The sequence below is a fragment of the Betta splendens genome, chromosome 5 (genome assembly GCF_900634795.4).
Source record: "Betta splendens chromosome 5, fBetSpl5.4, whole genome shotgun sequence".
NCBI classification, from domain to species: Eukaryota; Metazoa; Chordata; class Actinopteri; order Anabantiformes; family Osphronemidae; genus Betta; species Betta splendens.
This window is the reverse complement of record NC_040885.2, coordinates 3,829,559-3,901,228: the sequence shown is the minus strand read 5'-3', so window position 1 is coordinate 3,901,228 and position 71,670 is coordinate 3,829,559. Positions and strand designations below refer to the sequence as shown.

Here is a 71,670-nt window from a genome sequence, read left to right as displayed (position 1 = left end):
CTGTGTGTGTGTGTTCTCCATTGTTTGGCCAACCCTTACAAGCATAAACTGAAATTTCACAATAAAATAACCATCAACACTTCATCTAACTACAATTAATAATAATGCAATAATATTTGCTATTGTAGATTTTTTTCATCAACTAGTAGATATGTATTCATGAAAGGTTTCACACAACTTAATTGAGATTTTAAAGTCAAAGTCATAACATCAAGTCAGTCACTCACTCATTATCTTGCTGCTTATTCCTCCCAAAGGGAGATGAGAAAATGCAATAACTGCTTGGTGCCACATACAGTAACTTCACATTTCATCATTTGCCAGTCAATTCTTTAAAAACCTCACAAAATGTGCTGCTTAAATACCCACTGCAGTATCCAGAGACCCATTCAAAAACACCTGTGGTTTAAAGCTACAATCAGATCAACATCTTTGAGGATTTTATATAAGTAGATATTTTAGCCTTTTCAGCTGTAAGATTATGTTCAATGATGAAATAATCCTGGTTGTGTAACATGTAGATAGCAGTTGTTTTCTTTCATTAAATGATATTAGGTAACTTACTTTATCTAAGATATGAGAAGCAATAAAAAAGGCTGAATAACAAAAGAAGATCATGTCTATAAACCATCGTAAGAACTGTGATAATCTGACGATAACTGCTGTTAAAATAGTCCTTTGATTTCAGCACAAACATGTCACAACTAATCACTAAAGTCGTCTGTGTGTTGATATATATAATTTCAGTTAATGAAGTATTACTACAATGAGCTATATAAATATTAATCACAGATACATCGAAGTTTTCTGGAGATATGAACGTCCTGTTTCTCTAACTTATTTTTCTGAATAACAACAAAATTAAGAATAATACAATAAAGAAAGAAAATATCATCATGTTACACAACCAATAAAGAATCAATGTTCTAGGCAGAGATACAATGACAAATGTGACAATCACAGAAACATAAAAATTAAAAACACCAACATCTAATCTGTGCACCATTGTGGCAAATTTGACGGCAATTCCCTAATAATCCTTTGATTAACTTTACGACAATGTGATTTACCAACAATTTGATTTATAAGATAAGATGAACAGATCACATCCCCACCACAGCACATCAATTATTGTTTCTATTACATATACAGCATGTAAATAACTGAAAAAAACAAAAAAGTATTTGTTGTTTATCGTTTGTTAATAGGGTGTATCACACAGTAAATATTGTAGATACTCATGCTATAGCTGTGAAGACTTTATTGGTACTGGAAATGTGAAAAAGAGCAGTAATACAGTTTAGCTATTAGCAAAACAAAGATTAGTGTACTGAGCAACATTTTATCGAATTAATCTGCCTGGGAACAAAGCACCATTCACACAGAATGATGGTTTGATGCCATAAGCATAAGCCATAAGCAGAATATGAAAATCATTTATTGCATTTATAATGTACAGTGGCAATTTTCACAATATATAATAATATAGCAAGGTTTCACAATACTAAGCTGTAACAAGGGAATTATCCAAAATTAACTCTGTAGTTCACAACAGTAGGTAATATTTATTATATGTGTACTGTTCACATGGCTGTAAGGACTGAACATTGCCACCAAATTGCAAATTATCTTTGTCAATTAGTTTTAATTCATCTCATGTTTCGAGCACCACATAATGATTTTTTGGTGCCTTTTGATTGAGAGTTTGTCTTGTCTTGACTTTGTCCTAGTCTGTTTCATTACCACCACATGAGCAGTCATAGAATAGTTGAAGTCTTGGGCAGTTTTCCTTTTTCTTTCACACCCTCTTCACTGAATTAATTCAAACTGCAGGCTGCATGATCCTCACTAAAAACAGATTTGTTGTTTGTCTTTCATCTTCTCCACAATAAATCTTTCATTTCCTGTTAAGCCACCTTTATTAATTCTAAATATTCTAGTATGTTTAGAACTGAACCAACATAGTCTCTTAACAGCAGTTCTACCTACAATGTTTTGCCTTGTCCTACATAAAAGTGGGGCGATTAGGTACGTCAGCCAGACTCCCACTATGTCAAAGTCTTATCTGCTGCACTTTGCCACCAGCTATTAGTCATTAATGTGTAAAATATAAATCGGACCCAACTCCATCAACCTCTGGACTCTGCTGCTGTTTGTCTTGAAGAAAGGTAATGTGATATGTAGATTTATAGCATATATTCTCATTTAGCTAAAATTTAAATAATATTTACAGTAAACATGTTTTTTAGCAACGTTATATAAACCTGCAAATGAGAATTTCTTATTAATTCACTCTTATTTATCAGTTACTCTTCAGAAAATTGGATCGCTAACAAGCACAATTATGAGACTCATTAGAGGTAAAGACATATATTTAATGAATTTGTGCATTTATAAAGCCATTTTTTATGTATCTATTCTTCGCTGAAACGTTTTATTAAATAATGCAAAACCTTTATATTGTTATAATGAAATTATACTACCATTCAGTAGACTAGCAATAGAAGAGTATAATTTATAACAAAATTGCATACTCAGTTGAATTGTAAAATATTGTAAATAAATTACTATGGATGTTGTCTCTTGTTTTTCAGTGCTGGGCATCCTGCTTGTTTTACACATTGGTAAGTATTTAGTGTGTCACAGGGTTTGACTCCTCAGTTTTTCATTAAAAGTGTCATTGCTGCTTTGCTTTCATCTTTCCTCAGCTTCATCCAGTAAGCTGGTGTGTCAGATGACCAACTGGGCCCAATACAGGCCCGGCAATGCAAAATTCACTACAGACAACGTTGACCCTTTCCTATGCACCCATGTCATCTATGCTCTGGCCACCATCAACAACTTCAACCAGATCGTTCCCATTGAATGGAATGACGAGCAACAGTTCGGCACACTTTCCAGCCTTAAGAAAGTGTGAGTGTGAACAGTCGGCCAACATTCAGCTGCTGAGCAGTGAACGCTACTTAAGACGCTCTGCTGTACTGCAAAAAAACAAGACAGAAAGCTGGACTTTACTGTCATGTTTCACAGCTGCTAATCATCTCAAAAAGTTGTTCAAGCTTTGACTTCACTTGTGTTATTCTGCACATAAACTAATCTAACCCAAATCTGAAGTTTTTCTTTAAACAAAAGAAACTCAAATTTTTTTTTGATTTAAGCACAATGTTGTTACACTTATACAAACTGTTACATTTTAGGAAACATTTTATTGTTGAAATTTCTAGTTAAATTATGCTGTGTCTGTCTTCCTGCAGCAATCCTGATCTAAAAACTCTACTGTCAGTTGGTGGCTCAGTCAATGGAATAAGCCCGTAAGTTCAAATGTCTTCCACATTGTCATACATTACAAACCTTCCTACTGTATATACAGAAGTTCCAAAACAGACATTACAGGTGATTTGTTCAACCCTCCAGATTTATCGGCATGGTTGCCAAACCTGAGAGTCGTGCAGCCTTCATCAAATCAGCCATCAGCTACCTGCGCACTCATAACTTTGATGGCCTGAACCTCGACTGGGAATATCCTGGACACAATGGCAGTCCCCAGGAGGATAAGGAGAGGTTCACGCTGCTGGTCACGGTTAGCATCTCCTGTATTATTCACATATGATGATACATGTAGTGAAATGAAAAACCCTAGATTTGAAAATCTATGGCTGTGGAATGCATCAGTCCTACATCAAATTCAGGCTTGGTTCATTCATATAGGAACTGTCCAAGGCCTTTGAGGATGATGGTAAAGACAACAGAAGGACTAAGCTGCTGCTGTCAGCCAATGTGGCTGCACTGGCTTCTACCATTGACAGAGCCTATGAAGTGAACAAGATATCACCGTAGGTTGATTTCATTTAGTTAGTATTCCATTTTTAAATATACAATGTTTGTGGTAGGTAATGGTTTAAATAAGCTCTAACAGTTAATTCCATAGACAAATGTTTGACCATTATTTCACATACAGCATGTGGCAAAACTGGCCATAAAACCTTTTTTTTTCAGATTTTTCAGTGTTGTCAGTGAACACATTAGTCGTCATTCACTCAAATATATATTTGTGGCTGCTCAGTTGTACAGGAATGCACAGTAAGTGCTTTAAGGAAATAGAGATGAAGGGAAGAATGAAATATCACAACAGTGATACATGAACAGACTTGTTTTAAAAAAAGAATTATGCTATACTACATTAAATCTAAATACGGTATCTTTCTTATTCTATGTAGTTTCTTATTTTGTGGACATTTCTTCTATTGTCAATCTAAAAATAAAACTTTACACCAACAGCCACTTGGACTTCCTCAACCTATTGACCTACGACTTCCATGGATCCTGGGACCCAGTGACTGGACACAACAGCCCACTGTACCCTAGCGCTGTGGATTCTGGCTCACACATTAAGCACAATATTGTAAGATTGGCAAAAAACACATCTACAGTATATCTGAATTAAAATGTGATGTTGAAAACATCCCATTTACATAAGGACTATTTACATATTTTCTTATCTGGCTTTTCATGGTAATTTCATGTGTAGAGTCCATTTGTTACCAAATCCCTAGAATGAATCTGCCTTTGTAGCTACAAGATCAGTACGTAATAGTTTACAGTAAATGCTGAAGAATTTACAGTGGGGTTGGCACATACACAGTTTTGTTGTTTTCACACGTTTATGTTCTTTGTCATTAGGACTCTTCTGTGTCTCACTGGATGGTTTTGGGAGCACAACCTGAGAAACTGTTGCTGGGTTTTCCCACTTACGGGCGCACGTTCCGTCTTTCCACTGGTAATTCCGGCCTTGGAGCACCAGCTAATGGCCCTGCAGAAGCTGGCCCCTATACTCGCACAGCTGGCTTCTGGTCCTACTATGAGGTAATATATAATCATGTCTATTATATTCATGCTTGATATTGTGAGCTTCCAATTTAACAATGTGCTTATGTCTTGAAGTTTGATTTAGATAGGCATACCCAGGTTTTGGATTTACTTAGCAAATACTTCAAGGATTTTTGAGATAAAGGCTACAGTGTTAGGTAGAGTGTAGGTTTCTTCTGTATTAAAGCAACCTTGAAAGCTTGTACATAGCATTGTGTTGATGAGTTGGATGAGATCCTTACTGGGGTCAACTTAAATTGACTAGTGAAGTAAAGCAGTCTAAATAAGACTGAAGTCAAAGAAACCTAAAGCTATTGTTCATAACAGTTACAGGAAGAGCGACGACAAGCGGTTTGGATTATTGATGAATTATTGATTAGATGATTTGTCATTGTATTCTAAAGGGTTATTGTTGAATTGTAAATAACCTCAATTCACAGATGTTGAAAGTGGAAATGTAAAATAATTCCTTCAACATACAGTATAAACATATAGAATTCAACACATGACCTCTGTAATGAACCCTTAATTTCGCTGTGCCACCAGGTGTGTGCCTTCCTCCCAAGTGCTACTGTTGAGTGGATCTCTGAACAGGAAGTTCCATATGCCACCTATGCTAATTCCTGGGTGGGCTATGATGACCAGCGCAGCTTTTCTTCCAAGGTAAGAGATCTATTATTACCTGCCATTAAAATGGATGGTTAACTCATCTTGCTTTGTATGTTCTTGTAAAGCTCCTGTCATGTTTTCACAGAATATTTCAACTCGTCTATTTCAATATCTTTTGCTGATGTGCTTATTGTGCAGGTCCAGTGGATGACAGCCAACAACCTCGGAGGTGCTCACGTGTGGACTCTGGACATGGATGACTTCAGTGGATCTTTCTGCTCAACTGGAGCATACCCTCTTGTCAACCACCTCAGGATGTCCATGGGTAAATACCAACAGATGTAGAATGTTAAGATGAGACAGTGTTGTTATGTGTTGGATTGGCCTCTTTTATATTTGTAACATTTCTACCTCCAACTTGGCAGGCTTTCCCCCGAAACCTACCACCGCTCCACGGCCCACCACTACCAGAGATCCTTTGGCAGACTTTTGCCGTGGTCGCCCTGATGGCCTTTATGAGAACCCAGCTGATAAGACCACCTTCTTCCAGTGCCACTCAGGAAACACTCACCTGCAGCACTGCCAGCCTGGCCTCATTTTCTGGGACTCCTGCAAGTGCTGCCACTGGCCCTGAACAACAGACTCATAAACATAAACTACAACACATCTAAAGTTTATGACTATCAAAACATAGATACTTTGCAGTAAAAACTTTTTTTTTGCTGCATTATTCAACTACCACCCTAATGATGCTGAAGAGCAACAAAAAGTAACCCAGTGAGGAGATTGTTGTAATTTCAGGCTTCTTTTATGCAACTCATTTATTTGCAGTACTAAACCAATAAACAGAATTACACTGTATCATTTCATTAGCTAATGAAAGATTTGTTTGTTTAATTGTATAGTTTGTCTTCTAAAAATAAAAGTAAGCATGTTACAAAAAGTCCATGTTACCAAACAATATATACAATTGCATGGTTACAATACAATTATTTTATGCAGTGTTTCCCAGCACTGACTTCTAAGTCCAATAAAAGAGGTTTTTGTTTGTATTTACATAAGACAAACGCATTTCCCCATTGTGGGATAAATAAAGTCTATCTTATCTTATTGCAAAATAAACTCCCTGAATCTAATCTCTATTTGAAAAAAGCATTTACAGTCACCTGACTATCAATACAAAGTCGTTTTTGTGAAACACAGCCATTACAGCCTGACCCATACAACTTTGTCAATAACCTTTGTGCTGTGTAAAACCAAACCCAGATGTAGTTAATTTATTCACAGAACTATTCATTTTCCACCTCCTGTGGATAATATGTGTTTCTTTGAGAAGGGGAACCAGTTTCTCCACTTTTGAACATCTGATAATTTCTCAGCTGGTTTGCCAAAAATGACAATATTGCATTAATTTTGCAGATGTATGATTTCTTCATCAGCTTTAGTGAGAATGTATTTTTGTGTGTACAAACATGCCCCCCACCCTGATGTCCAAAATTGACATGAAACCTCTAGACATTCATTTTGACATATTTCTTTTACTGTATGTCACATTAATGATATCACAGTTATTTTATGGACTATAATTTACACAATATAAAAAAGGAAATATCTCTAATTTAACTTTAATTAGTTTCTATGACTATTCATTGTGGTTATGGCTAAAGTAGCAGTTATACTACTGATAATACAGTATGTATTTTTAATTATAATATATATATAAACCACCACTCTATTCTCACCCTCCGCGGGTGGTCTCATCCACTTTCCAAGCTCGGGTCCTCTACCAGAGGCCAGGGAGCTTGAGGGTTCTGCGCAGTATCCTTGCTGTTCCTAGGACTGCACTTTTCTGGACTGAGATTTCGGATGTTTTTCCAGGGATCTGTTGTAGCCACTCCTCCAGTTTGGGGGTACCACCACTGTGGCCTTCACCTTCCAAGCCTTCTCCAGTTCTTCTCTGAGCCCTTGGTATTTCTCTAGTTTCTCATGTTCCTTTTTCCTGATGTTGCCATCGCTTGGTATTGCCACATCCACCACTACGGCTTTCCTCTGCTCTCTATCCACCACCACAATGTCTGGTTGGTTCGCCCTTACCATTCCATCAGTCTGTATCTGGAAGTCCCACAGGATCTTGGCTCGCTCGTTCTCTACCACCTTGGGAGGTGTTTCCCATTTTGACCTTGGGGTTTCCAGTCCATACTCTGTGCAGATGTTCCTGTATACTATGCCAGCCACTTGGTTATGGCGTTCCATGTATGCTTTCCCTGCCAGCATCTTACACCCTGCAGTTATGTGCTGGACTGGCTCAGGGGCCTCTTTGCACAGTCTACACCTTGGGTCTTGTCTGGTGTGGTAGATCTGGGCCTCTATGGCTCTGGTGCTCAGCACCTGCTCCTGTGCTGTCCGGATGAGTGCCTCTGTGCTGTCCTTCAGCCCAGCCCTTTCGAGCCATTGGTAGGATTTGTTGAGATTAGCCACTTCAGTTATGTTCCGGTGGTACATCCTGTGTAAGGGCTTGTCCTCCCATGATGGTCCCTCTTCCAGCATCTCATCCTCTGTTCTCCACTGCCTGAGACATTCACTCAGCACGTCATCTGTCGGGGCCTTATCCTTGATGTACTTATGGATCTTGCATGTCTCATCCCGGATAGTGGCTCTTACGCTAGCTAGTCCTCGGCCTCCTTCCTTGTGGCTAGCGTACAGTCTCAGGGTCCTGGATTTGGGGTGGAACCCTCCATGCATGGTGAGGAGCTTTCGTGTCTTAACATCTGTGGTCTGTATCTCTTCCTTTGGCCACCTTATTATTCCTGCAGGGTATCTGATCACTGGCAGAGCGTAGCTGTTTATTGCCCGGGATTTGTTCTTGCCATTGAGCTGGCTTCTTAGGACTTGCCTTACTCGTTGGAGGTATTTGGCTGTTGCTGCATTCCTTGTTGCCTGTTCAAGGTTGCCGTTCGCCTGTGGTATTCCAAGGTACTTGTAATTGTCCTCAATGTCTGCTATTGTTCCTTCTGGGAGTGAGACCCCTTCTGTGTGGATTACCTTGCCTCCTGGTGGTGTGGATCAGCGAGTCGATGTCTCGCTCATTCTTAGCGTACAGCTTGATGTCATCCATGTAGAGGAGTTGACTTATGGTGGCCCCTTTCCGGAGTCGGTATCCATAGCCAGTCTTGTTTATTATTTGGCTGAGGGGGTTCAGACCTATGCAGAACAGCAGTGGGGACAGTGCATCTCCTTGGTATATGCCACATTTGATGGATACTTGGGCGAGTGGCTTTCCATTGGCTTCAAGGGTGGTTCTCCACAACCTCATCGAGTTTGCAATGAAGGCCCTTAGAGTTCTGTTGATGTTGTACAGCTCCAAGCATTCAGTGATCCATGTGTGTGGCATTGAGTCATAGGCTTTCTTGTCGATCTAGGCTGTGCACAGGTTGGTGTGCACTCTGCAGTCTTGGGCAACTGTTCTGTCAACCAGGAGTTGGTGTTTGGCTCCTCTGGTATCCTTACCAATGCCCTTCTGTGCTTTGCTCATGTATTGACCCATGTGCCCACTTATCTTAGCTGCGATGATGCCTGACATGAGCTTCCATGTTGTGGGGAGGTAGGTCATTGGCCGGTAGTTGGATGGGACTGTACCCTTTGAGGGATCCTTCATTATCAGGATCGTTTGCCCTGTGGTTAGCCATTCAGGATGAGTCCCATCCCTTAGCAGCTGGTTCATTTGTGCTGCCAGGCGCTCATGGATTGCAGTGAGCTTCTTTAACCAGTAGGCGTGGATCATGTCAGGGCCAGGTGCTGTCCAGTTTTTCATACCTGAAACTCTTTGTTGGATGTCTGCCACTGTGATAGTCACTGGATTCTGTTCAGGGAGGTTGCTGTGGTCTTCCCTCAGATCCACCAGCCGCTGTGCATCACTGTTTTGTGATGCCTCCCTTTCCCATATACCCTTCCAGTACTGTTCAGTTTACAGCCTTGGTGGGTCTGCTCTGTTGTTATTACCCTGCCATTGAGAATACACTTTCGCAGGTTGTGTTTCGAACAGCCGGTTTATTCATCTGGCTTCGTTATCTCTGGTGTATCTGTTTAGGCGGCTGGCCAAGGCTTGTAGCCTGTGCTTGGCAGTTTCGAGTGCTTCAGGTATGGTCATCTGGCTGTAGCTCTTGGGCATCGGTCTTTTCATTGCACCTCTCTGGGCCTCTGTCATTTGGCTCACTTCCCTCCGAGCTGCCTTGATTTTTGCCTCCAACCTTCGTTTCCATGGTGGGTATTGTTTCTCATGGCTCCCATGGTTGCTCTTATAGCCAAGCACCTCTAGGATCACTGATGCTGAAGCGTATATCAGCTCATTGGTTTCTGTGATTTTTGTGGTAGGGATTGCTCTCAATGCTGCATTCACATCTTGCATGAGACTTTCCGATGGTACTTCACTTAGCCGTTGTAGTTGGCTTCGGGGTTGCCTGTTCAATCTCGCCATGATCTTATCTTTCAGGTCAGTCGCTGCCTTGCTCAGCGTATCTGTGCTTATTGGGGCTTCGTACTTATTATTACTTATTGGGTTTGGGGAGATGGTGAAACCTCCCCTCTGACCTGGCGTCCTGGCTCCCCCTTGTTTGTCCCACATTTGTGTTGTATCTCGATAGCAGTTGCCGTTTGTGGATGCTGGAACACTGAGCTAGGGTTACTTGAGTAGTAGCATTCCAACAGAATTGTTCTCGCATCTCAGCCATTTCTTTCTTGTTCCAGTAGCCCACTTCTCGCCAAGGTACTCTGGTTCCCCAACACCTGACGCAGACCTTGTTAGAGGCGGGGCGATGTCTGAGCCGGTATGTGATTCATTGTCTCTCATGATATGAGGTAGGCGGTAGCTTGAAGGGTCTTGCCCAAGGACCCACACTGGATGCTTATTCGCCCTAACGGCATGCAAGTCCTGTGACTTTACCGATTGAGCTATCCAGCGAGCCTTTTTTTTCCAAGGCATCTGTTCAGTTTTATTTCTCATTCAACTTTGATTTAACAAACAGTTTGGATTTTAGGTTGCAATGCAAAAAAAACTTCCAAAAAGGCAAAGTCACATGCAGCAACATGATTTCAACAAGAACTAAATAAAGGTCAGGATCTCCAACAGGAATGTTAGCTGGACACAGGGCAGGCGAAGTAGCTTAGAGCTTTCCACAGGCTGCGATTACGACCCGCTTTGGAGTTTTTCCGCTCTGGGAGCCGCACTTCTCTATTGCCTTCAACACATCCATGCCTTCGACCACTTGACCGAACACAACATGCTTCCCGTCCAACCATGCACTTTTTGCATGGTTGGACGGTGAATATCGAAGTAGACTAGAGTAGATTTTTTTTATTACAGCTGTTGTTTGATTTGTTGTCAAGTGATATTCCTCAGCCCACAAAGAAAACTATGTCCTTGGTAAGAAAGTCTTCTCTTGAGCAAAACAAGCCAAACACTAGGATCAGTTCATTGCAAATGAATGTTTGCAAAAACACATAGAAGATACAGTAACTCTGCATTTACTAAGCAACTCTGAGACTACCAAATTGGCCCTATTTATTGAAGCATACCTTGTCCCTAAGGTAATAAAATAAGCCCTGCTTAAATTTGGATCTTTATGTCTGGTAGTAGGTCGAACCTTGGCCTTGAATACAAAAACATTGATCCCCAACTCTGGCACTGTGCCACTGTGGTGTGTTCTTAAGCAGGACACTTCACTGTTGGGGGACCTCATCTGTATAATCTGTCATTAACAGAATTATTATTAAGGTCCCACATGCTCAAACAAAGGAGGCACTGCGGCCTGCATGTAAAGTCCTCATCCTGACAGTAGTGAGTGAGAACAAAGAGATTTCAAATCTCAGCGCCAAAACCAGGCGCCAGGCTGGGGACCCATACCTGGCTCCACCGCTGACATCCAACTCCCACTGACACAAGGGACAAACGGAGGAGAAACTTGGACGTCAGCCATCCTGATTGGACCAAACGATAGGACGGGCGTGACCAAAAACACGGTTATAAAAGTCGCCGTGATCGAAGACTCGTCCCTTGTTCTCTCCAACCTTGTCTCGGTCCCTTCTCCCTTGTTCTCTTCGACCCTCTCCCTTCCCCACCTGGAGCTTCCCTCTGCACGCCTGGAGCCTCCACCGCAGCCAGCAGCTGAACTAACGGGGACGTCGTCACAGAGAACGGGCCTGATCCCCCATCTACTTTCAGCCATCCGACAGGAAACCGCCAGCTTAACCGCCTCACTCGCTGCCGCATCAGCTGATTACGACGCAATCACCGCGACGCACACCTGGACCGGACCGCAACAGCGCAAGCACGCACGCACGCAATACCGGATCTTCTCACCAGGATTGCGCAGTAAGGCAGAGGCATTCTTAAGTCTGAGCAGAGTAGAACTCTTAGGGGATCAGTAATTGTTTTATTGTTGTGTTGTTTTCTTTTCCTGAACACGCAAGGTTTTATAAGTTAAAAAGAATTACTCTATTCACTTGATCAAAGCCATCACAAGCTTAGGTATTGACCATCCTTTATCCTAAAAAACAAAAAACATAAAACTTTAAAACAAACCTGGTGCCCCAATTTTGAGGAATATTAATGTTTCTGCATCTGAATGGCCCACAGGTGTGCGTCACGCAGAGGGTTCTACCTGACACCTGCTTAATCAAAGGTTCCTCACTCTCATTCTAACAACCTTAATCTATAAGACCTATTTCCCTTTAAGCTCTCACTTGAGGGTAGATAAACACAATATCTAACCGTAGCAACAAAAATTCAAATAATTATAGAATGACACTGAACTGTGTTTAAGCTTGCACACTAACAGTCTTCAATGCTTCGCTTCCCACCTCCAAAACACATTTCTTTTACAGTTATACAGGTGAGTCTTTTTGGGGGCCTGTGTCTTCATTTTGACCTCCTCAGGCTTGTTGTGCTACCTGAGGGTTTTAGTAGGTAACAGCAGCCGAAGCTGAAGTTTCCTCAGTTTGATTTGGCAGTCCCTCTGGCTGTACATACAGCCCTCCCTCTTGTTGTGGTATATCCTGCACTTCCACCTTTTTTCTGTTCCCTAAGTCCACCAGCACCTCACTCTGCAGGTCTTCTCCAACAGCCTCCGGTCGACTCCGCAGATGATCTTGATGCCGACGGATCTGTTGGCTATCCTCCACTGTGAAGGACACCGGTCCTGATTGATGCTCGATGACACCGGGTAGCCAGGTTAGCCCCTGGGCAACTTGCTTGCACATCTGGGTGCAGGAGATTCAGATGAGATTTGGGTCTTCTCTCTAGCAACAACTCAGCTGGGGACCTCCCAGTTATCGTGTGCAGTGTTATCTGGTACTGGAATATGAAACGAGACAGATTTATTTCCAAAGAATGCCCTGACATCTTTCTCAGCCCCTCTTTCCCTCCTGTATTATTTGGCGCCGCCCCCGAGTGGCAGCCTGTTGCAGCAGCTCCCGGTTAAGTTGTAACCATTTACTATATTTCTTATATTTCACCGCACTTTATTTTTTTCTTCTTGCGTGTATGAGTATGTAAATGTGGGTCCTGTACTATGAGGGTCAAACTCGCAGGGTTTTCTCTGTTCTTTTTAATTGTTTTTACACTTTTGGCTCTCGCGTCTGGGAACACCGCACGCAGCCACGGTCCTATTGTTTACACCAGGGACCAGCTGTTAGCATTCTGCGACGCGCTGGCGCTACACCGAGGAAGACCTGAGGTTCCTTGCGAGCTGAAGCGGAGAAGACGGGGAACCCGAGCTGGAGCTCTGTGTCGGGCTAAAAGTAGATGATACCAACCCACCCTGCCGTCCATCGTCATGGGGAACGTGAGATTGCTTCCTAACAAGATGGATGAGCTAACCGCTCTCACCCGGCATCAGAGGGAATTCCGGCAAGCTAGCGTCATGGTGTTTACAGAAACATGGCTAACAGCGCTAACACCGGACACGGCTGTCGCCATTTCAGCTGACACGAGCGGACAGGATAAAGGAGAGCAGTAAGAGGAAGGGAGGACGACTGGCAGTATTTGTGAATAACAGATTGTGTAAATCCACTCACACCACTGTTGAAAGCAGATCTGTAACAAGGACATAAACTGTTAGCCATTAGCATGAGGCCATTCTACCCGCGCAGGGAGTTCTCGCACGTTATCACGATAGCTGCGTATATTCCCCCCTCTGCTAACGGTGAAGCTGCGTGTGATGTTCTGTACTCTGTGGTAAATAGACTACTGACCCAGAGCCCTAATGGCCTTCTCCTCATCTCGGGAGACTTCAACCATGCCCCTCCATCGTCCACACTGCCAACACCTTCTTACCAGAGATGACAGAACATTAGACTTACTGTATGCCAACACCAAGGGACATACACTTCAACTGCACTCACCCCCTTGGGAAGATTTGATCACAACCTGGTTCATCTACTGCCTGTGTACAAACCCGTTGTATGCAGGCAATCAGCTGTCTCCCGACCGATGGAGACCGAGGAGGCTCTGAAGGACTTTTTTGACACTACTGTGTGGGAGGAACTGTGTAGTCCACATGGGGAGGACATTGACTGTTTAACTGACGGACTGTTTAACAGACTATATCAATTTCTGTGAATAAACCCTGGATTACTCCCGAGATGAAGGCCCTCCTGAAAGAGAAGAAGAGGGCTTTTAAATCTGGCAACAAGGTGGAGCTAAAAGCTGTGCAGAAGGATCTGAGACGCCACATCAGGCAGGGAAAGACGAGCTACAAGGGAACCATCTCTGGATACAAGGAGCCTGGCACTCAGGCTGAGGGAGACCAGGGGTGTGTTCCAGAAAGCAGGGTTAATTAACTTTCTGCTAAACCGTGAACTCTAGGTTGATTAACCCAGAACCTGCTTACCCTGAGTATGTCGGTTCCAAAATACCTGATAAGAGATAGGTTAATATGATTTAGCGCCGAGTAACCTGGCTGCTGATGGGAATTTCCCCGCTGTGGGACTAATAAAGGCATTCTACTAATCTACCTCCTGTCGGTAGTTAACGCACGTGCACAACGTATATATAAAGACATTGTCAATGGATCGCCGAATTCACGAGTTACCATGGAAAAAAGTGGCACTATAATGGCAGCGTATTTCAACAACGAAGTTGGAGGATTTAATGCAGAGAATTTAAGCCGATTATTAATAGAAAAGCAACACAGCTGCATCGGCGAAGGAAAAAAAGAAAAAAAAAGTAAATTGAGTTTATTTAATTAGCGTTATGTTGCCCTCTCCTCTTTTGTTGTAAAGGAAAATTGAACATAACTTCCACATCGTTTTGTACTATTATTCGAATAATATTAGATAATAGTAATATTCTTGTTTAAAATGTGTAATCCTTCTGGAGCAAGAGGAACTCTGTCCCAAGTCAAAATGAAACACAAAATCCTACAAAAAGGTAAGATTTGATTACACAGTTACAGGATCTATATCTTGCATAGGCTTCTACAATGTTGTAGTACTCTGACTTTATTTCACTTTGATCTTATGGGTTGCATTGTCTTGCAGTCACTGATGGATGGATTGTATTATTGGACCCTCCAGAAAGCACACAGTCTGGGACATTGTGTGAAGCAATTTAAATAATATTCCGTTTTATTTTTCAGGACATGAAGAAATGATGATTGTTTTGGTGCAGAAACATTATTTAAAGTGATTCCGACAAATCATGTTTCTTAATCTGTGGTCTACTTGGTTCACTACTGGATCCTCTTGGTCATCTTCAGCAGGACAAGGAGGGTGGCTCACTCCTCTTATTGTGGCAATGTTGTGAAGGACAACACAATGTACTATAATGACACATGCCCTTAATGGACTGACCCTGAGGCCACATAGACACTGGAACCTCGCCTTCAGGATGCCTGTGGCCATCTCCACCTTGGCCATGTTCTGCTGTGGGCCCGGTTGAACTGTGTCTGTGGTCCAGGCTCAGGTTCAGGGTAGGGTGTCATCAAACATAGTCTCTCTCATTGCCTGAAGGAGCTTTAGTAGGAATGTGGGTGCTATCGGTGCACTCAATCACGTTTGGACACTCTGAAATGGAAAGTAAAGTAAATACGTCCGAGGTGTACGTATTAAAATATGTGCCATAGATTATCATAGAAAGGACAAACCTGCCACTCAAAAATGTCCTGATGCAAAAAATGAAAACCTACGCACAGAATGCTGGAATGGACTCATAACACGGATGCACTGTACAGGAAGGGTCAGAGCAGACTCTACCTGCTGAGGAGACTGCGGTCTTTTGAAGTGAGGGGGACACTCCTGAAGACCTTCTATGACTCTGTGGTGGCATCAGCCATCCTGTACGGTGTGGTCTGCTGGAGCAGCAGCATCACAGTGGGGGACAGGAAGAGACTGGACAGGGTCATCAAGAAGTCCAGCTCTGTCTTGGACTGCACTCTGGACACAGTGCAGGAGGTGGGTAAGAGAAGGGTGATGGCTAAACTGACATCCATCCTGGACCAGGACTCTTACCCACTGGAGGACTCACTGTCTGCTCTGGAGAGCAGCTTCAGTAGCAGACTCATTCACCCCCGCTGTGTGAAGGAGAGATATCGTAGATCCTTCCTACCTGCTGCTGTTAGACTGTACAATCAGAACTGTTAACCATGTCCCACTGCAGTCACCCACCCACTGCATCATAGTAACCTGCTCTGCACAATATTTGAGCATATATTTGAATATAGACAAATACTGTCAAGTATGGTTGATGATCCAGGACTGGAGCCAGTATGATTGAATGTGTATTTATTAGAGAACACATTTAATATACAGTACATCAGACAATTACACATGCAAGGAATAAATCAGTATCTCTGAAATTAAACAATTTTAGAACATTTTACCATTTACATCAACGTACCTGGGAACTCTGGTTTACATGGTTTTGGTTCTAAATACATATTGACCTAATATATTTTTAATTGCTTTTAGTAAGGTGCATGAGATATCAAGTGCTAATGTATAACTAATAGAAATGTAGCAATTGTTTTTTACCTCATAAATTTGACAGTAGTATGTCTGTGTGTATCTCAAGTCGTTGCAGGTATCTAGTCTAGAGAAGTCTTGTCAGCTGGTGCTGGGGACTTCTAGGGTAAGGAGTCCAAGTTGTCATCCCATGTTCCCTGGTCTGGGAAGGGCAGTGTCTCCTGAGGGACAAGGCACCTATGTTGGACTTAGACCACCTGTGAAATACCTAAATTATTGTTTTCGTGGCAATATCTCCATAAAAGTTGAAATATTATAAAAAATATGTGTATTTTCCCTCATTTTCAGTTCTCATTCTCGTGATTATGGCAAGACTGACTTAATCACACACAGCATTAACACTGGGGATGCTTCCCCAATAAAGCTTCACCCATACAGAACGTCACCAGCTACTCAAGCAATACTACAGAAGGAGGTGAAAAGCCTTTTGGAAAACAATATAATCGAAGAGTCTCACAGTCCCTGGTCAGCCCCAGTTGTGCTTGTCCGGAAGAAGGACGGCACACATTGCTTCTGTGTTGATTACAGATGGCTTAATGAGGTTACGATTAAAGACTCACATCCCCTTCCGCGTATCGATGATACCCTTGACAGACTTTCGGGTGCTAAAGTGTTTAGCACAATTGATTTGACTGCTGGTTACTGGCAAATTCCACTTAACCCGCGTGACAAGGAAAAAACAGCTTTTTCTACTGGTAGTGGGCTGTATCACTTCCGCATGATGCCAATGGGCATCTCCAATGCACCCCCCGGTTTTCAGCGGTTAATGGAACTCATGCTCCGTGGTTTACACTGGAGCATTTGTTTGATGTACCTGGACGATATTATTGTCTACAGTGCTGACTTTGAGCAACACTTACGGCACCTACGTGAGGTTTTCCAGCGATTCCGCGCAACTGGTCTTAAACTTAAACCATCTAAATGCCAGCTGGCCCGTCACTCTGTCACCTTCCTGGGTCATCGTGTTTCCACTCCTGGAGTGGAGCCTAACCCATCGAACATTGACAAGGTTAAAACATGGCCCATTCCAACATCAGCCACGCAGATCAGGGCTTTTCTAGGTCTGTGCTCATATTATCGTAGATTCATCAAAAACTGACAGCAGAACACCTGCACCACCTAACGCATAAGGGTGTTTCTTTTGCATGGTCACCTGAAGCTGATGAAGCTTTCAATGTTTTAAAACATGCACTGACTTCATCACCTATTGTGGCCTTCCCAGACCTTTCAGCTCTCTTCCTACTACACACAGATGCGTCCCTGCATTCTGTTGGTTCTGTCCTCTCACAACAGGTGGACGGGAAGGAACGCGTCATTGCCTACGCCAGTCACGTTTTGTCGGCGTCAGAGAGAAAATGGTCAACTTTTGATCGGGAACTATTTGCCATTGTGTGGTCGGTTCGTCATTTTCGAAACTATTTGGCATGTCACCCATTTACTGTTGTCACAGACCACAAACCTCTGGTTGGGTTGAAGAAACTCCCTCTAGATCACGATCCCACTGGCAGACGTGCTTGCTGGGCCATTGAATTAGACCTTTACGATTGACAGGTCATTCACCGTGATGGGGCGAAACACCTTAACGCAGATGCCATGTCCAGACGTCCGGACGCTCATCTTGTACAGTCTGGTAACCCTGCGTGGTACGCAGACCACGTAACTACCTCCACAGGAAGACCTAGTTTCACTACACACACAAACAACGACGGCCGTAAAGGGTCTTCTGATAACAACTCCTCCAGATCAAACAACATCCAATCTTCTCCTAATACAGAGCGATTGGAATGTGAGGGAAAAACAAAGGTCAGACCCAGACTTGTCAATGGTGCTCTCTTGGGTGGAGTAGGGCACAGACCACCATTATGGAGGCTACGCAATGCTTCCCCATATCTTAGGAAACTGTGGACACAGTTTAGTCGACTTAGCATTACCGATGGGATGCTGTGTGATACCTGGCAGGTGATTGTCCCCACGTCGATGATCACAGACATACTTAAACATGTCCATGGACACCCATGTTCCGGCCAGGCTAAGACACTAAACAGAGCTATGGAGTCCTTTTACTCGCCGCGCATGTCCTCGGACATTAGCAGACACTGCTCACAATGCCCTGCTTGTCAATCACGACGCTCCCTGGTGCCCAGACAACAGGCACCCCTCATCCCAATCTCGCCAGAGCGTCCATTCCAGATTGTGGCTGCAGATATAACAGAGTTGCCTATTTCAACCAGAGGCAACCGCTGTGTTCTAGTGATGATGGACCTGTTCACCAAATTTGTCAATCTGTATCCGTTTCAGTGGCAGGTTGCATCTTCAACCACTACATTCCTCAGCATGGTGTTCCTGAGGCCCTTCACTCAGATGAGGGTAGGCAGTTTGAGTCCGACCTCATAAAACAGCTTTGTACCTTGATATCAGTCAAGAAACTTTGCACGTCCCCTTACCATGCTCAGTGTGATGCTGTGCGGTGCTGTTGAACGTTTTAATCGGACATTAAAAGACGAGCTCTCCAAACTTATTTTTGACTCAGGTTCAGAGTGAATGTACAAGACGCTAGCTTATGCTTATCGTACCGCAGTCGCTTTCCCGGATAAGGTTTAAGATCACCAACGCCTGAACTATGAACGCCATTTGAAATATATACCATACAACAAGGGTGATTTGGTTCTGGTGGATGACCCTGCCCACCGACACAACAAACTAGACCCCCGTTGGGTGGGCCCTTATGAGGTCTTGCGGTAGATATGTCCCTCTGGCAGCTCCACCCCTGTCAATTTTGAGGTTTGTGACGTGACTAAGCCTCAGGCCAAAGCCAAGATCATACACTACAACTGTATGAAACCATACATTACTGATCCACAACACACTCCCACACACATCCCCCCTTCGCCTGCTCAGTCAAACACCTTGCACACTCTGTCAGGCCTTCTACCACCCATCACTACACCAGTTCCACCAGTACTCCCAACACCTACAGTTCAGTTGGAACCCTCACCTTTACCTCAGTTGCAGACTCCACCCAAACTACCTTTACCTGATCTCTCGGATTCCTCCTGCCCTGTGGAGAATGGACAGGACTCGAACTCTGAACTGTCACCAGGTGTTTCTATCTCACCTGATACACCACCACCTGCTCCACGTGTGCCTTCCAGGACACTTTGCCCGCTTGAGTTGTTGTTTATTTTATTATGTGGGCAGATGCATCTTATACTTGGCATTTGATGCTGTTTTGTTGCATGCATGTTATGGATGTTGCCGTGTTTACACAGTTTGATGTTGGTGGCTTGCATTTTTTTTTCTCTTTCTGTATCCTTTTGGTGACGAATGGTTCACCTACTACATGTTTGCTTGTTTTTTATAGTATAGAAATGAGGACTTTTCTTGTGGGGTAAGAGAGTATTATGTAGCAGGTAAATGTCAAAGGTTAAAGGTGCCTGCGCCTTTAAAAATATTAAGGACAGGTGATATCGCGGGATTACGTAGGCAGAGAGTTAAGTTGGAAGACAAGGCGGGAAAGGAGGAGTAGAGAAGGAGACACAGGAAGGCCAAGCGGAAAATGAGAATGCGCAGTGTGATTCGGCGATATACATGTTGGAGCTCTTAATAAAGAAGCGAGTCGAGACCACTAACTCTGTGAGTTATTGTCTTTCCCACAAACACCAGAGAATACACGATCGACGCACCAGGAGGAGAGAACGACGGAGACGGTAGCGATCATATTTGTGCGTCACACTATCAAAAAGAAAAACATAAACATGAACTTGAACAGTGATGCAGTAGGTGTTTACCTACTGCATCACTTCCTGACTTTATTAGTCAGGAACTGCTTTTGCAGTAATATATGATGAAAATCTTTTTACTTGCATAACTGAACCAACTTTGAGGACTTTGGTGATGTACTTGTCCTGCTCAAGTCTTATATAACGGTGTTATCAAGTAAAGGATTACTAATTTATTTTCCTTGTTTCACTGCATTATCAGGTGTGTTCTAAAATGCATTAATAGCAATACTGCTTTAAGGGGGAGATACAGGTAATCTACAATAGATGTTATACCTCAGCAGTTTCTTGTGCAATTAGTTGATATGCATGCTGTCCCTAAAACAGCCAGTTGACAAACTGACAGTAGGCGCCACTGTCCTGAGAGAGCAGATGCTAGTAGTAACATCTGTCATGCACAGAATCTTAACCCATTTATCATATTCTCATAATTTGGTTTTGTGCAGCAGATTATCAAACTGCAAACTCATACTTTGTGTTTTTGCATATATCCAAATTGCATGTTTGTGGTAATTAGCACTCGGTAAAGGCGCAGGACTTGCATGCTGGGGGTTCCTGGTTCGAATCCCCGTTAGGGCGAATAAGCATCCAGTGTGGGTCCTTGGGCAAGATGCGAGAACAAGGCTCTGTTGGAATGCTACTACTCAAGTAACCCTAGTCAGAGGGGTTACATGCAAAGAATGTGCGGCGAATGGGAACGGAGAAACCCACATTCAAGACTGATGGCGAAGCAACTAGTAGCTCAGTGTTCCAACATCCACAAACGGCAACTGCTATCACAACTTGAGATTGACGAGATACAACACAAATGCTACGGCAAGGGGGAGCCAGGACGCCAGGTCATAAGGGAGGTTTCACCATCTCCCCAACCGGAAATTGGGTACGAAGCCCCAATAAGCACAGATACGCTGAGCGAGGCAGCGACTGACCTGAAAGATAAGATCATGGCGAAATTAAACATGCAACCCCGAAGCCAACTACAACGGCTAAGTGAAGTACCATCAGAAAGTCTCATGGAAGATGTGATGTGAGTGTGAGATGACCGATGCCTAAAAGGTACAGCCAGATGACCATACCTGAAGCACTCGAAACTGCCAAGCAAAGAGATACACCAGACACAACGAAGCCAGACGAATAAACCGGCTGTTCGCAACACAACCTGCGAAAGTGTACTCTCAATGGCAGGGTAATAACAGCAGAGCAGACCCACCAAGGCTGGAAACTGAACAGTACTGGAAAGGTATATGGGAAAGACCACACAGTGGCTGGTGGATCTGAGGGAAGACCACAGCAACCTCCCTGAACAGAATCCAGTGACTATCACATTGGCAGACATCCAACAAAGAGTCTCAGGTATGAAAAACTGGACAACACCTGGCCCTGACATGATCCACGCCTACTGGCTAAAGAAGCTCACTGCAACCCATGAGTGCCTGGCAGCACAAATGAACCAGCTGCTAAGGGATGGGACCCACCCTGAATGACTAACCGAAGGGTGAACAATCCTGATAATGAAGGATCCCTCAAAGGGTACAGTCCCATCCAACTACCGGCCAATAACCTGTCTCTCCACAACATGGAAGCTCATGTCAGGCATCATCGCAGCTAAGATAAGTGGGCACATGGGTCAATACATGAGTGAAGCACAGAAGTGTTATGTCGGCAGCTGGGCTTTCTGGTTTTGGGCTTTTATTGTTGTGGATTTTGTTTTGCATCCGGTTGTTTCGTTCCTGTTCCTTGGCTCGTTGATTGTTTTCACCGGTGCTTCATTAGTCGGTCTATTTAGCTCTTCCGTTTCCGCCGCATCCGTGTCGGTTTATTGTTCACCCACAGCTGTTTGAAGCCGTCCAGGTTTGACCAAGTTATTGCCTTGTGATCATAGTTATCGCTGCTGTATTTTGTTTCACGGTGACTTAGATTTGGTTTGTTTTTGCCACGCCAGTTTTCCATACTTTGTACGCGCTTTAAGTTTCCTGGTTTTCTCCATTCGCACGGTGAGCATTTTGCCCGTGCTATTCCGGACTAAAAGGACACTGACGTGAGGACGGTCCTCCGTCGTTCGGATCGCGCGCTATTAGCCGTCGGATCCGGTGTAGTTACGTGAAGCGCCGTGCGCACCATTGTGCTCCTCCACAGACACCGTGGGAAGTAACTTCTGGAGTAACGCTGGAACGAGGACCCTGTCTCCACAGCCACGCCATTGCTGTTCCTCAACCTGCCTCATGCTCTGAGCTTCTCCTCGCGTTTGCCCTGTTTTACCAGGGACGCTACTACCCAGGACGAGTTAACGCCCACGCACCCTTGTTTCCTTTTCTGTAAATAAAACCCTTTGTGTGCATACTAGGTCTCCGACTCGGTTCTGTGGAACACTCCCTTTATTGTGCACAGGGTAACATTTCCGTGACAAGAAGGGCATTGGTAAGGATACCAGAGGAGTCAAACACCAACTCCTGCTAGACAGAACAGTCGCCCAAGACTGCAGAATGCGACACACCAACCTGTGCACAGCCTGGATCGACTAGATCGACAAGAAAGCCTATGACTCAATGCCACACACATGGATCACTGAATGCCTGGAGCTGTACAACATCAATAGGACTCTAAGGGCCTTCATTGCAAACTCGATGAGGTTGTGTAGAACCACCCTTGAAGCCAATGGGAAGCCACTGGCTGCAAAGGAGCAGGCCCTGAGTACTAGAGCCATAGAAGCCCAGATCTACCACGCTAGACAAGACCCAAGGTGTTGACTGTGCAAAGAGGCCCCTGAGACGGTCCAGCACATAACTGCAGGGTGTAAGATGCTGGCAGGGAAAGCATACATGGAACGCCATAACCAAGTGGCTGGCATAGTATACAGGAACATCTGCGCAGAGTATGGACTGGAAACCCCAAGGTCAAAGTGGGAAACACCTCCCAAGGTGTGGTAGAGAATGGGCGAGCCAAGATCCTGTGGGACTTCCAGATACAGACAGACAGAATGGTAATGGCAAACCAACCAGACATTGTGGTGGTGGACAAAGAACAGAAGAAACTAGAGAAATCTCAAGGGCTCAGAGAAGAACTGGAGAACAACAGATCCCTGGAATAAAATCTGACATCTCAGTCCAGAAAAGTACAGTCCTAGGAACAGCAAGGATACTGCGCAGAACCCTCAAGCTTCCTGGCCTCTGGTAGAGGACCCGAGCTTGGAAAAACGGACGAGACCACCCGCGGAGGGTGCAATGCATCGCGCATTTAGACGTTTTGCGGTTCTCAGGTACTTTAAATTTTTATGGTCGGTGTAGACCATGAACAGCTGTTCTGCCCCCTCCAACCAGTGCCGCCACTCCTCCAGAGCCGTTTTGACGGCTAATAACTCACGGTCCCCAATATCATAGTTTCTCTTCGCCTGTGATAGTTAGCGGGACATAAACGCGCATGGGTGTAACTTGCCGTCCTCCGGATACCGCTGAGACACCACCGCACCTACCCCGGACTGGGAGGCGTCCACCTCCACCACGAACTGACGGGAGGGGTCCGGCATCCGCAGGATGGGCGCTGAAATGAAGCTCTGTTTGAGTCGATTGAAGGTGGAGTCGGCTTCTGGAGTCCACTGGAACCTGACCCTGGGAGAGGTTAGACCGTGCAGAGGCGAGGCAACAGTACTCAACCTACGGATGAACCGTCTATAGAAATTGGCAAACCCCAAGAAGCGCTGGACGTCCCGTCGACTTCGGGGAGTAGGCTAGGCCTCAACAGCTTGTGTCTTGGCCGAGTCCATTTGGATCTGCCCCTGTGATATGACAAAACCGAGGAACCTACCGCTACCGTTGTGACATGGAACTCACACTTCTCAGCCTTGACGAATAGCTGATGTTCTAGGAGATGCTGGAGCAACCGTCGTACGTGGGCGCGATGCTCCGCCTCAGACTGTGAAAAAATCAGAATGTCGTCAAGGTATACAAAGATGCGGGCGCATTGGTTAGTCCAAACGGCATCACCAGGTATTCGAAATGGCCATTGGGAGTGTTGAATGCGGTCTTCCATTCACCCCCCTCCCCGATCCGCACCAGATGATAGGCATTTCGGAGGTTCAACTTGGTGAAGATTCAGGCCTCCGATAACACCTCAAGCGCCGATGCCAACAAGGGGAGCAGGTAGGAGTCTCGGACCGTGACGGCATTCAGCTCCCGGTAATCAATGCAGGGCCGAAGCGATCCGTCTTTCTTCCCCACGAAGAAAAACCCAGCTCCTGCCGGGGAGGACGAGAGACGGATCAGACCAGCTGCCAGGGAACTCTCCAGATATTCTTTCATTGCTGCCCTCTCCTTCAGCAAGAGTTGGAGAGGAGGAGTAGGAGGAGGAGGAGTAGCGCCTGGCTTCAGGTTGATGGCGCAGTCGCGGGATTGGTGAGGTGGGAGTGACATGGCACGATGCTTATTGAACACAGTACGAGGCCCAGGTAACATTCTGGCACCCTGACTATATCCGCCGGGTCCGTGCAATTTCCTCCCTCGTCAGGAGATGACGCCAAATCCAACATTTAAAACAACTCGTGTTGCATCCTCCACCCCATTCCTCGATCGCTCAGCTTCGCCAATTTATTCGTAAAGTTCGTGCCGGCGAAGCCAGGTGTGTCCAAGGATTACTGGGTGATGACAGTTTGGTGCTACCAGGAAAGTGATCTCCTCTGAATGAGAGTCCGGAAACGTCAATACCTGAGCAATGTGATGCGTGATGCTCCAGAGCGGACGGTCGTCTAACGCCGCAGTCTCCCGCAGTACTGCCAAGGGCTGTGTGGGCACCCCCAACCGCTTCGCCAATTAGGCTATCATCTGCACCTGAATTGATCAGCATGGCCTGTTGAATGGACCGACGGCCGAACTGCAGCGTGACCAGCAGGAGCGAGCAATCGGGGGCATTTTCAAACACAGCTCGGCTCACCATTAGCCTCCGGCTTAATGGCGAGCCTGCCCTTTTAGCGGACAGCCTGCTGCGAAGTGGCCGGGTTAGCTGCAGTACAAGCAAAGACCCAGGCTCTGTCGTCGTCTGTTTTCCTCGCCAGTCAGTTGGGCGACCCAGCTGCATCGGCTCCTCCGCTGACAGCGGCGACCCGAAAGCGAAAAAAAACGCTCGGTGCGTGGCTCCGGCGTCCGCTCACGGAGTTCCGTGCGTTCCCCTGTGCGGCGCGCTTCTCCATCAGGCTCCTTCCGCTTCCCAGTTCCGCGACTCCGCCAGCTGCTTCTGTTCGCTGCTCCTCAGTCGCCGTTCAATGCAGATGGCCAGCTCTATTAGCGCGTCTAACCCCCTCGGAAGCTCTCTTACCGCTAAGCAGTCCTTCACCCGGCGGGGAAGACCTCGGATGAAAACATCCCCCAGCGCAGTGGTGTCCCAGCCTGCCTCCGCCGCTAACATACTTCGAAGTGCTCCGGTGCCCCTGTCGGATGTTTACCAGTCTCTGAGCCGCCTCTCGCCAGGGGGTTACCTTCTGGAAAATCTGCCGTAGCGCCGTAGAGAAGCTGTCAAATGAACTCAAACACACAGACTTGTTCTGCCACTCAGCTGCCGCCCAGACCTCGGCAGCTCCGGAGAGGTGGGAAATCGCGTACACCAACTTGGATTGCTTCGTCGGGAACCGTGGTGCACTCAGCTCAAAATAAATCTCACACTGGGTGATGAACTTCCTGCAGTCACCTGATTCTCCGGAGAAGCGTTGTGGGGCTCCCAAGCTGACGACGATCAGTGGAGCAGACGCTACCGGCTCCAGCGCAGCTTCTAGTGGAATCGAGGTTGCGTGGATCTCGGCCAGACTCCTGACCAGCTGAGTGAGCTTCGCCACTGACCTCTTGCCGCGCAGCACAGCAGGTCACATCCTGTAGAGCGGCGTCTGTCTTTCTGTCCAGCTCCTTGAGCCGTTGCTCCTGAGCCTGGAGAGCGGAGCGCACAGACTCTGTGCCAGCTGGGTCCATCTCTGGCCAGATTGTTCTGTCAGGCGGGCGGATGAATCGGACCCACATGCACGGCACAGGAGACTAAGAGGTGCATTTGATCCAATTTAATAGACTTACAGGTTTCCAGGAAAACAGGGTTCACAGGAAAACAAGCAAGGCGGCAAGCAGGAGCAGGCAGGAGCAGGCAGGAGCAGGCAGGATCAGGCGAAGGTACCAAAGGGGTAGTGCTAAATAAAACAGGAAATGACAATAATGCAAATGTCCACACTGAAACTGTGACAAATATATGCTGCTTGTTGAACTGCCAGACAGGACAAAAAAAAAGTTTAAAACCAAAATTGGCGGCTGTAGTCCCAGATTGGCTGCTCTGTACGTCTTTACGAGGCCATATGCACAATTATATCACTATTATATATTGTATTATGAATTATATTAATTAAATCGGGACCCATAACCACAGAAATATATGAAAAGATTATATTGTATCAGACGTTCCAGTAGACATGATACAGAGGGTGTGTTAAGAGGGTGTGCTGTTTAAAGACATGTAAAAAGCTGAGGAGAATGAAAACAACAATGTTTTGCTGTTTTGGTGCTGGTGCAGGTCCGTCTTAAACTAGACAGAGCAATTCTTAATAAGAGAAAAGATGAGGAATTGAACTCACACCACCAAGAAAAACATCACTCACCCTAATTACCGGGCTATCTGATGATATGGGAATTGGCCTGAGTAGGCATCATAAATAAGTCAATATGAATTCAACAGTATGTATTTCATAAGAAAATAAAAAGTACTCGCCACATTTGACCACACAACAGATTCTTCATGATCAGAATCAAAAAAGTTTGCACAGGACAACGAAGGAATTTTATGTGGTCTGACTCGTCTTTGTTCCCTCTTGTGGCAAAAAACAAAACAAATTACTTACAATTTTAATTATAGTTATTTACAAATAAAAAATAAATAAATAAACTGCAGGTCGATATATGTCACATTCACCAGTGGTTATTGCACATTTATGTTTATGTTTGTGAGAGTCACTGAGTCATTTTATTGTATGACCGTTAGAGTTCAGTTCAGAAAGAGCCTGGGGGAAGAAGTTGACTCTGTGTTTCATGGTTCTGGTAGCTATAGCTCTGTGCGCCTACCAGAGGGAAGGAGTTTGAACAGTTCACGTGCGGGGTGTGTGGGGTCAGCAGTGATGCTTGCTGCCCGTTTTTGAGTTTGGCCTGGTACAGGTGCTATATAGAAGGGAGCTCAGTCCCAATGATCTTCTCTGCTGACCACCCGCTGCAGTCTGTGTCTGTCCTGCTTAGTAGCTGAGCCAAACCACACAGCGGTAGAGGTGCAGAGGACAGACTGGATGATGGCCATGTAGAAGATGGTCAGCAGCTCCTGGGGCAGACTGAACTTCCTGAGCTGTCTTAGAAAGTAGAACCTATAGACACCTAACAGTGTCTATTTGGGGGCGCTAATTCCAGTTTAAAATCTTCCTTTTTGATAGAGCTTAGAGTTAGAGATGGTTCAGGTAACTGGCAATGATTGTTAGTCACATGAACCAATGAAAACATAAATTTTCAGTTGACCGGTTGTAAAGAAGGAGTCAATATCAAGGTTATATTTTAATCTTTTGTCGTCCTGACAACAGTAACACTCAAATATAAACTGATATAAAGTAAAATATCAGGGCTATGATCATTACGTCAAATGTCAGGTTATCAGATTAAAAATACAATGACAGAAATATGCCCAATGACCTAAATTACATCCTGTGTGTCAGGTTCAACCAGAGTGTTGCAGTCAGTAAATTATTTTCTATACATGGCTTAAACTCGACAGGATCTTATCAAAACACTGTTTAATACTCATCACATTTATTGCCCTGTTTTATCTAAAGGCTGCTAAACTTTGTCCTTTCTCTCTGTGTAGTCAACTATATAAAAGGTCAAGTTCTGCAGCTGTTATTTGCTGTCTTGGTGGAGTCGTCTGGTGAGTTTACAAGAATAAACAACTTTTCTAAGTTATTCTTTTGACATGTATTGTCTTTCGTTTATTTTTTGTCTTTTAGAGTAAACAAGTGAGTTCAAAATGACCAGACTTACAGTTATAGCAGGTATCGTATAAATAGATTAGACAGATATAATAGAATTTTACAATTCTCTTGATTGCTCTAATCCACCCTCTTTTACATTTTCCAGCCATATGTCTGGCAATATGCCAGATGGGTAAGTATCTTTGACATATCTTGTTTACTTAATTTCAATACTGGAATCACTGTTACTTTAAAGTTCCTTTGTTCCAAACCAGGGTCTGCCAGCCGAATGGAATGCTACTTCACCAACTGGTCCCAGTATAGACCTGGTGAGGGCAAGTTCCTGCCAAAAGATGTGGACCCTTTCCTTTGCACTACCCTGATCTATGCCTTCTCAATCATCAACTACAACAATGAGTTGGTCACCTATGAGTGGAATGATGACATCCTCTACAAGTCTTTCAACGAACTGAAAAAGAAGTATGTGGCCATGGTTGAAATAAGTTGGTGTTTGTGTAGCAGTCAGACTGTGCAGCAGTCACTACAGCTGTAGTGTTTATGCCAATACTGTAGAGTACTGGCATAAACTAAGAATTGTGGAGCCTTATTTGTCTACAAGATGATTCCTATTTTTTTTTTGTTATAAATTACTACAGATAAGTTATTGTTTGCAACATGATATTTGGCTGCAGTGGCTCAAGCGTCCATCAATCATTCGTGGATTCGTGGTTTCCTGACTTCTCTGGGTCAGGTTCACTGAACCCCAAGTTGCCCCCAGTGGGTCAGCTTATACCACCAGTGTATGAATGAAACTCAAAGCATTTTTACCATTTACTATATTGCCCCTAACACCAAGCAATGTGATGGTCCATAATTCTTTTTTTGTTTGTTTGTTTTTTGGCTCCTACAGCAACTAAATATAGAGCCCTAGAATAAAATGTTGACCCTAACCTAAAACCTATTTAAAAGCAACTGCTACTGTAGCTTGTATAAAGTTTGGTGGTGATCTAAGATCTTTGCTGTTTGCAGGAATCCTAGTCTAAAGACTCTTCTGGCTGTCGGTGGATGGAACTTCGGCTCAGCACAGTGAGTAACATTGTATAAATTACCTGCAAGGTCCGCTATTGATATTCAATCAGCTACACCGCTGAAAATAAACATGTTTATAGACCAAATAAATGCAAAGTACCTCTGTACAAAAAAACTGTTTCTAATAGGAATTAGGAATAATTATTATAAAGTAAAAAAAAGTTCCTTTTTTGTATGATTGTACCTAAACAACTATACCTAGACTAAGACAAATATTCCACGCAGGTTTTCCATCATGGTGTCTAATGAAGCTAATCGTCAGAGGTTTATCCAGTCTACAATCAAATTCCTAAGAACTCATGGATTTGATGGTCTGGATCTGGACTGGGAGTACCCTGGTTCTCGTGGAAGTCCCCCAGAGGACAAACAAAGGTTCACTCTTCTCTGCAGGGTGTGTAGAGATCTCTAGTGCATATCACAGGTCCTATGATGTACTTCTCTTTGACTTCCTTATTGTTGTGTAATATCAGGAGCTGGCTGTTGCCTATGCAGCTGAAGCCAAGGCCACTGGCCAACCTCAGCTGATGTTGACTGCTGCTGTTCCTGCTGGAAAAGGAAACATTGATGCTGGATATGAGATCGCTGAAGTTGCCAAGTGAGTGTTATCTGTTGAATAGATCTTGTCAGAGAAAGGTGCTACTATGTATTTTTATTGTTTCCGCTTTTTCCTCTTTCCAGGGAACTGGACTTCCTCAATGTGATGACCTATGACTTCCATGGAACTTGGGAACAGTTTACTGGGCATAACAGCCCCCTGTTCCGTGGCTCACAGGACTCTGGTGACCTGATCTACTTCAACACTGTAAAAAGCTGTTTGATGCTTATAAAAGTCAATTTAAAGGGTGTTGTTTAAAGGTATATATTTCACAACTTATATCACTTTTTGTAGGATTATGCTATGAAGTACTGGAGAGACAATGGAGCTCCGTTAGAGAAGCTGAGGATGGGCTTTGCTGCTTACGGTCGTACCTTCCGTCTGACATCTTCAAACACTGGTGTTGGAGCCCCAGCTAGTGGCCCTGCATCAGCCGGTCCATTCACACGTGAAGCAGGATTCTGGTCCTACTATGAGGTGTGTCAAGGTTTCAAATGAGGTTTCATCTAAGGGGGAAGGTAATCCAATGTGATGACTTAATGGTTTATGTTTTCCATTTTATAGATTTGTAACTTTGTGAAGGACACCCCCATTCAGTGGATTGAGGACCAGAAAGTCCCATATGCCACAAAGAACAATGAGTGGGTTGGATTCGACACCAGGGAGAGCTATGATATTAAGGTATTTACTTGTGCAGTAGCATACAACATTTCAGGTACTACATGTTTCTGTCACCAAATAGTGTTTATTGTTGTCAAACAGGTGAGCTACCTGCAGGAACAAGGGTTCGGTGGTGCCTTTGTGTGGGCCCTTGATTTGGATGACTTTACAGGACAATTCTGCGGACAAGGAAAACACCCACTGTTGTCTCATCTCAACAAAATTCTCAATATTGGTAGGTTTTTAGTAATCTTCTCACAATAATATCAGATGTCTTGACTGGAAGCAATTTTCCCACAGTTCTTATATTTACATATAATTGTGTTTTATAGAGAGACAGACAGATTGTACCACAATAAAAATAAAATATAAGATGCTGTTTTACTTATACAAATATCTTTAACGGCTATTTATTGTAAACTTTAATAACAAAATTATTACATAACAATGTTACTTACAGTAATAAGGTAAAAAAGTAATGTATTGTGCTGTTCTAATTAATAAATTCATAGTTGTGTACATTTACATGTTCATTTCTTCTGTATGTACATTTACGATGTAAATCTTCTGCTTCCTTTCTCCAGAGATGCCCACACTGCCCCCAACTACCACCCCTGACCCAAATTTTACCACCAAATCCACAACCACAACAACCACAACAACCACTCATGCTCCAGGACCTGGCTTCTGCAATGGCAAACCCGATGGGCTGTACGCCAATCCAGATGACAAGGCAACTTTCTACATGTGCGCTGGGGGGATCACACACTTGAGATATTGTGGTGCTGGATCTGTCTTTAATGACAAGTGCAAGTGCTGTGCCTGGCCCTAAGTCTCAAGTGGACACAATGTGTAAAACCATGGCTAAAATACCTGCTTTAGAACAGGCTCCCCCAGCATTTCTTTATCCACTGTGTACAGCATTATTTCTTTAATGTGTGTATAATCAGTGTATAAATGCAATGTATTTAATTTTAATGTAACATTTTACAGATATTACCTCACATGCTACCAACAGGACACCTGTCAAAACCCATACTACAGTTCACAAACATTTTTCTCTCTTTAAAAACTGTCATATATTCATCAGTGTGAAAATACTTATAAAATAAAAAGCATTAATGATACAGAGTCTTTACTGTATCATGAGAGCTTTTATTCAGTTAAATAGAAAGAGGAGAGGAGGCAAGACTCTGCAAGAATAGCTCCTGGAGTCCATAGAAAAAAAATTAGGAGGTTTTGCATCTGGCACTGGAATCTAGCCATCAGCAGGTGGTTTCCCTCGCCACCAGGAACGAGGCCCTGAAGGGAACAGTGCTGTCACGGATCGGCAGGGAGAGGACTCAAATGCACAGCGCCAGGACACGACGTAGTCGGTGAAAAAAGAGGGTTTATTCCCAAAATCAAAGTCACAAAAAACAGTCCGGGTCATACACAGGCCAATATCAAAGAAAAAGGTTCAGCTCTTAGAGTCCAAATCGGCAGGCTTAGACAGGTCATAAAACAGGCAGTGGTCAATAACAGAACGATGACTTACAGGGTCGGTAAGGAGCTGCGGGAACGTGAGAGTCAGGAATCAGTAAACAACGATCTGGCAAATCATGATAGTGACCGGTGGTGCTTAAATGTCCGGGAAGTAATGATGAATGAAAAACAGGTGCGTGAACTGAAAACCGGAAGTAAGGTTAGCGTGAGTGTGATGGACTGGTAAACCGGAAACTATCAAACTAAAACAGGAAGCGGAAACTGGAACCCAAAACATGATGATGAGACAGAACAACAAAGTGCCTTCAAAATAAAACTAAAAACAGAGCCGGAACCTGACAGTACCCCTCCCCCTAGGGCGCCTTCCACGGCGCCCACGGAAGCCCCCCTCCCCAAACCACGACGGCTGGCGAGGTCCGGGAGAGCAGAGCTGAGCCCAGCCCCCTCCCCGACGGAGATGCTCCGGGGGTCCCAGTATCGCGGCGGACGACGACGGCAGAGACCGCGCCATCGTCGCGGCAGGAGGGGACGTACCCCAGGCGAACGGCCGTGGCGGTGGCGGAGTCGAGGCGGACGGCGCCGGAGGAGGCAGCGCCATCCAATCACCAGGAGAAGCCGAGGGCGAGGCCACCGGTCCGGCAGCCGAGACCAGGACGAGGCAGGAGCCAGCGGCGTCCTCCTTGGACCACCGCGACGAGGAACCGATGCAGGTGCGGCCGGAGCCGGGCCGCCAGGAACCGATGCAGGTGCGGCCGGAGCCGGGCCGCCAGGAACCGATGCAGGTGCGGCCGGAGCCGGGCCGCCAGGAACCGATGCCGGTGCAGCGGGAGCTGCGACGGGAACGACCCCCTCCTGGAGGTCGACAGGAACTACGACGGGCGCGACCCCCTCCTGGGGGTCGACAGGAACTACGACGGGCGCGACCCCCTCCTGGAGGTCCGCCGGGACTGCGGCTGGCGCGACCTCCTCCTGGAGGTGCGCAGGGGCTGCGGCTCCGAGGGTGACAGGAGCTGGAACGGCCGCAACATGGCCGACAGGGACAGGGGCTGGAACGGCCGCAACATGGCCGACAGGAACGGCGTCTACTTGGCCGACAGGGACAGGAACGGCGTCTACTTGGCCGACAGGGACAGGAACGGCGTCTACTTGGCCGACAGGGACAGGAACGGCGTCTACTTGGCCGACAGGGACAGGAACGGCGTCTACTTGGCCGACAGGGACAGGAACGGCGTCTACTTGGCCGACAGGGACAGGAACAGGAACTAGAACGGCCTCAACATGGCCGACAGGAACGGCCGCAACATGGCCGACAGGAACTGGAACGGCATCTACTCTGGAGCTGGCATGGCTACTTGCCGCTGCCAAGCTCGACGGAGCAGACGTCGGGCCTGATCGGGTGTGCATAGCACCTGTACGACAGGTGGTGCCCTCTGGTTGGGACACGACCTGCGCGCGACTGGACTGTACTGGAACCTGGACAGGAACGTGACTGGACTGAACTGGAACCTGGACAGGAACGTGACTGGACTGTACTGGAACCTGGACAGGAACGTGACTGGACTGTACTGGAACCTGGACAGGAACGTGACTGGACTGTACTGGAACCTGGACAGGAACGTGACTGGACTGTACTGGAACCTGGACAGCTCGCGGCTGGACTGGAGACTGGACAGCTCGCGGCTGGACTGGAGACTGGACAGCTCGCGGCTGGACTGGAGACTGGACAGCTCGCGGCTGGACTGGAGACTGGACAGCTCGCGGCTGGACTGGAGACTGAACTGGGCTCGGCTGGACTGGAGACTGAACTGGGCTCGGCTGGACTGGAGACTGAACTGGGCTCGGCTGGACTGGGCTCGGCTGAACTGGGCTCGGCTGAACTGGGCTCGGCTGAACTGGGCTCGGCTGGACTGGGCTCGGCTGGACTGGGCTCGGCTGGACTGGGCTCGACTGGACTGGGCTCGACTGGGCTGGAACCTGGACTGGGCTCGACTGGGCTGGAACCTGGACTGGGCTCGACTGGGCTGGAACCTGGACTGGGCTCGACTGGGCTGGAACCTGGACTGAGCTCGACTGAACTGGAGACTGAACTGGGCTCGACTGAACTGGAGACTGAACTGGGCTCGACTGAACTGCGACTGGGGTCTGAACAGGACATGGCTGAACTAGGGCTGGAGACTGAGCGTGGCTTGACTGACCTGACTGAGACGTGGGATGAGGCGCGACTGCTGGTTGCAGACCTGGGAGTTGCAGGACCTCACGCAGGACAGGTTCCCTCAGGACGAGAGCGGCTGCTTCCTCGAACAGTTGTTCTCTCGTGCCCTGGTCTGCTGCCGAATCGGCGGTGTTCATGAGGTGGGCGAAGAGAAACGCAACTGGAGGAGAGCAGAGGAGGTGGACCCGTCGGGCGACGCTGTCTGAGATGCCTGCTATCAGAGGGACACAGTCAGTCGGAGAATCGAGGGGATCCCCCGCGGGAGGGGAGAGCTGCTCGGGCACTGCGACCGAGGTCTCTGGGCCCTGAACCTCAGACCCGTGCCCTCGCCGATGTCGTCTGGGGCGCCTGCGGCTGACCGTCGTCGGAGGCGCTGGGAGCGGCGGGGGCTGGGCCTCTGTAGCTGGGTTCGAGTGGCGAGCAGAGGCGGCGGCGTTGGGAGCCTGGGTCGGAGACACTGGAGCGGCGACAGGAACGGGAACAGGAACGTAAAGCGATGAAACAGCGGTAGGAGCAGCTGCGGAGACACAGGCGGGTGATGCGTGCAGCGCGCACGCCAATTCCCTCTGCAGCGAATGAAGTCTCTCATAGTACGTCTGCACTCCGGGATACGCACGCCACCAAAACTCAGCCGTCAGCAATTCGATGCCCTGCTTTACGTGGCGGAGACGGTCCTCAGGTCTGTGCGCTTCCGCGTATGCCTTAGCGAACCTCTCTAGGTCTCCGCGAATATCCACTGGCAGACTCGGGCAGGAAAACTCCATTGCTCCGGCGAGTGACTTGCGCACGGAGCCAAACAAACGGAGGGAAAAAAGGGAAAATACGGGAACAAAACTCGTAACAGACCTGGGTGCGGGTTGGCGCTGGCTGGGTCCAAGTCTGGCCAGATCGTTCTGTCACGGATCGGCAGGGAGAGGACTCAAATGCACAGCGCCAGGACACGACGTAGTCGGTGAAAAAAGAGGGTTTATTCCCAAAATCAAAGTCACAAAAAACAGTCCGGGTCATACACAGGCCAATATCAAAGAAAAAGGTTCAGCTCTTAGAGTCCAAATCGGCAGGCTTAGACAGGTCATAAAACAGGCAGTGGTCAATAACAGAACGATGACTTACAGGGTCGGTAAGGAGCTGCGGGAACGTGAGAGTCAGGAATCAGTAAACAACGATCTGGCAAATCATGATAGTGACCGGTGGTGCTTAAATGTCCGGGAAGTAATGATGAATGAAAAACAGGTGCGTGAACTGAAAACCGGAAGTAAGGTTAGCGTGAGTGTGATGGACTGGTAAACCGGAAACTATCAAACTAAAACAGGAAGCGGAAACTGGAACCCAAAACATGATGATGAGACAGAACAACAAAGTGCCTTCAAAATAAAACTAAAAACAGAGCCGGAACCTGACAAGTGCAATCCCTGACGGAGGATGTGGCTGAGCTAGCGGTCAAAAAAAATTTAAAGAAAGCATCATCAATCTGCAGGGAGACATGAGAGACAACCTGGTGTTTTGGGGGATTCCAGAACAGGCGGAGGAAACCGCAGAAGCCACCGTTAAACTTTCTCAAGCAACAGATAAAGCTTCCAGCTGATGTTGTGGACAACATGGCATTTCATCGCACTCATTGGCTGGATGAAAGGCGACCAGATGCCAGCGCCCACGACCCATCATTGCCAAGATTCATGACTTTAAGCAGAAGGAACTAATTAAGAGCCTGGGCAGACAGCTGAAGGGAACTGACTACAGCATCAACGATCGGTTCCCCAAGGAGATCCTCGACCGCCGCCACCGACTGTCATCCATAAGAGTTTCATGGTTCAACGGAGAGCTCTACCGGGACCGGGAAGCAATTGCTGTACTAGCAGGTGGTATGTAACAAAAATGGTTTAATATGAAAGGTTTGTTAAAAGAAAATAATAGATGTAAAGATTAAGGTAAAACGTGTTATAACTTTACATCCATGATTTATTCAAACTCGTTCTCTCTTCAGATGTTTCAGTTAAATGTTTATTGTAATTTTAATGTCATTCACTTCAGTTTGCAAAGTGCTCATCAATTTTGAATCACTCACTTTCCTTCCACTTTAATTTTCCTTTTCTTTACTCTTTTTCCATCACCTACTTTTACTCCACACTGTACATCCTTCTCTACTCTAATCTTCTCCTAAGTAGTCAGCCAGCTATGTGGCCCTCCAGCAGCTACAGTACACACAAACATCTACTGCACAGGCAAAACATGTGTACATACATAGATCACACACAAATCAGAATACAATGGTACTCAAGTTCAGTCACACACCTAAAGTTTGTTACACTACATACACACAAGACTAGTGATCTAATGTACAGCAGTCAGGTAAGTTATGACACCACTGAAAATTGTCACTTGGAATGTACTTGGAATCAATAAGAAGGAGAAATTATTTAAAATATTTAACCATTTGAAAACCTTACAAGCAGACATTGCTTTACTACAAGAAACCCATCAACAGAGTTCCCACTTAGCTGGTTACAATTCCACTTTATTCATAATGATACTATTGTAGGTCCAGAAGGAAGATATATAATCATTAATATTTTAACAGAAAACATTGAATATTGCATAGCTAATGTGTGTTGGGGCAGTGTGAGGGTTGTGGTAGTGCCAAATGAATTAGCAACACCGCCTAGTCTCAGAAAGGGTTGAGTTTGATTAACCTCACTCAGGTTTGCACCAGTTTTGTTGGGGATATGCGAGGGGCACAAATGATAATAATTGGATTTATAGCTCCTGAGTGGAGATACCAATTATGTTTATAATTTCGATTCACAAATTTGGTTATTAGCTTAAACATATATAAATATATGACAAAGGTCTATAGTTAGGTAAGTGAAACATTTAATTATTATTGATTAGTAGTTATTAACTGAATTAATAATTACTTAATTTTACGGGGCACCACCCTGTTACCAGGGACCAATAACCAATTTGGATAAAGTCTCAATTGTATTTAAGTTGGTTGAAGGATGCGCGTTACCTGAGATTTATCTTTGTTGATGCCTGTGGAAGTATTTCCTGATTCAGACAGTGAGAGGGAGGTGTGTGTGTGTGTGTGTGTGTGTGTGTGTGTGTGTGTGTGTGTGTGTGTGTGTGTGTGTCTGTGTGTGTGTGTGTGTGTGTGTGTGTGTGTGTGTGTGTGTGTGTGTGAGTGAGTGAGTGAGAGAGAGAGAAAGAGAGAAGTAAGGAGAAAGGAGGAGGGAGAACGCGCCCCCCTTTAGGGGCATGGTGAGATGGCACAGCTGAGTGTTTGCCGGTGAGCCCTTTGAATGGAGCACGCGTGTCTCGCGCTTACGGGGAAAGAAGCGTGTAAAGGAGTGTGAAGTGGGACTAGCGTGAATAAGGCTTGCGGTCTCACAAACACGTGGAGCCATATTCGGCGTTATAGTCACGTGATCGCAGAAGCGCGCAGTGGTTGAATCGTGCGCTTAGCGTGGTCACAGCAGAAACAGAGCACCGCACAGTACCACAATAAAGCAAGCTTAAAGGGCTCATATCATGCAAAATCTACTTTTTAGACATTTTGGAGCGTCCTTATGACTCTATGGGTCACATATACACACACTGAGCACGGTACAAATGCATTTCCTGCTTTTTTCACATTTTGAAAATGTAAATTTTCTCATCCAATGGAGAGAGATATCTACTGTTCTGAGGCCGTTCCCCAGGTTTCGTCATACTGGTTGAAAGTTCTCCCTGCAAATCCTGAACCACCACCCCCACAATGATCCCGAACCAAAACTGGACTTCCGCCATTTCCCCCTCTCACTCACCGTGAACAGACGAGCACGGCAGCGCCCAAGTCCTCCCATAGAAATAGTTCGGTTCTTAGGTGTTCTAACCAACACCAAAGTTTATTCACTTTACCAAGGGATCAACAAGTGAGGACTTTGTGGGTCACTTTTATTTTTAACGGACCGGTGCCAGAAACACTGCCTCAGCATTTATACGTATGTGCATTTCAAACAAGGGTGCGTACAATGCTGGATTTGTTTCACGGCTCCTGTTGGAGAAAAAAGGACCTATTCCTACAGTCCGTCATCCACTCACTGAAGTAAGTACATGCTTGATATTTATAATGTTTTAAAATGTTAGTTTGTCAGTTTAAAATGTAGTAACCTATGTGTGAGGCAAGTTACTAGCTAGCTATGCTGACGGCTACAGCAAGTCGAGCCTTTCTCCCCTTCAAATGTGCTCATGTGGGCTCCTGCAGCCACACACCTGTGTGGAGAAAAGCTAATGATTATCGTAACGGCATCGAGCGGCTACGGGCAGGGAGCGGTGGGTCTAGCGTCTGTCCTTTTTCTGTAATCGCATACACCTGAGGGGAACAGCTGATCGTTATCGCCCTTCCAGCGGCGACAGACAGGAAGCGGTGGATCTAGCTCGCTGTAATAAGTTTGTGCTTGATACTTGTGATATCTAAATATGTTAGTTGGGTCTGTTTAAAATGCAGTTACCCACATGTGAGACAAGCTAATCGCTAGCGTCGCTAACGGCTACAGTGAGTCAACCGAGCCTTTGTCCCTTTCAAATGTGCTACTCTGAGTTGGCGCAATCACACAACTGTGTGGGGAACAGCTAATAGCGATGGGCCTTCGATCGGCGACAGGCAGGAAGCGGTGGATTGAGCTTTTGTCCTGTTGACGTGCTGCCGCTCCTGTTTGTGTTGCGTTAGCCGTTAGCATGCCTTTAGGCCTTTGCACTTTAGAGCTACAGCTGGTCGATCGCTACAAAAAGAACCTGCAGATGAACGCAGTTATGTTTATTACCCAGTCCTGTGTCACAGCCTAAATCAACTTGTGATTTGGGGTTATGTCATTGTTCTATCAAATTCTAACATGATTAGTTGGAATGATTACTGTGTTGTGTTTCAAGCTTAGTTGCTAATTAGTCACATCTCTACGATACCTGCTGCTTATCTGGTCAGTTACCTATAGCTTGTACCATAGCCATTATATTTGTAGGACCAATATAATTTACAGTAAATGTAACAGTCTTTTCTATACTGTAGGAGGGCAAATCCCAGTTACCTACATGCAAGGAGGCTGTCAAACAGAGAAATCACTGCAGACTGTTGGTACACGGACATCTGCTGCCCAGCTCAGGAGTAAAGGTATGTAAGTTTGTATGTACCAACAGTAAGATAGGTAATAGAAGATTTTAATTGGTATATACTGTTTAGATTTTATATTTGAATTGTAACAACTGTTTATCTGTTGTTTTAGCAAAGACAGGCCTGTCCTCTTGTTTGGTTTAATTTTTTGTCTGGTATTGTGTGTTCTTACATTAGAGAAGGTTTTGACCTACATAATAATGAACATTTCACTAATCTACAATTCTGATTGCAGTACCTTTTTGTTTTGATGAGGTGATGGTGAGGACAGCCACAGCTTCCATCTGGTAGAGGACTGCTTCCGCTCAGTCTTCCAAATAGTGATGAGAACAAGGATCACCACATCTCCCTGTTTACCCTACTTTCATGCATTTCGTCTGCAAGGCCCTGCAAAAGCTTCTGACCTCAAACCCCCAGACCTCTTAATTAACTCAGTAACCTATACATTGCACATTGGAGTGTGAAGGTAACAGTTTGTTCTAACTTTGGAGTAGTGGTGTATTTTTTGGTTTACAATAAAGTTGGCTTTAACTATTATGTATTTCACTAAACTCTGTTTCTGAAGGTAAAACACTTTTATTTAGGAAATCATAGTATTGAAATTACATGTTTTTCTCTTTCTAATATGGTAAGCTATAAAGTTGAAGCGGACATAAATAAAAAGCATATAAATTATATATAAATAAAATAAAAAAAATCTTAATGAGTGTTGCACTCACAAAAAACACATTTTTACTCAAATGGTAAAGGAGTTATTCCACAGGTGGTCTACATCAATCATACTATGAGTGTTTTAGTGTTTTATCCATCAGGAAACTGCCTTCATCTACAACCCAAGCATGAAGAGATGGCAACTCAGATTCTTCACCCCAGGAATCCTCAGCACAAGCTCACTAGCCTCTGTAGACTAGATACCTGTAACAACTTCAGATACAGAGACATATTACTGTCAAATTTATCAAGAATGACAAAAAACATAATTAAAAGCAGTAAAAATACGTTAGGTCAATATATAATTTGAACCAATGCTTTTTGTTCCCAGGAAGGTCATGCAGTGATTGCTCTAAATATTAATGCACATTTTTTAAATAACATTGTCAGAGCAGCAGCACAAGTAAGACAAAAACAGTGAAATGTGTAAATGTAAAATGTATTTATATTATTTCAGCTATGCTCTCAAACTTATTTATTTGTATAATGTAAGCTAAAGTAGTGTTATCTATTAACGAGAGTTTTCCAGGTAAGTCGTTTTGTGAATATTCAAGCTGCACACGCCATTTAGCATACGCATTAGCAACCGCTAGTCGCTTTGCAAATTACATAAATCAATTAAATTAAAGTAAATGCGACATTACCATTGAGACACATCTTGCATCAGCCGAAATGTGGCGACTTCAACAGCCTCCTCCTCAGCTTCAGGGTCAGATTCGGGATCGTAGACGTATGGTTCTACAACGCTACGAATCAGCTGGCTAATGTTGTGCAGTCCTGTAGTGGGTCTTCTTCTTCTGTGGAGGATTGCGGTGGATTGCATTCTCAATGTCGAAATAGTGCCACCTATTGTATCGTAACCGTGCGGTGGCTCGTATCCATGGAGCCAATTTAAAAAAAAAAAACAACAACAAAAAAGGTATGCGCTTCCGCACAGAGGTGTGGTGAGCAGCTTCGCTTGCGACACGCCCAGAAAACACAGCGTTTGCTGATGGGGAGTGAGAACCACATATTGACAGGGGCAGTGTGGACGATCTAAAGGGTTTTATGGGATGAAAATTTACAGAGACCTTACTGAGACATTAAAGTCTAATATTTTTTAAAATGAAAAGTATGATATGACTCCTTTAAGCTAGCAAAATCACAGATTACAACACTTCAATGTGCACTTCTTAGATTCACATAGATCTATAACAGCGTTACAGTCACGTGATCGCTCGATCGTTCTACTCTGCTCAGACTTAAAGATCCATGCACACACTTTTTTCATGCTCCACATTGCTAAAGAATTGGAGCTTGATGTCTCAGTAAGGTGTCTGTAACTTTTCATGCCAAAAAGCGCTGTAGATCGTCCACACGGCCCGTCTGAAAACGTGTGTTTTAAGCTCTCGTCCACAACACTCTATTTTCGGAGTGTGTTGCAAGCTAAACTGATCGCCACACCCCTTTGAGGAAGCGCATAGCTGTGATCCGCCGCGGGAATCAAACGTCACGGCCACTGAATCCATTGTAACAATGACACTGGCTAACTCGTCCTTGTAGTGGAGTTCAACCATACGTTTGATCCAAAATCTGACTCTGAAGTCGAATGGGAGGCTGTTGAAGTGGTTACACTTCGACTGGCGCAAGGTACGTTTAATTTACTTTGATTCATATAATAGGCAACTTGATTATCTGCTAATGCTAATACTAATGGTTGCAAATTAGCAGCCTGATTTAATACAACAGAATATTCATAACACGACTACGGCTTGTTTGGGAGCATAGCTTGATAAACTAATATAAACTCATTTTTACATGTTTTTTTATTTCTCGTTCTGCTGCTGTGTGAACTGTGTTTATTACTTTTAGTAATAAATTAAAATTTCGATAAATCTTACCTCAAGACGCCTGAACTAGTTGCCAAACCTACTGTCATGTATGGTTGATGATCCAGGACTGGAGCCAGTATGATTGAATGTGTATTCATTACAGAACACATTTAATATACAGTATATCAGACAATTACACGTGCATGGAATAAATTAGTATCTCTAAAAAACTTTAGAACATTTTACTATTTACAGATTAATGTACCTGGGAACTCTGGTTTACAAACATAGTTTTGTTTCTAAATATATTTTAACCTAATATTTTTTTAATTGCTTTTAGTAAGGTGTATGATATATCAAGTGCTAATATATAACTAATAGAAATGTAGTTATTGTTTTTTTCAGTACTATGTCTGTGTGTATCTCAAGTTTTTGCAGGTATCTAGCCTAGAAGTCTTGTCAGCTAGTGCTGGGGACTTCTAGGGCGAAGAGTCCAAGTCATCCCACCTTCAATGGTCTGGATCAGGGCAGTGTTTCCTGAGGGACAAGGCACCTATGTTGGACTTAGACCACCAGTGAAATACCTAAATTATTGTTTTTTGGCAATACCTCAATAAAAGCTGAAATATTATAAAACATTTGTCTGTTTTCCCTAATTAGGTATATACATACAAAAATAGTTCAGTGAAACAGCAATAGTCAAAGCCAACTTTATTTTTAACCAATGCACCAGCACTATAATGCTGGATAATTTACCGTCACAGTTCAATTTGCAGACCACAAAATGAACGGGTAGGATTCATAGTTATGTTGAAAGCATAGTTTCTGGAGGGGCATGGGCAATTGGCTGGGGAGATGTGAGGATCTTTTTTTTGTCTTCACGTGTTGGAAGACATCGGAAGCAGTGCAGCTGCTGTACAGATGGAGGATGCAGCTGTTTTCCTTTTTTTTTTTTTTTTTTTTTTTTTCGTTCTGTCCAGCAGTTTAGCAAGCTGCATATCTTACGCTGAATGCCATATTGTGATGGACAGCTATGCTTTAACAAGAGTAGTATATCTATAATATATATATATACTCTTCTTGATTTATGGTTTATTTGATGGTTTCTTTAGCTAATCCCAAATATGTGATGTTGCTGTGTTGGTGGACAGGTTAAGTTTCTGCTTTAGGGTAGGGTGGGGGGGGGGCGGGTAAGGGGTGCAACCAGCTGCTTAAACCAAGCAGATCTGTTAAGTAAACAATCGGAGCAAAATAAATAAGAAGCAGGGATGTGCCTTAGGCTAACACATTCATAACTAAACAACTGTTGTACTGTGGTTTACCTTGGAGATTAATACTAATACCAATAATAGTGTTAAGGTGTGTGCACATACTCATACAAACATATACATATCATATACATTCATATGTGCATTGTTATATGTCGTGTATTCTCTTTGTCCTTCAATCACGGCAGAGATTCACACGAACACAACTTTGAAGTTTAAATCAATAGCATACAAATTTATTATACATGACAAATTAAATCAATCAGATAATGATTACAAAAGAGTAATAAAAAGAGAGGCAGAGACCGAATTCACCTGCTTGTTCCTCTGCAGAGAGAACCGAGAGGTCGGAAAAGGTCCGCTGTGTGCTACCAGCGGACCCTCTGCGAAGCGCTCTGAAAACCCCAGCCTGTGAAGGCCTGCTTTTAACCACCACCTAAAGACTTTCCACATGTCCAAATAAGGACATGTAGATGTTTTTCTCGGCTACTTGGAAAGTCCTGGCGCTGGGCCGTGTTATCTGTCCAGCTCCAGCTGCATCTGGCCCACCATCAACCTCCCAGTTCTTTTCCCAGGTCGGCGTGACATTTTGAATATTTCCTTAGGAACAGCTTGGATAAACATTGTTAACAACAACAGATTCTGCGAACACGGATTCTGCGAACCCAGTTTACGCAAACTCTTTCACCCCACCTCACACGAACCCATCTACTCTCTGTACTTCTCTCATAAGCAATGATCAATTTTACTACAAAAGTAAATGTAAATGTCTGTTTCCTGGAGTCTATCCCAGATGCTCCCCAGACAACGACCCTGCCAAACTGCAAGGGTTGAGGAACAGTCACTGCATCTTAACCTGACCCGAACAGATTGTTCACTACCTATATAATAATATATGATATGATACATAAATATACTACAAATCCCCTCCTCATGGGCATTTTAATGCCCATCATTCTTAAAAGCGAGTGGCCAAGAAAGCTCCTCCTTGACTCATCATACTGCATTATATTAAATAGACATGAACTTTAACATTAAGATGAAAAAGCAAAGTTAAAGATTCACAAAATCTGTAGTAAATAGAACACCTAAGCTCTTCTTTCAGCTCCAACAGGTGATCCTTCCACGCTACCTGTAAACAAGTGCATTCAGTAACAAACCTCACAGTTTTCATTCTACCTAAGTGTCCTCTTTATCACAACAGATTCTTCACAGACTCCACACCAACCACAGTCAATCATGAAGGTCTGTGATCCCACGTCATCCAGCATCTGCAATTCAGCTCATGCACGGGCAAATTCAAACATCAGTGTATATCAACGATGCAGCTAAGGGCGGCGCTCCGCCCACACCCTATAGCCGTGTTGGTCAGCGCAGCCCCACAATATTAGGTGGGTGAGGATTGTTTGAGGAGTGTAGCTGGAAGTGAAATAATTGGACTCCCCATCAGCTCCTTCGGCTCCATCGACTCCTCCTTCGTCCGTCACGGTTGTACTGGAAGCTGTGGCACTGCACCCTCTGCGTTGTCCTTGGAACCTCATCTGATGCCCTGCCTTTCTGCTAGCGACCCAGTTGGCCCAGCTTGCCTTCACGTTGAACATAGAGTCCCTCATTTCCGGACCGTTCAGGGCTCCAGCACACTTCTGCTGCACCATCCTCTGTCCCCCTCAGACTGGTGCTCCAGCTGTTACCTGAGAGCTGATAGCTGAGAGGCAGAAAGATCTGCACTATAGTGCAGCATAAACCATCCTACAGAGCTAGGGTTAGGGTTAGGCTGAACAGAACATATAGTTTGCTTTTTATTCCAGGTCGTCGCTGTAGAAATCAAAAGATCAGAGAATATAAAAACCCACAGTTGTAGCAGATCATAAGACACACCCTCCTCTGATACTGAAGTAACCTGTGGATGGAGGTTAAGAGTAGGAGAGAAGTTGGTTAGGGAAAAAAATTAGTTTAGAAAATTAGTTGACACAGTTTCTCCACTGCTGCTCTGTGTAGAGAGAAGGGCTGAAGTTGTTAATGTGAGCTTCCTGTGTACAACAACACACTGAGATGCAGAATGAAAATTGTTAAACCCTCATTATATAACATCAACAACAAGAAACATCATCGACATATGTCATAGTCAGTCCGTAGAGCATATACAGTATCAGTCAGTCATGTCATGAGCTCAGGGTTTTTATCGTGCACGTGAGCTAAGAGAGAAAACTCTTGCTCTATGAGAACTATAATTTAGAAAGGCTAGCCTGTGACCTTGTTCTGCTAAATGAGTCAGCAGTGTCACTCAGGGCCCATCAGTGATCCGGAGTTTGATCTTCTTTGTCCTCTTCTTTCCTGCAATGGAACAACACAGCTTTCCTGCGTATATTAATCATCTGTTTCACATAGAAACTTGGTTGATGCATTAAACACCATTTCGTCAAGCAAAGCTTCATGCAATGTTAGTCTATGCGTTCGGCATATTTTTACAAGCTACACACTAAAATGCAATGTTCACAGTACTTTTTCATCCCTCTATTGTCATTATCACATTTACACTTCCCTTTTCATTCACTCCTCGACTTCCCTTAACTCCTTTCCTTCCTGACATACCCTGCTCCTGTCACTTTTCCTATCGCTCCACAATGAGTCCCGCTGTGAGATCATATTCCTCTGTAGCGTAAGCTATTTACAGTATATACCAAATCAAATTTTGTGCCAACTCGACCACAACCTTTCTCCCATGGATTAAGTTCACCAACTTGGGATAAAACACAACAGAAACAGAATAGTCCATTCTCACAGCAGATGCCACACACACAAGTTCCCCAGTTACTAGGGACCGTCATAAAGCAATAATCAAAACAATTTTTTACAATACATTTTCCCCCCTCAATAGACAGATAACTGTCCATTGAATTTGAAGCCGATTAAATCATTAAATTAAGATAGATGGATAAAAGAACACTAGCAAAACCCTTAAAAGTAATTTCCTACACTTATTCATCCTATGTGTTTATCCTTACCAGGGATCATCATCAATCCCTGAATAAACTGAGTGAACTTAAGGACAATGTCAATAGGAGAAACAAGAATGTTTAGACCTTAATAACTATAACATCAACACGAACTAATCTCATTATGAACACAGAATCATTGCGTTGTAGGAAACCTTTTTAAATTCAAGACGCATTGCGGATGCATGCATTAAGTGACTTTATGACAAAATTAACGTAAAGACTAAATAAGCTGAATCCTCACAAACTATCAGAAATGACACATGGACATAACACAACCTAGTTAACTGTTGGAAACGCAAAGCTATACCCTAGAAATTCAAACAACCCCACAATTATTGTTACATCTAATTATAATTCCCCTGTGACTGTCAGAATTTGTAGTGATAACAAAATAGCTGTGGACGATAACTGAAGTATTATAACCTATTAAAGAAAGTCCATATAAACCCACATACAGTCAAACCTCTTGGAGGATAAAGCACCGTCACTGTTGCTGCTCAGTCTCTTCCCCAGACCTCCTCCTTCTATGCCGTAAAAAACACCACAGCCCTGTAACACTTGTTTAAGGCCTGCAGACTGATGACATCTATGTTAACTGTTTAGCAAAAGAATGGAAAGAAAAAATGAACTGAGACCTGGTTTACCCATTTGCTAAATGTGTCTTCTGGTCTGTTGGAATATATTAATGATAGTGATGATAAGAACTAAGTGGAACCTCATCAAAACATGTCAAGGCGATCATTAAAACTGCAGCCCCACTTAAACAGTAGACGTACTGTGCAAATCCTAAATGTAGTGCAGTGAACTGTAACTGCTCGTAGCAACACAATCCATTTTTATTATAATACTGTACTATAGAAGGCTAAGCATTGTTGCAACAGTTACACCTTGCAGGTTCTGAATGGTTTGGTTTTTCTATCTATTGGAGAACTGGCACAGTAGCAGTGAAAGGCACACCTGGTTTTAGTCACCTTGAAGTTTAATGTTTTCTGTAACACATGAGAGCGTGATGCGTTATACTAGCTTCCGTACTGTAGGGATCAAACTGCTGTTTACTATATGAGGGAAACATGTACACTCTCCTCATTCCCTTTTTAGCTGATTGACCTCCTCAGATACTTCACTCACTTTATGGTATGTGGGAGGCACTTCCTACAGTATTAAGGCTTGTCTAGTGAAACTTCCTTACCTCAATAATGAGAATGAGTCTTTACCAATATAATGAGACAACTGTCTACAGTTAGTGTTAGTTGGAGAGATGAAATGAGGCATGTCTCAAAGTCTGGTGCACACAGTCTCTTCATCCACATACTTCACATTCACATTGTTTTTAACACCGTCACCCACTCAGCATCAGGTGGAGCATTTGTCAGCAGAGTGATTGAATTGGGAACTTTATCTTGAAATATTCTCTATACCTTTGTCTTTCCCTTGCCTAGTAAAATTGGCATATTTTTAATTTTTGTCTCTGTTGGCAGGTTTAAGGACTAAGTCATTCTCACCAGCCGACTTGTTTATTTTGTTTCCAAATTTTAGATATTTGTCTGAGTCTCAAAGTACTAAAGTGTGCATCAAGGTGAAGTCACAGATTCAGAGGCATCTGGCTTTTTGGCTTTTGATGGAGCCCATCAACAAAGTTCATGAATCCTGCAGGTGTCTGGTCCTCTCTAGTAACCAGCTGAGGGGCCTCCACATTGATCAGCGGACCCCTTTGGTCTTGGCACTCCTCGTTAGCCTCGTAGCCAATCAAAGCAATGGCTTCTTACATGACCAGTCTTCCCACAGCAGTAGCATCTCACGCCTCCTTTGTGGCTGCCTCCTGTTCCTCTGCCTTTGTCTGCAGGGAACCCTCCTCTCCTCATAGGAGGTCGTCTTGTCCACCCTCCTGGTAGAATGTACATCACCTGAGGTGTGGCCATGCCTGGTGGTGTAGGTGGGGTCTGAGGCACGCTGGCTGGTTGAGCAGACACCATCCTCCTCTCTCTTTTCTCCCCCTCTTTTCGCCTCTGCTGGCGTGTTGCTTCTTTCACTGCCTCCTTTGCCTGCTTCTGACGCAGCTCAACAGCATGAATCACATGGTCAGTTATTTGTTCTAGTGACAAGTTGCAGAGTCCCACAGTTTCAGTCAGATCATTCTGATCTGGTCTTGAAGGCCAGGGCAGATTTTGACGCTTTGCCTCTTTGACCAGCAGAGGAAGTCCATCAGAAACCTCATTTACCCGTTCGTCACCCACACACACTGATTCCTCATCTGACTCAGCCCACAGTGATCTACCTGCTCTGTCACGCAGATCACTTTCACTGCAGGAATTTCCAATTGAGATTTTCTCTGTGTTTAAATAAATGTCGGGCAGTTCTAACAACTCATCCCTTTTCACTGCCCTGTCTGTCCCTTCTAGATCAGCTACAGGGTGAACTGGCTTCTTTGTCCGTAATGGTTTTGTTTCTTCTGCATCCATCTGGGACGCATCTGAAAGAGACTTAGTTATAGAGATCTGATTAAATTGGTTATCACCACATTGAGTCGTCTTTTTGCTCATCGTTTTTGCACAGTTGATAAACAATTGCAACACTGCATTTTCTCTTTCCCGTTTAAGGCCTCGCTTTACAGATTTGTCTTTTATCTTATAGGTTTTTATAAAACCCTGCATCTCTGCACATTGCCTCAGATCAAATGTCCCCTCTGAAGGCCAGGGCGACGTGGATTCATGTGTCCGCTTGCTCCATTTGTGTGAGCATTTCTGAATTTCCTTCATCAACACCTCGACTGGAGACATGTTCCCATCCACAGATCTCATTATTAAATATGTATCTTTACTGAAGATATGATTTCAACCCCTAATTACACCTAATTATACTTGTAACTGAACTAATCTCAATCAGTGTTCATAACTGAAGTAAGTTCCCTGTCTTTACAACCCATAGTTAGTGAAAAGCAACATAAATATTAAACAGTTAAATTGTAATTTGACGCTCTTCCTTTCTGGGTATCTTGGTTTTACCTCTGTTTTAAGCAACTGGCCCGATAATCATTCCTAGTGACTGCTGAGCTGATGAGTTTTGATTTGTTCTGAATAAAAGAGTAAGTCTGATGCAAAGATAAACCAAACCACTGCAGAAACGCCCACTTCAGAGCAACTGCTGAAGAAAAATTATAAGCGTCTTATTGGAGTTGATCATGTGCTTTGTTTATATTACTAGGTTTATACAAAATCAGCATAATTGAAACACTTGATTTAACGTGATAGTGATGTCACATGCTGTGCCTAACCCCCATTAGGTCACAAATGGTGGTCTTGCTCATGAGAATGCAGGTGCTACAGACGCGTGAGCAGAAAGACCTTTGATATAAATGGAGGAATGTTTATTAACTTTGCCCAAATAACCTAGTTAACCTAGAACCAGACAAAAATGGAAACTGAAAATGAAAAAAATAGAAGCTAAATCCCACCAATACACACTGACAGAAAGTATAACCAACACGCTGCAGACCACTACTGGTACACTAGCATGTATATCGCATACCCCTGTGGTTCTATTCTCACCTACTGTATTACTAACATTTATTCTCACCTAATACTAACCAGGCACTAATAGTCTATACATACATACATCTGATCTGAAAAGTTGGTGAAAACTCAGGGGAGGGGTGAGGCGGAGCCTCAGACAGATGGAGGCTTGTAAGTACTCTGTTTGTCTTTGTACTTCCAGTCTGATTCTGCTCTTAGAGAAGCACACGGCTGACGGCTCTGAGCCAATTTAGAAGCGTTAGCGTTACAGTAAAATTCCTTCCTCTTCAACCGACGTAGTATACGTTTTGAAGTTTAGCTGCTGTCCATTACACTAATAGTAATAATAGGAACAAAACTAAGGCTTTTAGTGCAGTCTGCCAACTATGTGTCTATGTCTCTCCAATGCACACTCACACACACACACACCCGAGCCTACTACTAGGACTAGTACGACACACACACACCCTTGAGCTTAATGCTCTGAGCAGTAAAACACATACACACACACTCTTCTCTCTCTCTGGAGCGTAAACAACAGAAGAGGCCCACAGCTGACGCCTCCACACCTAATTTAGAGACCGCGCCTCAACTCCCCCCTTTTTTATTATTTTAATAAACAAAGCAGCCGCGGTCTTTACACACCGTGACCAGCTTGACCACTCCCAACCACAGTGCGGACACGTCGTCACCAAAAAATGCACTAAAACACTCAGATTACGTCAAAATGATTATAAAGGTACAAAGAAAAGTGAACACAATATAGGACAATCAAAAATGTTACAGTATTAAACTACTACAAAAATTAAAACTTCGTCGCCACCTGGCACCAAGCCAACGTCTCCCCCCAACTATCGAAAACACACGTATGAGGAGCGGGGATCTGCTTCTAGTCACACACGCACACACACTCACTCCCCCGCCCTCCTGCTCTCTTTTCCTCTCTCTCACACATACACACACACTCCCTCTGCACCGGAGGAGTAGAGGAGCCGCTGTCAACCCAGCCTACTTCAAATTTAACTCAGCAACAAGCAACTATTACGCCGTTTAACTTTACATACGTATATACACAAATACACAAATACACACTTGATTAAACTTCATACACTATTGCCAGCACACTTCATATGCATATCACAGAAAGCGCTTTTACTGATTTCCCTATCTTTCTCAGGCCTCACAACTCATGAGAAAATCTACACTTGGATTGATCAGTCCCAAGCTTAATGTAGGTCTCCTCATACGCACATAAACCTACAGTGCCTTAAATATATAAGCATATATATATATATATATGTATATATACATATATATATATATATATATATATATATATATATATATATATATATATATATAAATTTGGTCTAATTTGGTGAGTAAAAGTCGGCTTTTCGGTTCACTAAACTGAGCACTGAGGCCGCACCGTAATCTGACGCTGTTACTAATCCTCACCTTAATTTTAGAACCACTTGAATAAATATTTTTCAGTCCCGAACTATAAAATGGTAAGTAGAGAGTGTCCAACTTACAAAAAGGTGTTTAGTATATGTTGCCAATTTGGGTTCTTTTTCTTGGGCCTGCACTTCCAACGTCAGTTACCGTACTTACACAGCCTTAAATTTATTTTAGACACATACAGACTATTTAAGCCCTTGATTTAGAATCTCCCAACGTCGTCTGTCAAAGAGCTAACATGTAAGTCAACATTTAGAGGTCAATAGGCCATGTCATTTTCTATTTCCCCACAATAAAAGCAAAGTACAGCACACAAATAAGTAGTTGGTTAGTTATATTTATATACAGCAAATTATACAAGCAAATTCTCCACTGCCTCTCTCTGCTTATTCCCACACAGATTGTTTTCTAGAAATAGCCGAATCAGAATTTAGAACCTTCTAATGTAACCAACATTTGCCCACACTGCCCCCAACACAGAGAATCGTCATGTAAGAGCTTTAAGCGCATCTCACCTGTGGCCACCAGTGACGAGTCGTCTCGGGCTGGGTGCAGTCGGGCACCTGTCGGCTTCAGACCCGGCTTTCTTGCCTTGGAGTGACGCCAATTTCTGTCGTGTATTCTCTTTGTCCTTCAATCACGGCAGAGATTCACACGAACACAACTTTGAAGTTTAAATCAATAGCATACAAATTTATTATACATGACAAATTAAATCAATCAGATAATGATTACAAAAGAGTAATAAAAAGAGAGGCAGAGACCGAATTCACCTGCTTGTTCCTCTGCAGAGAGAACCGAGAGGTCGGAAAAGGTCCGCTGTGTGCTACCAGCGGACCCTCTGCGAAGCGCTCTGAAAACCCCAGCCTGTGAAGGCCTGCTTTTAACCACCACCTAAAGACTTTCCACATGTCCAAATAAGGACATGTAGATGTTTTTCTCGGCTACTTGGAAAGTCCTGGCGCTGGGCCGTGTTATCTGTCCAGCTCCAGCTGCATCTGGCCCACCATCAACCTCCCAGTTCTTTTCCCAGGTCGGCGTGACATTTTGAATATTTCCTTAGGAACAGCTTGGATAAACATTGTTAACAACAACAGATTCTGCGAACACGGATTCTGCGAACCCAGTTTACGCAAACTCTTTCACCCCACCTCACACGAACCCATCTACTCTCTGTACTTCTCTCATAAGCAATGATCAATTTTACTACAAAAGTAAATGTAAATGTCTGTTTCCTGGAGTCTATCCCAGATGCTCCCCAGACAACGACCCTGCCAAACTGCAAGGGTTGAGGAACAGTCACTGCATCTTAACCTGACCCGAACAGATTGTTCACTACCTATATAATAATATATGATATGATACATAAATATACTACATATACATATCCCATACAACTTAATCAAAGTCATGACATACAACACCACAATTTCCATATTCACACATTATTGATATTGGTAGTGATAAGTATCAGTAATACTTACAGTTGGATTTGGAAAGTGTCCCACTACAAGGTTAGTAAGGCTGTAGCTTGATATTATTCACCCAAAGGGTGAGGCAGACGTTGGTGCATGAACAATGCCACTTGTGGAAGCCAGGGTGATGTGAGGGGCTCGGCCACTACGCCCATCCAACAAGCAGAGGAAAGAATCCTAGCAGCCAGGGAGCCCACACACCTTCAGTTCCAGGAGGGCAGGTGCCCACACAGTGCCCACACAGAGCCCCCCAGGCAGGGCTGCAGCAGCCAGAGAGACAGCACCCGAGGTCAGAGAGGGTCGGCCTGAAAGAGTAGAGCCCGAGGACCCACAGTCCGTAGGGAGCCCGCCAGGAGATGCCCCCGCGCCCAGAGTGAGACCCGCCCCCAGTCCACCACCCCTACACAAGCGGAGCGGGGCCTACCCCATCGACTCGACCTCATCCCCTGGCACCACATGGGGCCTGCAGCACAAGGCCAGCAATTGGTGGGAGTCAGCAGAAAAGAGACCACGCAGGCAGACGATCATCGTAGCCTGGGCGGAAAACCGGACCCCCCACACTCCAACCGCACGACACGCATACAAACTCACACAAACACAGACGTATACACCCACCCCCATGTACAACACACATCATCACACACACACCATACACTCTCTCACAACAAACTAGTCAATCATATGTGAACCAATGCACTCTCAGATACATTCTCGCTCCCACACCATTCGCTCGACCACATTCGTGGGGAGGGTAGGTCTCCGGCCTGCTGTCCATGTGGCCCCAGGCAGGGACCGCAGCTCCTCCCGAGCCCCGCCCAACCCCCCCAAGCTGGGGGAGGCAGAGGGCAGCAGAAAAGGTGTCCAAGAACCCTGCAACCCAGCTTGGACGTGAGTGTGTGAAACTAAAGTGCACTGAAGGAGGGTGACACCTCCAGGAGCACGACCGCTGGCTGACGGTGTGTCCCCCGGACAGTGCACCCCCTCACCCTAAATGTCTTTTTGCAGTTAAAACTGGGTGGTGATCTCTCCACCAGGGCCAGTGAATAATGCAATTAAAACTGCAGAGCATCCCACTTGGGAGGGACGGAACCACTTCACGGTAGCACCGGTCCCTCCATCAGCAGGACGCCACTTGCAGACCTAAGTGGATGAATGTGGAGAAATGTAGTTAGGAAGCAGAGCACCAGGGTCCGCAGAGCCAGGTTCCTGACTGGCTCTGCTACCCATCCCACCGCCCCCCACAGCCCCCAGCCAGGAAGAGACAGCCGAGACCCAGGGACCACAGTACTACCGCCCAGGCGCCACACGCAGCACAGCCAGAGCCATCCTTACCCTTCTTTCACACTTACCCATTCTCTCGCACAAGTATGCCCATGCTCGCCCCGTGTAGTGCTACACTCAAACCCACACACATACTCTGCGGTTGTGCATTGAGGGCCAACCTCCGCCCAGGGCCCAATGAAGGTTGTAGCCTGAGTAGTCCGCCAACCCCCCCGCAACAGGCCTGAGCAGTCACCAGAGGGTGTCGGACCGCTAGGGCAGGCAGCGCCCCACCCGAGCAGGGGCAGCGCCCCAGGGGAGAGACACCCCTCCGGGCACAGGCAGGCACCCCCGAAGGGAGTCCCCCGGACGCAGGTCACCCAGGTCTCCACCCCCAGGTCCGCCCCCCGCACACCGGCAGGGAGGCCCGCCTCCACTCCCCGGAGACAGGCACACGCCAACCCTCAAAAAGGCCCTACTCCGACCGCCGGTCTCAGCAGCCACCACACCCCCGCCGCAGGGGACCCATGCGACCAGCCCAGAGTCCACCAGTCCCGTTGTCCTGGTTCCTTAGGTAGGCAGGCACTCCCAACCACCAGTCACCCCCCCACCACTGTGCCAGACATGACGCAGCACCCGAGCCCCACGCATCCTTACCTGGAAATGGAATCAATCAGGAGTATAGTTTTGGTCATTGATTTGATGAAGCAGACAATGTGTCTAAGGTGGTATAATCTGACAAGCTGTTCAGGTACTGAGTAATGCTTAATTTTTTTTTAGTTTTCCAGTTCATAAGGATGATTTTCTTTGCGACACAGGGCAGAAAGAAGTGTGTGTGATAAGTTTGTCTCTAGATCAAGCCCACTTAGATCTCCTAGAAGTGCAGGGGCCGCTGGGATCGGACAGCTTAACTGGGTTGACAGGTGTTCACATACTCTTTGCCAAAATTGCTGCACGGGTGAACATGACCAGAATGCATGTAGGAATCTATCTGCTGTGTTATCTGTACAGTGAGGGTAAATATTTGAGTTTGTGAGACCCATTTGGAACATCCTTTGTCCTGTATAGTGAGTTCTATGAAGAATTTTGTATTGTATTAGTTGTAAATTTGTATTTTTTGTCATTCTGAATAAATTAGAACATATATTATTCCAGAACGTGTAATTAGTGGTGATATTGAGATCAGCTTCCCATTTAGAGATCGGAAGGCTCACTGTCTGATCTACATTGGAAATTAAGATATCGAATTTGGATACTGTCCTTTTCCCTGATATATCAATAAATCACTCTATTACTGGTGGTGATTGCATGTGGATGGGAGTATTCTTACTTTGCATTAAGTATTGACTTTAGTTGTTTATTCTAAGAAATTGGCCCTAGTGATTTTATAGTGGGACACTAATTCTTCAAAAGAGGAACTTGTCTTGTTTCAGATGTGTTACCCCTTCTATATGCCAAGTTGGAAAGTGTATTGCCTTTTTGTTATGTATGATGTCTGGGTTGTTCCAGAGAGGTTTTGGTGGTGTTTTGGCAAAGAGTAAGCGAAGACCCATTAATTTTAAGAAAATCCCATTTTTTTGAAGAGTTTTTAAACTAATTCGTGGTGGCTTGGTTTTCCACAAAAACTGTGAGATGTAGGAGTCTAATGTCTTAAACCACGCATCGGCTGGCTGAGTTGGAATCATTGAGAATATGTAATACATTTTTGGCAGGATCATCATTTTTATGGTGGCAATTCTTCCCATAAGTGAAATGGGTAAGGACTGCCATCTTTTGAGTTTGGCTTCTATTTGTTTTAATAATGGATTGTAGTTTAGATCAATAAGCTCTGATAGCCTAGATGATAATTCAATGCCCAAGTATTTTATGTTCCCTGAATGGAGTGTGGTAGAGGAGATGTTAGTCACCTTAAGGTTAAGTGGTAGCACTATGGATTTGGTCCAATTAATAGAGTGTTCTGAAAGTCCTGAGAATTCGTCTATGAGGCTGATAGTTGTAGGAAGAGACGTCTGTGGCTCCAGGAGAAACAGTAACACATCATCAGCATATAAACTTATTTTATGATTTACTGATTTGGTCAATATTCCAGTAATTCCTTCATGCTGTCTTATAGCTGCGGCTAGAGGTTCAATAAATATTGCAAATAGTGATGGGGAAAGTGGGCAGCCCTGTCTTGTCCCTCTATGCAGATTAAACCTTGGTGAAATCTGGTTGTTTGTTCTGACTGCGGCGTTTGCTGAGCTGTATAATATTTGGATCCAGTCTATGAATGATTTCCTAATGCCGAATTTGTGCAGAGTGGCTAAAAGAAACTTCCAGTTTACTCTATCGAAAGTTTTTTCTGCATCTAAGGAGACGATGGCTGACTCTAGTTTATGGGTGGTGACATAATCAATTAAGTTGATGAATCTGTTCATATTGTTTGTTGACTGTCTGCCTTTAATGAAGGCTGTTTGATCAGAGTGAATTATATATGGAGTGATTTTTTCTAATCTTCTAGCAAGTGCTTTACACACTATTTTTAGATCTACATTTATTAGTGAAATTGGTCTATAACTCGATGGGAGTGTAGGGTCTTTTCCTGGTTTTTGGAGCAGGCTTATGAAGGCAGAATTCATATTTGTGGGTAATGAATGCTGTTGTTTAATTTCAGCTACCATTTTGTAAAAGCTGGGTGCCAGCATCGACCAGAACTCTTTATAAAATTCAGTTGGGAATCCATCTGGTCCTGGAGCTTTTTTATTCGGCATCTCCTGCAGAGCTTCATGTAGTTCTGCCAAAGATAACAATGAGTCTAGAGTTGTGGATTGTTCTTTCTTCAGCTTTGGCAGTTCTAGTTTATTCAGAAACGCCTCTATGGCTGAGGTGGATGGATCTATTTGGGACGTATATAACTCTTGGTTAAAGTTTTTAAAGGTATCATTTATTTCATGGGGATCACAAGTAATATTCCCTTTCTTATTAGTTATTGAATGGATGATTTTTTTCTCTTTATTATTTTTTAATTGGTTAGCTAGAAATTTACCACATTTGTTAGCATGGTCAAAGTTCTCCCAGCGTAATTGGTCTATCTGAAACTGAGTTTTGCAATCAATTATATTGTTTAATTTCAGCTTTAGATTCCTTTGGTCTTCTAATATTCTATCATTGGTTGGAGAGGCAGCATATTTAATCTCTAGAGATTTTATTTTTTCTCTAATTCTAATTCAAGTAACAGTGCGATGAATATGAAATAATTCTACCGTGCATAACTGCCTTCCCAGTCTCCCAAAGAAGACAGGGTGAGATTTCTGGTGTATCGTTGATTTCTATAAAGGTTGTCCATTCTCTCCTGACATAACTGCAATGCTTCCAGCATTCACTGTTATGTTGTTGTAATCTTTATCACAGTGAATGCTGCAAAGCATTCACTGTATTGTTTTTCTAAGCTTTATTATTATTAGTGGGAGAGCTGAACAGCTCTCACACTATTGATATCTTCGCTCTTTATTAGTGGGAGAGCTGAACAGCTCTCACACTATTGATATCTTCGCTCTTTATTAGTGGGAGAGCTGAACAGCTCTCACACTATTGATATCTTCGCTCTTTATTTTTCTCAACGCTCAGTCTCAACGCTTCGTCGTAGAATCGCCGTTCAACTTTCTAAACGTGTGTCGTCTTTAGGAGATGGGGGCTATTACTATTCACGTTTTCAGCTTTTCAACTTTTAACGTTATGAACTTTTTCCGTCGTTTTTTTTATAATGGTCGTCTATGGGAATCATCGTTCAACTTTTTGTCAACTTTCCTCTTTTCATCAGCGTCTATCATCGTCATACTTTGGCGTAGAAACGTCATTTCAACTTCAAAAGCGTCTATCATCTTTCAACTTTATCAGTGTAAATCAGCGTCTTCGTATCTTCTATACTTTTCGACTTGTGAGCGTTTAAATATCGTGTGGTTTTTGTTACATTTTCAGCTTTTCCATTAGTGTGTATTGCGTCTGCTAGAGTGCGTGATGTCACAGTTACAGTGAGAAGGTGCGCTTTTTTAAGACAGAACTTCTGTCTTTAACTTGTCACTACAGCCACAATTTTTACTCTATCAACGTAATTACTTCACTAAATCGTAGTCATAATTGTCTTCTTTCTAATGATGTGTCTGGATATACCCTCAGACCTATACTTTAGTTGCTATCAACCTCAAAGCGGCAGCAGATCAGCTCTCCCACGTAATTTCTCGAGAAATTACTTTTTCTAGTTTTTCTTATTATTATTATTATTTCGCCTCGTTTTTCGGTCGCTTTCATCGTCTCAACGCTTCGTCGTAGAATCGCCGTTCAACTTTCTAAACGTGTGTTGTCTTTAGGAGATGGGGGCTATTACTTTTCACGTTTTCAGCTTTTCAACTTTTAACGTTATTCAACGTTTTTCGTCGTTTTTTTATAATGGTCGTCTATGGGAATCATCGTTCAACTTTTTGTCAACTTGCCTCTTTTCGTCAGCTTATGTCATCGTCATACTTTGGCGTAGAAACGTCATTTCAACGTCAAAAGCGTCTATGTACTGTACTGGTAAATTTCTACTAGTTATTAAACTATTACACAGTTAGGTAATTATTTACAAATACTTTCTTCAAATCAAAAAGATAGTCAGCTTATTTATGATTGTCAACAATGCACCTTGGTCAACTTTTTAATCTTTGACATCTTTTAACCGTGGTCAACTTTTGAATCATTGTCATCTCTTTAATATTGTCATAGTATGACCTTGGTCATCTTTTTAATGATCATCTTTTTAATCGCCATCTTTTGTCATCATTTTAATCTTTGTCAACGTTTTCTCGTATTCATCGTTTTCATCGTTTTGCCGTAGTCAACTTTTTGACGTCAGCAGCTTAATCACCGTTTGTCATCGTTGCGGCAGCAGATCAGCTCTCCCACGTAATTTCTTGAGAAATTACTTTTTCTAGTTAGTGGGAGAGCTGAACAGCTCTCACACTATTGAGATCTTCGCTCTTTATTAGTGGGAGAGCTGAACAGCTCTCACACTATTGAGATCTTAGCTCTTTATTAGTGTGAGAGCTGAACAGCTCTCACACTATTGATATCTTCGCTCTTTATTTTTCTTCTTATTATTATTATTTCGCCCCGTTTTTCGGTCGCTTTCATCGTCTCAACGCTTCGTCGTAGAATCGCCGTTCAACTTTCTAAACGTGTGTCGTCTTTAGGAGATGGGGGCTATTACTTTTCACGTTTTCAGCTTTTCAACTTTTAACGTTATTGAACTATTTCCGTCGTTTTTTTTATAATGGTCGTCTATGGGAATCATCGTTTAACTTTTTGTCAACTTTCCTCTTTTCATCAGCGTCTATCATCGTCATACTTTGGCGTAGAAACGTCATTTCAACTTCAAAAGCGTCCATCATCTTTCAACTTTATCAGTGTAAATCAGCGTCTTCGTATCTTCTATACTTTTCGACTTGTGAGCGTTTAAATATCGTGTGGTTTTTGTTAAATTTTCAGCTTTTCCATTAGTGTGTATTGCGTCTGCTAGAGTGCGTGATGTCACAGCTACAGTGAGAAGGTGCGCTTTTTTAAGACAGAACATCTGTCTCTAACTCATCACTACAGCCACAATTTCTACTCTATCAACGTAATTACTTCACTAAATGGTAGTCATAATTGTCTTCTTTCTAATGATGTGTCTGGATATACCCTCAGACCTATACTTTAGTCGCCGTCAACCTCAAAGCACAGAGACATCCTGAAATTCTCCCATAGACTCTAATGATAATTTTCGGCAGACGTCTGGGGAGAAAAACAGAGGAGACGTATTTTGAAATTGCCACTGTGGCTACAAGCTTTTGTCCTTAAACATAAAATTCACACCATTCGCTCATTGAAGCCTTGGGACTCGTAAAATGAAATAATTGTTGTGATAACTATCATGGTTTAGCTGGAACAAGTCTGTTTATACAGGGTGAAACTCTGCTTTCACAGAGCAGAGTGAGCCTGATTTTCTCGCCTTTTGTCTCCATGGCGACGGCGCAGCTGCAGATTTGACTGACAGGTCAAAACTGCTGATGCTCTGTGTACAGAGCAGTTCCATGCTTATTACTGATTACTCATCAACTACAATATTGGATTGTGTAGTAATTAAGCACACACTTCCTCTTAATCCTTTCAAAATAAAAGCACCAAGCCAAATAATTAGCTTTAATAGCAATATTTCTGCTTTTAGATGGGTAATTATGACTATTTAAAGATAGATTAACAGTTTAGTAATTACCCACACGTGCTTCCTCTACATCCTTTCAAAATAAAAGCACCAATGCCAATTATTAGCTTTAACTGCACTGTTTTTGTCTTTGAATGGGTAATTATGACTATTAATGGGTGATTAAAGACTAATTGACAGTTACGCTATTACCCCCACACATTTCCTCTAAATCCTTTCAAAATAAAAGCACCAATTACAATTTATTACCTTTAATGGCAAGATTGATTAGAAAGTTTGTGGTTCTGAATACTTACCAATCGTTAATGAGACTACTTTAGAGTTCAGTAAATAGCCACTCAAACTTATTAGGGTGCTTTTATTCTGAAAGGGCTAAATCTAAATCTTTTGCTTTAATAGGGCTATTCTTGCTATTGAATGATAAATTATGACTATCTAATGACTATTTTATAGTTTAGTAATCGCCCACACACAACCTCTAAATCCTTTCAAAATAAAAGCACCAATGTAATTTATTACCTTAAATGGCAAGATTTTTGTTTCTGACTGGTAAATTTCTACTAGTTATTAAACTTTTACATAGTTAGGTAATTATTTACAAATACTTTCTTCAAATCAAAAAGATAGTCATCTTATTTATGATTGTCAACAATGCACCTTGGTCAACTTTTTAATCTTTGACATCGTTTACCGTGGTCAACTTTTGAATCATTGTCATCTCTTTAATATTGTCATAGTATGACCTCATCTTTTTAATCATCATCTTTTTAATCGCCATCTTTTGTCATAGTTTTAATCTTTGTCATCGTTTTCTCGTTTTCATCGTTTTGCCGTAGTCAACTTTTGGACGTCAGCAGCTTAATCAGCGCTTAGCATCGTTGCAGCAGCAGATCAGCTCTCCCACGTAATTTCTCGAGAAATTACTTTTTCTAGTTATTATTCTTAGTTCTTCCGTACGTTTTTCGGCACCTAACTAATCCCGCATCCTTTGAGCTACAAAAACCATTCCAATATCAAAATGTTCCGCTTTTTAAGGAGAAGTGTGCTATTATTTTTCTCATTCATAAGTTTCATATTTTTCAAGTTATTAAGCTTTTTTCAACTTTGTCTGCTTTCAGCTTTAACTACTTCAACACACTTTAAGCTACAGACACCATTTAAACTACAAAACAATCTTCAACTATTCAACTATTAATGTATTGTTCAACCTGTTAATATCTTTAACAGATTCTGAATTATAGCAGTTTAAGCATAGGGTGGTTTTTGAGGAATTCTCAGCTTTTCCATTAGTGTGTATTGCGTCTAATTGAGTGGGGGATGCCACAGCTAGAGTGAAGAGAGACGCTTTCTTACGCCAGAACTTTTCTCTTTAACTCTTCACTACAGCCACAGTTTTCACTCTATCAACGTATTTTCTTCACTCGTTTGTAGTCATACTTGTCTTCTTTCCAATGATGTGCCTGGCTAAGCCATCAAAACTACACTTTAATGTTTAATCCTCAAAGCACAGAGAGTTCCAGAAATCCTCCCATTCACCAAAATTCCCAAAACTCTCTGACTTCTGGGTAAAATCACAGAGGGACAGGCATTTTTAAATCGCGACTGTGGCCACAATTTTCATTCCTCAAGCATAAAATGCACACCAGGTGCTCATTGAAGCCTTGGGATTCATAAAGTGAAGTTATTTCTGTGATAATCTTTATGGTTTTGGTGTAACAAGCCTGTTAACCTGGGGTGGAAAACAGCCTCACTCCAGCTCTTTGTGCTGAGCAGTGGAGGTTCCTGCCTGTGGAGCCCTGTTCCCATGACAACGGCGCAGCTGCAGCAGATAAGGGATTGAGCTCATTAGCACTTTGACTTACAAGTCACACTCCTAATGCTCACAGCAGCTCTATGAATATTATTGATAAGTTCATTGCATTGTTGATTCCCCATAAGAGTAGGTGTAGACATTAAGCTTTTTTAAACAACCTGGTCTGTCAAATAGTGAGGGGATGTTTTTAAGGAATTAAGTCAACATTACAGCATTCAAAAATATATGCAAATTTATACCACAATGCATTGTGGGTATTGCACCATAACAGAACGTGGTGTTAATAGGAGTGACCATTAATGATGAACAATTTTTTGATGAGGCTCTTTTTGTTGACATAAGAGACTAATCTTTGCGTTAAATTACAAATGTTTTATATTCAATGTTTTTTTTTAATCAAAGAATGATCTTGGGCTTATCATTCTGCTAAAATAAAAAAAATGCAAGTCATTAGTGCATTTTCATTGTTTAATCAACTGCGCACATTTGGCTGAGTTTTTTTATTTATAGTGACGTACATTAAATTATTTTAAGTATCATTTTTGCAAACAAGTCCAATTAATTGAATGCCCAATTAAATACTGTATTTTTTAGAGGCCATATCATTTATGTCTGTACTGCTCAGATTAGACTGTACAGGTACTGAGCAACAAATTAACAGCACCTGTTGGTGCACTCCCTTTGTAGAAAGCAAGCACAATTTACTTTTCACACACCCCACAAAGCACTGCTCACTGATGGTCACTCCCACACACAATCCCCTGACTCACGGTGTACCATACAAAAACGAACAAAAACAAAAATAACACATTACAACCATAAATGAACAAGATGCTAATTTAATTTCACCAAAGTTATAATTTTTTTTGAATCCTAACTTTAACTATAAGACTACAAACACAAGAAAGGTTGTTTTACCCAGAAGCCTTAGAGGTTCAGGGCGGGACTAACTGCTGTGAGCCACTACAATATGTTAAAATTGAAATTGCAATGATTGATGCATAATTTTGTATTAAAATATTCTCATTTGCTTTAGGTTTAGCGTTTTGGCACTGTTGCAGATTTCAAGTGTTTGTTTATTAAAATAAACATGGTAAAATGACTAAGGATTTGTTTTCATTTGAGGAAACTCTTCAGCCATGTCATCCTGATGCTATTATATCTGGTAGCACAGTGGTTTAAGTCCTTGACTCTAGAGTTGGAAATCTGGGTTTGATTCCTGTCTGAGGCAAGTTTATGCAATCATGTATTGTATAAATATTTGTATGTCCCAGATGAAGTGAGTAATATCCTTGATGTATCATTATATTAGTAAGCTATATCAAATATGTAGAATTTTTATAAAGTTTTAGTTTTCAGAGTAGGATCTTTACAGCAACTCTAAGGAACGACATGAGCAGCTAGTTTGGCCCAGCGGCAAAAATGCAGGACCCTAAAACTGAAATTAGTGGTTCCAATCCCTGCTGGATCAGGTCTTTTAACTTTCCTCAAAAGAAAGATTTACAGCACTGTTGTCATGTGTAAAACAATAGTTTTTAGTAAAATAAAACTGCTTTTGTTTTATTTGTGAACATTTACCTATTTTGATACATTCAACTATTTCTCAACAAGTTCAGCAATCCTTTACTTTTTTGTGTTTCTTGAATTTCAACAGATCTCTTTGAACTATCCTTAATTTGAAATTCAACTGCCTCAGCTTTTTCTGAAAATATTCAGCTCTGTTTAAACAACACCCAGTTCTGTTCAAACGCATTCGTCTATACTTTGTGTTTAAGCTACTTTCATATGTTTTAAAATTTTTAGCTATTTCCAGCAATTCTTTAGCAATACATTCAGCATGGAAGCATTCACTGTGCATTTTCTTATGGAAATGCTTTTTCTAGTTATTATTTTTCTACTCATTCCGCCCTTTTTTTGATTGCTATCTACTTTTTTTCATCATTTTGCCGTAGTCAACTTTTGCACATAGTCAACTTTTTGACGTCAGCAGCTTAATCAGCGTTTGGCATCGTTGCGGCAGCAGATCAGCTCTCCCACGAGAAATTACTTTTTCTAGTCTCATTTGCTTTAGGTCCACCAATTTGGGACTTTTGCAACTCTCAAGTCGTTTATTGAACCAATAAATATGTTATATTCACACACACACACACACACACACACATATCTCTCCATGTGGAGACAGCTCTTCAGCTACAGTGAGTCCTCTTTCAACTACAGTATATACTGTGGTTCAATGGCTTCAGTCCTTGGCTTGCACCTTTTGTTTTGCAGATCCATTCAGCTATACATTCAACTCATTAGCTAGTTTAAGTAATGTTTCAACTGATTAATTACAAATAGTTAATCAGATATAATATGGCAATATTTCTGCTTTCAACTAGTTTGTTTCTCAGCTTTTCCATTAGTGTGTATTGCGTGAGCTAGAGTTTGTTATGTCACAGCTAGAGTGCAAGGGCACGCTTTTTAAAGATACAACTTCTGTCTTTAACTTGTCACTACAGACACAGTTTTTACTCAGCTTTATGCATATTATTGATTAGTTCATTACACTGTTTCATTGTTTAGTAATGATCAGACGCTTCCTCTGAATCTTTCAAAATAAAAGCGCCAATCCAACTTTTAGCTCTAATAGGACTATTTATGCTTTTGAATGGATAATTGTGTCTAGTTAAGGGATTGAGTTCATAAGCACTCTGACTTATAAGTCACACTCTCTATGCTCAGTGAACTGATGAGTTCATTGCACTGTTGATTCCCCATAAGAGCAGTTGTAGACATTAAAGGTGCCTGCACATGCAAAATTCACTTTTTGGACATTCTGGTACGTTTTTCGACTCCCTGGGTCACGTTAAGACATTCCTGGTGTGTTAGAAGTACGCCCCCTACTTATTTCACATTTTTGAGCGTTTATCCAATCTGGTTCGTTTCAAATTTGGCGGCGTGGATACGTCTGCATTCACGCTGACCAATCACAGAACCAGCTTTGCCCCCCCCCAGACAACCCTGGATCCCTAAATGTACCTGAAACATTTCGTTTCAGTCACTCCAGTCACAGACAAAAGAAGAAGAAGTCACTCACTGCGCAGTCTACCATGGGAGGTGGCGCTAATGCACCTTTCAGTTGGTTGCCACCCGACATTTAAAAGACAAAAGAAGAAGAAGTCACTCAGGTTGAAGAAGCGCCCACTTCCTGCTTCCCCAAACGTAAGTACATGCTTGATACTTATTTCATATATGTACTTCAGACTTTTCTCTGTTTATAATGTAGCTTCACTCCTGTGTAAGGAATGCTAATTGCTAGAACCGTTGAATCTAACAGCTACAGCAACAGAGAGAGACAGTGTTGCAAGGTGCTGACACGCAATTTGGTTGAGTCCAAGCCTCTCCAGCATTTGTCCGGTTCGAATCGTGTGATATATGGTACTGAGGTCATTCACTCAGCTCACATTATAGCTGCTAGCGCAATGGTAGCGCAGCGTTAGCGGCTAGCGTTAGCAGCTAGCGTTAGCAGCTAGCGCTAGTAAGTTGTGAGAGTCAGCTGTGTTTCTAATTACTACCGAGCCTGTCGTGTGTATGTTGTAGCCCGAGTAGACCCGTGAATTTGGGTTATTGCAAGTTCTATCTAAGTCTAACGTGTGGTGTTGCTTATCTAGTCAGCTACATTAGCTGTAAACGTGACATATTTTTTTATACAGGCTGACGCATGCCAGCTACCGAAACGCGAGGAGGTTGCTTCTCGAACTGACACGTGGCTACCTTGTAGAAGAGTGCTCACCTCAGGAGCAAATGTATGTACATTTAACAGCAGTATAATCATTTGTTGGCCAATATGCAGTTTTATTTGACAGAGATTTTGCATTTCACATTTCAGTAGTTGTGGTATTCATAATCTGATCTATATTATTGTCCATGTATTTACTCTGTATGCAGTTGGTCAACTTATTTTGATATTTTAGTCTGTTGACGGGTAATTTGTAACTCTAGTGTTATGGTGCAGATTATGTGGAAAATGTGATGTGACCATCTTGAATAAAGTCCCGCTGGACTCAGGTTGTTTTATGGAGGACCTTGTAAACATCCCTGTCCCACCGGCCCTCTGAGCAGAATTTGAGCAACCTGACAGAAAGGAGGTCATTAATGTCATGCTAAGATTTAACAAACCAGCACTATAAAATAAGTTGAAAACGTGTTCACTCCAAACACCATTAGAACTGATCTAACTACCTCTATTTATTGTTTACATCTGTAAAGGTTGTGAGATACATAGGAAATATTGGTCATTTCATTAATCTGCTATTCTATTCTTTATACCTTCTAGAGTGGTGTCAAGGAAAACAGCTGCATCCTCCATCTGTACAGCAGCTGCACTGCTTCCGATGTCTTCCAACACGTGAAGACAAAAAAGATCCTCACATCTCCCCAGCCAACTGCCCATGACTGTACCTGTTCCACTCCAGAAACTATGCTTTCAACATAACTGTGAATCCTACCCGTTCATTTTGTGGTCTGCAAATTGAACTGTGACGGTAACTTACCCAGCATTATAGTGCTGGTGCATTGGTTAAAAATAAAGTTGACTTTGACTATTGCTGTTTCACTAAACTATTTTTGTATGCATATACCTAATGAGGGAAAACAGACAATTGTTTTATAATATTTCAGCTTTTATTGAGGTATTGCCAAAAAAACAATAATTTAGGTATTTCATTTGTCCCTCAGGAAACACTGCCCTGATCCAGACCAGGAAAGGTGGGATGACTTAAACTCTTCGCCCTAGAAGTCCCCAGCACCAGCTAACAAGACTTCTGGACTAGATACCTGCAACAACTTGAGATACACACAGAAATTGTACTGAAAAAAAACAATAACTACATTTCTATTAGTTATATATTAGCACTTGATATATCATACACCTTACTAAAAGCAATTAAAAATATATTAGGTCAATATATATTTAGAAACTATGTTTGTAAACCAGAGTTCCCAGGTACATTATGATTAATCTGTAAATAGTAAAATGTTCTAAAGTTTTTTATGAATTTCTGAGATACTGATTTATTCCATGCGTAATTGTCTGATATACTTTATATTAAATGTGTTCTGTAATTAATACACATTCAATCATACTGGCTCCAGTCCTGGATCATCAACCATACGTGACAGTAGGTTTGGCAACTAGTTCAGGCGTCCTGAGGTAAGATTTATCGAAATTTTAATTTATTAATAAAAGTAATAAACACATGCAATATCTTGAAAGCAATAGTTTTTTTCACACTATGCCTCTGTAGGCATTCACTGTTCCTACATTGGCACTTAATTACAGACAAATACGGCAAAATATAAGCTGCAGCTGAAGATCCCATACACCCCCCTACACAGCAGCAGAACGAGAAATAAAAAAACATGTAAAAATGAGTTTATATTAGTTTATCAAGCTATGCTCCCAAACAAGCTGTAGTCGTGTTATGAATATTCTGTTGTATTAAATCAGGCTGCTAATTTGCAACCATTAGTATTAACGTTAGCAGCTAATCAAGTTGCGTATTCTATGAATCAAAGTAAATTAAATGTGAATAAGCCAGTTAGACGTACCTTGCGCCAGTCAAAGTGTAACCACTTCAACAGCCTTCCATTCGCCTTCAGAGTCAGATTTTGGATCAAACGTATGGTTGAACTCCACTACGAGGACGAGTCAGCCAGTGTCACTGTTACAATGGATTCAGTGATCATGAGGTTTGATTCCCACGGCTATGCGCTTCCTCAAAGGGGTGTGGCGATCAGTTTAGCTTCCGACACACTCCGAAAATAGAGTGTTGTGGACGAGAGCTTAAAACACACATTTTCAGATGTGTGGGCGATCTACAGAGCTTTTTGGCATGAAAAGTTACAGACACCTTACTGAGACATCAAGGTCCAATTCTTTAGCAATGTGGAGCATGAAAAAAGCGTGTGCATGGATCTTTAAGCTTTTTTAAACTACCTGGTCTTTCATATAGTTGAGGGGGTGTTTTTAAGGAATTATTTCAACATTACAGCATTTGACAATATATGCAAATTTATAGCACAATGCATTGTGGGTAATGCACCATGACAGGAACTGATGGTAATAGGAGTGGCCATTGCAATGATTAATAAAAAAATATTTCATTAGACTCTTCATATTGACACAAAAGACCAATTTCTATGTTTAATTACAATATTTTAGGCATTTCAATATTATAAAAATTATAATTAAATTGTTTTTAAGTCACAGAATGCTCTTCAGCTTTGGGCTTTGGCTTGTACAGCAGAAAAATCACTGATGCGTGATTTTGTACTAAACTATGCACAATAGACTTAGTTTACACTTTCTATACTAGAGCAACATTCAACAAATTAATGTATAAGTCCTTCTTCTCATACAAGAAGCACGACCAATTAACTGGCTGTCGAGTTAATTCCTACACTAATTCTACAGGCGGAAATGTTCATGTCTCAGATTAGAGTGTGCAGACAAAGAGTCTTGAAACAATACCGCCTCTTGATGTGCTTCCTTAGCAGCAGGCCAACACTATTTCATTTTCACACACCCAACAAAGCACTGCTCATTGATGGTCACTCCCACACACAATCCCCTCACTCAGGGTGTACCACACAAAAAAGAACAAAAAGAAAAAGAACACATTACAAACATAAATGAACCAGATGCTATATTAATTTAATCAAAGTTATAAATTTTTTTGAATCCTAACTTTAACTATAACACTACAAAAACAAGAATGGTTTATTTACCCATAAGCCTTAGCGGCTCAGGGTGGGACTTACTGCTGTGAGCCACTACAATATGTTAAACTTGAAATTGCAATGATTGATGCATTATTTTGTAATAAAATATTCTCATTTGCTTTAGGTCCACCAATTTGGGACTCTTGCAACTCTCAAGTCGTTTATTGAACCAATAAATATGTTATATTCACACACACACACACACACATATCTCTCTCCATGTGGAGACAGCTCTTCAGCTACAGTGAGTCCTCTTTCAACTACAGTATATACTGTGGTTCAATGGCTTTATTCCTTGGCTTGCACCTTTTGTTTTGCAGATCCAATCAGCTATACATTCAACTCGTTAGCTAGTTTAAGTAATGTTTCAACTGAATAATTACAAATAGTTAATCAGATATAATATAGCAATATTTCTGCTTTCAACTGGTTTGTTTCTCAGCTTTTCCATTAGTGTGTATTGCGTGAGCTAGAGTGTGTTATGTCACGGCTAGAGTGCAAGGGCACGCTTTTTAAAGATACAACTTCTGTCTTTAACTCGTCACTACAGACACAGTTTTTACTCAGCTCTATGCATATTATTGATTAGTTCAATACACTGTTTGATTGTTTAGTAATAATCAGACACTTCCTCTGAATCTTTCAAAATAAAAGCGCCAATCCAACTTTTAGCTTTAATAGGACTATTTATGCTTTTGAATGGGTAATTGTGTCTAGCTAATGAGAGTATTTTATATTTTAGCTATTAAGCACACACAGCTTTTCCATATCCTTTCAAAATAAAAGCCTCAATCCTGATCTTTCCCTAAAGTTAGCAATGATTCTGCTTTGAACAGGTTCATTATGACTAGTTTATTAGACTAATATACTGTTTAACAAATACCTGCACAGGCCTTTTCCATATCATTTCAAAATAAAAGCACGAACCCAGATTTTTAGCTTTAATAGCACTATTTGTGCTTTTGAATGGGTAATCATGACTGGTTAGTGTGACTGTTTTACAGTTTAGCTATTAAGCACACACAGCCACTCTACCTCATTTCAAAATAAAAGCCCCAATCCTGATCTTTAGCTACAGATAGCAATAGTTCTGCTTTCAACAGGTTTATTATGACTAGCAATTTAGACTAATATACTGTTAAGCAAATACCTGCACAGGCCTTTTCCACATTCTTTCAAAATAAAAGCACAGATTCAAATTTTTAGCTTTATTAGGACTATTCGTGCTTTTGAATGGGTAATCGTGACCGGTTAATGTGACTGTTTTAAAGATTAGCTATTAAGCACACACAGCTCTTCCACATCCTTTCAAATCAAAAGCCTCAATCCTGATCTTTAGCTAAAGATTGCAATATTTCTGCTTTCAACAGGTTTAATATGACTAGTTAATTAGACTAATATACTGTTTAGCAAATACCTACACAGACTTTCTCAATATCCTTTCAAAATAAAACCACTAATTCAAATTTTTAGCTTTAATAGCACTAAGTTTGCTTTTGAATGGGTAATCGTGACTGGTTAATGTGACTGTTTTAAAGTTTAGCTAATAAACACGCACACCTCCTGCAAATCCTTTCAAAATAAAAGCCCCATTCCAGATCTTTAGCTAAAAATGGCAATATTTCTGCGTTCAGCTGGGATATTGTGACTAGATAATAAGACAATTTTAATGTATAGAAATTACCTGCACAGGTGTTCTCAATATCCTTTCAAAATAAAAGCACCAATCCAACTTTTAGTTTTATTAGGACTGTTTATGCTTTTAAAAGGATAATTGTGACTAGTTAATGAGAGTATTTTATATTTTAGCTATTAAGCACACACAGCTTCTCCACATCCTTTTAAAATAAAAACCCTGATCCTGATCTTTAGCTAAAGATAGCAATATTTCTGCTTTCAAAATATAAGCACTAATTCAAAATTTTTGCTTTAATTGAACAATTTTTGCTTTTTGCTTTTGCTTCCTCTACACCTACTTCAGCTGTTTTAAATGTTTCTACAACATTCAACTATTCTTTCAGCTCCAGGGCTCTATTTACCTACTCTGATACATTCAGCTATATTTCCTTAAATACAGCACTCCTTCACATACTTCCTTCTTTTTAGAGTTCTTAAACTTTCCTTAATTTTCTGCAAATATTCAGCACTGTTTAATCAATTCCTATTTCTCTTTAGATACATTCTACTATGCTTTACATACTTAAGCTATTTTCATCTGTTTTAAGTGTTTCAGCTACTTTCAGAAATTCTTTGGGAATACATTCAGATTGGAAGCATTCACTGTGCATTTTCATGGAAATGCTTTATCTAGTTTTTATTTTATTATCATTATTATTATTATTATTATTTAGGGAAATTCAGGGGGAAGGAGTGGCGGTAGCTGATGCAGGTGCTGCAGTGGAATGCCAGAGGTTTAATAGCGAGTGGGCAGGAACTAAAATGGTTTATTGGTAGAATAAAGAGTAAGTTATATGCATAGAGAAAACATGTCTTAAACCGGAAATGGTGGGGGGGTGTTACTTTCATTGAAGAAGGGATAAAGTACAGATGGAGCAGTTCGTTTTCGCTGATTTCAGTCGACTGTCAGTCCCCTTTCTGACGCTGATCACACACTTATCACACCCTCATGAGCCGACTGTCAGCAGCTCCCCTCCTTGGTCTGTCTGGGGAAGGTGTTAAAAATCTTAATGAGGCCACCCCCATTTTAGCAACAAAGACGCAATTCCAGGGTAAAACCAAAAGGTGGAGCTTTAGTATCTGACCTGTAGAGTTAGGGTCAAACAGCAAGTATAGGCACAATTTTGAAAACAGGACATAGATCTGATAATGTCAGCCTACACTGTTTGCTAGGGCAGACAGACAAAGAGACAGACAAACAATAGTCTGTCTAAATAGTCAACTAAAAAGTTGAGAAAACTTGAAAAGTTGACTTCATGTCAGAATTGAATGTTGTACTAACTT

General features: G+C 42.9%; 4 protein-coding genes and 2 long non-coding RNA genes across 7 annotated transcripts in view; 5 read left to right on the top strand and 1 right to left on the bottom strand.

Moving 5' to 3' along the window:
* LOC114855952 (uncharacterized) overlaps window positions 1-434 on the top strand; it is a 12,942-nt gene extending 12,508 nt beyond the window's left edge. Inside the window, exon 5 of the mRNA XM_055509102.1 lies at window positions 1-434. This exon is cut by the window's left edge and continues 7,131 nt beyond it. The gene's annotated coding sequence lies outside the window, so the exon portion shown is untranslated.
* A 1,619-nt stretch (window positions 435-2,053) lies between these two features.
* Window positions 2,054-6,608, top strand: LOC114855950 (acidic mammalian chitinase-like). 2 transcript variants are annotated; one of them, XM_029151491.3, is made up of 12 exons: window positions 2,054-2,168; window positions 2,307-2,360; window positions 2,595-2,624; window positions 2,709-2,913; window positions 3,255-3,311; window positions 3,415-3,580; window positions 3,709-3,833; window positions 4,279-4,402; window positions 4,681-4,863; window positions 5,413-5,529; window positions 5,674-5,800; window positions 5,901-6,607. In XM_029151491.3, the coding sequence occupies exons 2-12, from the start codon at window positions 2,345-2,347 to the stop codon at window positions 6,107-6,109; spliced, it is 1,359 nt and encodes a 452-aa protein (XP_029007324.1). In that variant the 5' UTR covers window positions 2,054-2,168; window positions 2,307-2,344; the 3' UTR covers window positions 6,110-6,607. The 2 variants fall into 2 exon arrangements, with proteins under 2 accessions (XP_029007324.1, XP_055364801.1); XM_055508826.1 differs by lacking the exon at window positions 2,307-2,360 and having other exon boundaries at window positions 2,098-2,168; window positions 5,901-6,608.
* Window positions 6,609-28,126: 21,518 nt separating this feature from the next.
* LOC114856317 (acidic mammalian chitinase-like) lies at window positions 28,127-31,711 on the top strand. The gene is made up of 12 exons (XM_029152188.3): window positions 28,127-28,190; window positions 28,270-28,314; window positions 28,400-28,426; window positions 28,509-28,713; window positions 29,263-29,319; window positions 29,548-29,713; window positions 29,793-29,917; window positions 30,001-30,124; window positions 30,212-30,394; window positions 30,482-30,598; window positions 30,680-30,812; window positions 31,162-31,711. Exons 2-12 carry the CDS (start codon window positions 28,290-28,292, stop codon window positions 31,407-31,409), a joined length of 1,410 nt encoding a protein of 469 aa, XP_029008021.1. The 5' UTR covers window positions 28,127-28,190; window positions 28,270-28,289; the 3' UTR covers window positions 31,410-31,711.
* Window positions 31,712-37,869: 6,158 nt separating this feature from the next.
* Window positions 37,870-39,957, top strand: LOC129604085 (uncharacterized). The gene is made up of 3 exons (XR_008694675.1): window positions 37,870-38,358; window positions 39,319-39,420; window positions 39,656-39,957. It is a non-coding gene; the product is annotated as an uncharacterized LOC129604085 (long non-coding RNA).
* A 3,460-nt stretch (window positions 39,958-43,417) lies between these two features.
* Window positions 43,418-52,576, bottom strand: LOC129604083 (uncharacterized). Its single transcript, XM_055508829.1, has 2 exons — window positions 51,953-52,576; window positions 43,418-51,843 (listed from the first exon to the last, which is right to left on the bottom strand). Exon 2 carries the CDS (start codon window positions 49,005-49,007, stop codon window positions 47,940-47,942), a length of 1,068 nt encoding a protein of 355 aa, XP_055364804.1. The 5' UTR covers window positions 49,008-51,843; window positions 51,953-52,576; the 3' UTR covers window positions 43,418-47,939.
* Window positions 52,577-64,994: 12,418 nt separating this feature from the next.
* LOC129604086 (uncharacterized) lies at window positions 64,995-67,953 on the top strand. Its single transcript, XR_008694676.1, has 4 exons — window positions 64,995-65,148; window positions 65,640-65,732; window positions 66,263-66,470; window positions 66,664-67,953. It is a non-coding gene; the product is annotated as an uncharacterized LOC129604086 (long non-coding RNA).
* The last annotated feature ends 3,717 nt before the right edge of the window (window positions 67,954-71,670 follow it).

What these genes read in the sequence shown, in the direction of transcription:
- LOC114855950 (XM_029151491.3), top strand. An exon ending in GAAGTGAACAAGATATCACC is followed by an intron (nt 3,834 to 4,278) that starts GTAGGTTGATTT and finishes TTACACCAACAG; the next exon opens with CCACTTGGACTTCCTCAACC. An exon ending in CACACATTAAGCACAATATT is followed by an intron (nt 4,403 to 4,680) that starts GTAAGATTGGCA and finishes CTTTGTCATTAG; the next exon opens with GACTCTTCTGTGTCTCACTG.
- LOC114856317 (XM_029152188.3), top strand. Translation starts at nt 28,290, where the DNA reads ATGACCAGACTTACAGTTATAGCAG. An exon ending in GAGATCGCTGAAGTTGCCAA is followed by an intron (nt 29,918 to 30,000) that starts GTGAGTGTTATC and finishes TCCTCTTTCCAG; the next exon opens with GGAACTGGACTTCCTCAATG. An exon ending in GATTCTGGTCCTACTATGAG is followed by an intron (nt 30,395 to 30,481) that starts GTGTGTCAAGGT and finishes TCCATTTTATAG; the next exon opens with ATTTGTAACTTTGTGAAGGA.
- LOC129604083 (XM_055508829.1), bottom strand. Translation starts at nt 49,007, where the DNA reads ATGAGATCTGTGGATGGGAACATGTCTCCAGTCGAGGTGTTGATGAAG.